Source organism: Watersipora subatra, chromosome 8 (genome assembly GCF_963576615.1).
Source record: "Watersipora subatra chromosome 8, tzWatSuba1.1, whole genome shotgun sequence".
Taxonomy (NCBI): Eukaryota; Metazoa; Bryozoa; class Gymnolaemata; order Cheilostomatida; family Watersiporidae; genus Watersipora; species Watersipora subatra.
The window spans coordinates 10,472,191-10,544,279 of record NC_088715.1 but is presented as its reverse complement, the minus strand read 5'-3'; the positions used below and the strand labels follow the sequence as shown (position 1 = coordinate 10,544,279).

General features: G+C 34.2%; 1 protein-coding gene across 1 annotated transcript; it reads left to right on the top strand.

Moving 5' to 3' along the window:
* Positions 1-41,064: 41,064 nt before the first annotated feature.
* On the top strand, positions 41,065-60,430 carry LOC137402283 (uncharacterized). Its single transcript, XM_068088777.1, has 8 exons — positions 41,065-41,228; positions 47,084-47,240; positions 47,950-48,133; positions 48,631-48,821; positions 50,468-50,638; positions 52,969-53,077; positions 57,279-58,013; positions 60,288-60,430. The coding sequence occupies exons 1-8, from the start codon at positions 41,065-41,067 to the stop codon at positions 60,428-60,430; spliced, it is 1,854 nt and encodes a 617-aa protein (XP_067944878.1).
* Positions 60,431-72,089: the final 11,659 nt, after the last annotated feature.

Below are 72,089 nucleotides of genomic sequence, written 5' to 3'. Positions count from 1 at the left end.
AGCGGATTTTTGTTGCTGCAATTTTTACTGGATGTCATATTACTTCCGACCGACAATCAATAAGTTATCAAAAAATAATGAAAGTTTAATAGTTATATAGTTAGTGCCTAAGTATCCAGATGTGGAGAGTCTGGAACTATCTGAAATGCAGCAGGAACATGAGATACACAACATGGTACGCATAGACAGACGGAGGCAAATATCTACGGATAAATGGTGTTTGGACATACCAAGGAAGACTTACAAAAGCAGAGTGGTGGCCGATTCTAACCTGCGTATACAGCATAGTGAGAGCTACATGTCTTAGGATCAAAGATAAAAAGAAATATCCAGACGAAATACAGACAGAGTTTGAGTTTGCTGCAGTAGAGTAAACTTTGCCAATATATGAGCTGAAACTATGTGAGTGGCTGTGATGTATGTTTTAATAGAAACCTTCGCTGAGATAAAATTCTTTGGGTTTGTGAAACTTTTATTGCAAATTATAATGTTAGAGACAATGCAAAACATATTTTAAACATTAAAATACAAAATATCAGTCGCATAATCTCGAGTGAAAACTGATTGGCAAAAAAAATTAAATAGGCCTACATCTTTGCCTCGCTGCCACCTGTGCCAAAACTTGCCTGATTGGTGGGTTTATGAAGAGTAATCAGAGCTTTATTCGCAAGTTATTTTGCATATTTTTACTCAATTCCAGCAGATCAAATATTTAGAGCTACTCAAAAATTGATATGCTTTCTACTACTCAATGAACAAGTGAGTCCACACCACAAACCCCCAACCATGTGCACGAAAACCTTTATTAACCCTTTGCTAGACAAGTTTACTTTTTGAGTTGAATCAGTGGGTAAATTAATTTAAAAGAAATTGATAGCAATAGCCAATGTAAATGCAAGCAGGAGACAGAGAGCCTTGCAGCTATGCACATAATTTTTTGGCAAGTGTGGACATATCTTTTTCTTCTGAGCGTTTTAACCGCTATTAAGTTTTGTCAATTTCAATCTTGAAACGTTTCAGCAGTCAGTTCACTTCAAACATTAAAACATTTGCCAATTATAAATTAATACCTACACCTTTTGGTAGAATCAACTAAAATTTATTGCAAGTACATCTCAAAGGCTTCCATAAAGTTAGCTGGGAGTTGTCTTACCAGTATTATACGAATAACAGATTGTTGATTATTCAAAAGCAATATACATACCAATATAGTACTGTTTTAAATCAGCCCTGAAAAAATGTGTACGTGAGGACCCACTTTGCCAAAAAAAATCTATAAACTAGGCCTAATATGCCCTATAATGATTACTATTCCTGCAGAAAGGGGATTTATGATGTAATGGCCTATTCATCTTAGACACTACACACCAGATCGCCCAAAGGATGTCAGATTCTATCTAAATGGCATCACCATAATTCACTACGACTCACCATAATATACATGTATAATATTTGTTGGTATAGTCATTAAAATTCAACACATCAGAATATTACATAAACATAAGCAGAAGAGAAGTGAAAAGGAAACAGCTATCCAATGCTGCAAAGAAACTGTATAGAGTAAAGGAGAGTGTCTACGTCTATATCTCTGAGCTACAACAAACGGTTGAGTATGTTACATAGACAGGAATTGCATTGCTTGAGGTTTCATTTTAATCTTTCTATCTTCTGCCTTCTACTTTATGTTAATTTTAAATTTGGTGTTTTATGCCAACTTTATTTTGTTGCACACTAGCAGTGTCATAGAGGTCCTCATAAACCATCAAACTCATGAAAACAGTCCTTTTAGTTGTGTCTCCACAGGAATTCATTTATTCACAGAATTTTCCAAAGAGCTGTGTTCTAGGGGTAAACAGAGTCTCTGCAAAATAAGTTTCAATAAATTTTTAAAGCTAAAAGAATTCTTTTTCAAACATGACACTTAGAAAAATCATAAGAATTGAGCAATATATACCAAAATTATTAAGACATTCAAATATAAAAAACAGAGATGAAGCAACATTTATAAGTTCTCTACTCAGTGATATGATTAAACATTTTAAATATCTTGGGCTTCTTCAAAGAGTGAGTAATGTGCTTAACCAGAAGCCAATAATAGCTTCTTTTCTAAAATGGACTGTATAAGTGGCGCCTCCATAGATATAGTAAACCCTAGATATGCGAATAATCAAAACAAGTGAGGCCTATAATTAGCATGACGCAACGTCATGGTAATGTGCAAAGCGAATCAGCTGATCTATTAACTCCTATTGACTTAGCACTAAAAACTGCTCAATTTTTTCATAGTTTGTGCATCTGAGACTGCATATTTTATTGAAAATATGTAAAACTTATATGCAACAATACTTCAACTTACGAGTGCCCTAACGTACGAGAAACTTGAGGTACAAGCCAGCTTTTAAGCAAGTTTTAGCACTAAAATACGAGCCGTGTTTGAGATACGAGCACATGAGACAGTTGCCAAGTATGTCGGAGGTGTTTTATGAGAACAGCATCACTCTGTATTTTTCAACTGCTCAGATTATACTTTTGTACCATGTTTTTTGTGCACAATTTTTAGTGCAGAATTATGGGAATTAAAAGTACCGTACATAGACCGCAAGTTTGCCAGTAAAAGGATAGATAATGCAAAGAAAAAGCGAATGATAAAAATTGATATTAAATGGAAAATTATTGCAAAATATGCAAAAGATGTATGCGTGATTGAGCTTGCTCAACAATATGACAGAAATACATCCACAATTATCAAACACAAGGATTATATTCAAGGCATTTAGTCTGCAAAAGGACTAACCATAGTTTCTAAACGATGCAGCGATCTTCACGACCACTGATGGAGAGACTGCTCAGGTTTTGGATAAAAGACAAACAATTGGCCGGTGACTGCGTAACTGAAACGATGCTACGTAAAATGGCCGGTGCTATCTATCAAGACTATCAAAAATAGACATTCGGACAAGTTGGCTAGCGGTCGTGCATTAACCCTTGGTGACAACACCTGTGTTCGTCCTGATCGCAACACGTTGAAAGGGCGACGAAGGCAAACGTCCTTAGATAGGTTTCTCTTAAAACGGCCGGCTGGTCGTGAAAGCGAAACAAAAAAAAAATTAGCTAACCAGCGAGAAACTTAAAACTATGAACACCGAAGAAACTTTAATTGCGTTAAGTTAAATATTAAAGTTTGCTTTTAGGTTTGCTTCTAAGTTTGTCTTTTAAGACTTGGATAAAATTTAAATTTATCAAATTCAACTGTTGTAAGGAAGAATAACTTATCTCTCTGGCAAATGCTAGCGTTAACTGGTATTGTATGTATTTAATTTTACATTTTAATTAATCACATTTCCTTGCATTATTTTTATTTGTTGCTTTTTGAAAGCATGTGGTAAGTTAGGACAATAACCAACATGTTCTTTCTGTTACAATATATCGTTTTGAGTGTTTTATTTGCATTTTCAAAGTATGAAAACCTATCAATATATATTTAATTGTTCTATATATAAATAAATTGCACCAACATGCGAGTAAATTGACATACGAGCTCAGTCTCCGAACGCATTAAGCTCGTAAGTCGAAGTATGACTGTAATGACTTTGGATGAGAAAGGCAAGAATCTTACACACATGCTAATGAATAATACCAATGATTTAGAAGCATCTATATCATTGATAATACAAACAGTGACCAAATAGAAATTAAACTAATAACAAACTAATGAATCAAATGAGGTTTAGAAGCAGTTACGCTGGACCCCTGTATTAAACACCCATTAGACATGACTTAAAATAACTAGACGAGATAGTTTTTGTCTAAGGTTGGTTGAACTAGATTCCTGCTTTGAAGCGGCATAGTGTTTTCTGATTTTAGTATAGCAATTTACTATAGTTTTGAGTAGACTGTTGGCATGCACTGTACATTTAAAACCTTGATTGAGGTTATGTAATAAAACATATATGTTACTGTCTGTGATGTTACTTGTTTAAAAGCTCTCTGTGTGATACCACAGCTCTCCATGTGTGAACGTAGGCACTTTTCTGCAGCAATTAATATTCGACCTATCAATCTGGTCACCAATCCTCCTCTGTTTTTAACTGAGATTAGGGTTATGTCATCACTATTTCTACTTCCCACTACTTCGACATCGGTCAAGAACTTGATACACTCATCACATTAGAGTTAGAAAAAATCCTCATCACCGAACTCCTCATCTTCACCTTCCTCAGCTTTTGTCTCTTCTTTCTTTTTTTTTCTAGCCAGAGAATGTAGCAGGAGTTGGCCAGTTTTTTCAGCCCGGCTCACATCCACATCAATACAGTTAACATTGGGATTTGGTGTGATATTTGCTTTTATGAACAGTGCTCGAAGTGCAGATCTAAAGCACTGCGCATCCGGGTTATTGTTATAGCCACCCTTAGATCGTATTGTGGAAAACAGAATCTCAATGTGATCCTGGTTGATCTTAAAAGCTAGGAAGTAGTTGATGTAACGGTAGTTGCTGAAAAGATATTGAGCAATGTCATGTACAGATTTGGCGGCTGACTCAAAACCAATGATGAAATGATGATGATTTTCCTATTATTTTTCACTAGCAGCTTTCAGCTTGGTGTCTTTAATCGGCATAGATAGCTTATGATATTGTTGAGAACTTCTCATTTTGAGTTGAAGTTCTGTTTTGTTATGGGCAATTCAGGATATACCTGGGGTGTTGTGGTCTTTTCTGATGACATTTCACTAAGAATTTTGTCTTATTGTTATGTTTATGACTTAAAAACTAGCGTGCCAAGCCTGCTTCCACTACTAAACTTATTGCTCAAATGAAGGCTTTGATGCTGTGATGCACAATCACTACGACGTAACGTCGTGAAAACAACAGCCAATTATAGGCCTCACTTTTGCTCCATTGTATTGACAGCTATTCGCCAATCTAGGGTTTACTATATCTATGGGCGCCTCTGAAGTTGATTAAATCAGAGAGAAAGTGTGTCAAGGAGGTCAAAGAGGTGAAAGTTTACAACTCTGTTACTGCTATTTACTGCTATTTACTCATTGCTCTGCAAAGAGAGAAGGAAATTTAGCCAAGTACTGCAGTAACACTTTTTAGAACAGTTTATTGCTGTTGTCTTGAATAAATGTAGGCTTTTAATGTACATCGTATAGCACAGATTATTTGAACAATCTTTAGACTTTTTTGTCGAATATAGAGTATTACGAATGTTTTGAAAATTAATAAATACTCCATATATTATATGGAAGCCTGAGACCTCCCAATCTATTGTTGATATGACAATGACTATGACATTCAAGATTGTATACATAATTTTCAATTGGCACCCCGGCAGAGGCTATGCACTAGTAATATAAATAATATAGTACCACAACAAATGCGATTATGTGTTACAAATCTCATTTAAATAAGTTTCTTTTTTATTTATATTTGAAATAGTTATTTTGATATAATTATATGTTTTATAATTATATTATAATTAATATAAGTTTTCTCCCAAAACAAAGCTTTAGCGTTTTTCCTTGTGGAACGACAAAGTGCCTCAAATGTAAAAAACAGCTGCTTCTATTAATAATTTGTAACATTCAGTAAAAATGATATCAATTTATGAGACAGAGACAGATTACCGAGACATTTGGCAAGGAGATTGAAGCGCAGTAAGATTGCAGCACAGCAGGCAATCAGTTGGTATTTTCAGATCAACTTATTTTCAGATCGCAAGCGTTTTAGTTGCTGTCGGGCAAGGATGCACAAAGCTGATGTCATAACATGATTGTCTCCCCTTGCCACACATTGAGATTTTCTAATGACTCATTAAGAAGGTTCAAACAAGAATAATGATAAGTGATGTGAGAGTTTAACCAGCATCAGTATATCAGCATCAGATGAGTACCGAGTTTAATATCAAGTCCTACATGCTAGCACCCAACCCACTGACCTCTGTTGCCAGGAAGGTTAAACTTCTGAAGTTAACTCAGCAGTGCCAACTCTAGACTACAGAAAACTGAATTACGATTTAATTCCGGGATGAATCTGCCATCAGGCAGTTGAACTTTAAATATAAATAATGTTTGAGTTCTTGCAGGTGATGGGAGGTCACAGGGAGGTCACACGCTCAGCACACCGGAAAGGCTATGATGTCATCTTAAAGCTCACCAATCATATGTGAAGAAGACAGCTAAACTGTTTTTTGTATACAGAAAAATATTTTGAATAAGAATAGGTACACCAACTGTGAAAGAAAAAATGATACTGCGTGTGGGCATGCAACAAACAGCAACAATAATACAAGGTGTGGCTTATGAACACTAATTTAATGTTGTAAATTGTTTTTAATTACAAACAAGTCAAACAAAACAGATGATTTTGGATCTGATAGAGAAATTATGGTTCATTTGGCAAAATAAGGCGGCGGAACTCAAATCTGAAGAACTCTAAAAGGTCATCAAATCTGTCGGGACAACTTAAATGACATCAGCATTTTGCATGACTCTGATAGAAAGTATACAGTATGCAGAAAAATATACATTCTAACCTCAACACAAGAGTTTTCCAACATATGAAAAATTTGAGTTGAAAGAAAAATTACAAGCAGACTTTTGTTTTATAAACTAATAAACCCTTGCAATTGAAGACAGCCGGAGACTAAATGACCTGCAATTTGGAGAAAACTAATTAAGTCTTAGCCAATTTTTATTGACATGACAATTCTGAGGTTTATTCTTGATGCACCCCTTCCTTTAAAGGAATATTTTTATTAGAAATTAATCAGATTTTGATCTACTATTTACAAAATTGTTGACTTTAGTAAATTCCTTTGAATCAAATGGTCTTACAGCTGATTAGTTAATCAAAGGTCAGTTTAAAGGTCACTGTAATTTATGTCTTCATAAAATTGTTCATGAATTTATTAATCAGACAGTCTTTGAACATTCTGTGGAGAACCATTTGAAGTACTTTGTTGAATCTTAAAAGACCAACAATTAAACTTTATATCCATTATTTTTATATTACGTTTTAACTATTTATTGTTTTAGATAATGATATTCATTTTTCTCATAAATATAATCATAGAAGCTACTAAACAGTCATTTTATTGTTTGTATTCATGTGTTGAAATTGGCATGCATCGTTTATGAGACACATGAATGTGTGCTGCAACACCCATGATATGTGACATTTGGTTCCTCTGACTGGTTTCAAGTGTGTTGCGGAGGGCAGAAGATTACAGACCTTGTAAAACTTAGTCCATTGAGAGTTACCTATCGTAACTACCTACACTAACCTAGTAAGCTTTGTAGCTAATTGGATTTATGTTAATGCTTATTTTTATGCTATCCAAGAAAAATTTTAATAAGTTATCTAAAGATAATGAAAGTTTAATATTTCTGTTAGTGCCTAACTCTCTAGATGTAGAGAATCTGAAACTATCTAAAAGACAGCAGGAAAATGACATGTACGACATGGGATGTAAAGACAAACGGAGTCAAACATCTACGAATCAATTGTACTTTAGACATATCCAGAAGGCCTTACAAGAGCAGAGTGGCGCCTACTACTATCCTGCGTATACAACACAGTGAAAGCTACATATCTCAGGATCAAAGATAAGAAGAAATGTTCAGATACGACACATACAGGGTTTGAGTTTACTGCAATAGAGTAATTTTTCTTATTATATGAGCTGAAATTATTTGAGTGGCTGTGATGGATGTTTTAAAAGAAACTTTTGATGAAATGAAACTCTTTGGTTAAAGAAAATTATTTTTTAAATAATAATGTTAAAGATAATGTAAAACACAGTATTACACATTATCATACAAAATATCCATCACACAATCATGAATGGAAAATTATTTGAAACAAAATAATAAAAACATATTGCCCCGTTGCTAGCTGAGCCAAAAATTGCATAATAGATTAGTTTACGAGGTGTAATCAGAGCTATATTAGTGAGTAATTTTGTATATCTCGACTCAATTCTGACAGACCAATTATCAAAAACTGCTCGAAAAATTCTATGCTTCGCACTACTAAATGAAAATAGGTGAGTCCACCCCAACAAACTACCAACCAGGTGCAGGAAGCCTTCATTAACCTTTTGCCAGACAAGTTTCTTTTCAGAGTTGATTTGGTGGGTTAATTAATTTAAAAGAAATTGATTGCCATAGCCAATTTAAATACAAACAAAAGACAGGCAGTCTCGTGGTTATGCACATTGTTTAGGGGATGTCTGGACATATGTTTTCTTCTGAGCATTTATACTGTGATAAAGTTTTGTCAATATTAATCTTGAAACACCTTATCAATCAGACCATCTCAAACACCAAAATAGGTAGCAAATTATAGAATATTACCTATACTTTCTGATAGAATCAACTAAATTTTAGTGCAAGAACATCTTCAAGACTTTTGTAAATTTACCTTGAAATTGTCTTACCTTGGAGTATGATGTGACCGACTGATTGTTGATTATTTAAAAGCAACATTCTAATGAGGTATCTATATTCATTTGATTTATATTTCAAAATAAAATTACTCTGAAGCCTCATAATCAGTCACTACTGTTGCTCATTTAGGGACGTTACAATACTGGTACACAAGATAATAATCTACTTTGAAACTAATAAAAACTTGCAATGAGGCAAGTCTAAGACTAACTAATATGTGATTCAAAGCAAATTAGTTGAACTATAGTTGAACTGATTAGCTTAAACTTAGCCAGTGTTCTTTAACAAACGTAACAATTCTAAGGTTTTTGCACGTGGCACTCTCCCTCTTTTGAAGGGATACTATGAATGGAATTCAATCAGCCCTGCAGCTACTCTTTACAACATTGTTGATTTTAGTAAATTCCTTTGAACCAAGTGATTTTATATAGAAACTATAGATAAACAGCTAGAGAAGAAAAAATACAGAATTTTCCTAATTCTGCGTCTTTAACTGTTTTATTTGAATTGAGACAAGTCAAAAGAGTTTATGAAGTCATTTGTTTAATAATCCAATGAGGAGATAAACTAGCCGGTTGATTGACATGTTAAGCGAGTGATTTAGGCAGCTAGAAATAGCAGAAAATACACTGACTACCTTAAAAAAATATCAAGAATGTGCTGAACCTGCTATGCTAGTCACATAATAAAACTATTAATATTATGTGAAGTCTCAGGAATAGTAAAACTCGAGTCACATGAGTTGTTCCTAAATGTCTGTATGACTAAATGTCTGCCAACATTTAAATCCCCAAATGCTGTACGTAGGAGCAATAGAAACACCTTGATAAAAGCTCTAACTCTAACAATAGCAATTTACAGGCTTTGACTGTAATAACAGATGAGGCACTTAACTACTTAGTAACTCATTATGATGGGTAGATCTTATAAACCTGTCAAGTTACCATGAGATGAGGCACACAACCATTTTGTAGCTTATTGTAATATGTAACTCTGATGATATAATGAGTTATCATGATCATGCATCAATATCATGATGTCATAGTCTCCTTAAAGGAGCATCATACCGTACGATACGGTAATAATATATTTTCATAACATAAAATTGAAAAAGTTTAAAAATACCAAGCCATTGAAATTGTTGAGTTTATAGCTATAAAATTTGCAAATATATCGCACTACTTTCTATCCATAATATATATTTCACTTAACACTTTATACCATTTTGAATTACCAATCTGGTAAGATATTGTTGATGTCATGCAGCCTCATGACTCCTACATATTCATCACAAGGAGGACAAATCAAGACTAGCGTGTTATGATCATGTGATTGAAAGAGTAAATTGGTGACATTCATAATAACCATACAAAATGTAATTTCAATTAGATATACATGTAAATAATTTTTTAATTTAAATATTTTAGCGTAATATTTAAAAAACTGCAAAATTAACACTGAATTTATCACATTAAAATAGGTGATAGATTTTCATGGTAATTTTATTTATTTACAAAAGTCTTATTTTTACAGCAGTAAATATGTCTGAATGATGGTGGTGAGAAGTTGTCCCATCATTGTGCCAGTTAAAAATGTATCTGTAAAAGTCCAGCACTTTATTCGGTAGATTATCAACTCTTGTTGGTTTTGTGGTTACATTACATACCATTGTCATGTCTATGTCTAGATATGTCTATGACTGCACCCATGTCCATAAACATTTCCACTCCCTTGCCCGTGTCTATGCTCACAAGTATACTGCATGGATTATCAATATTTTTTTATCTTTCTGGTGAGATTACATACCATGTCTATGTCTATATATGTCTGTTTCTATGACTGCATCCATATCTATGTACATGACTCATGTATATGCCTACAAAGAAGCTCATGAGACCATCCATGTCTTTATTGAAGTTTATGCCTTAGTTCCTGTTCATGTTCATTTCCATGTTCAAGCTCATGGCTGTTACCAATGCCCATTCTCATGTCAGCGTTCATACCCATACCCTTGTCAACTCCTATGTCTATAATAACTTTTATGTATGATAATTTTACATCAAATATTATATGTTAGCATGCAATAACATTGAAGTAAAAAGGGAAGGTAATCACCATACAGAAATATTATTCAAAATCATCCTTATAATAGAATATGTTTATCAGCCTCATTGTTAATGTATAATTTGATGATCACAAAAGTATATAAACTTCATGTACAAATGTGTATTTAAGTTTGGAACACAAATCTCATGCTTTAAAAAGAAATATCATGATGTAAAACCAAACAATTGGCATGTTCTGATCACTTTAACAAAAGAAGACTGTGGCAGCAGAGCAAAAGGTAAAGTTTAACATCTGACAGCACTACATCTAAATAAGCAGTTTAAGATCACACAGTCAGTCATTTAGCTAAGAAAGTTGATAGAAGATAAAATATGATGACAATAATAATGATACTGTTAGTATAACTTCACTGTGGAGTAGTCAGTCTTGATGAAACCTGATCATGAATATTGTTATATGATGATTAATAAGAATGTGGTCCTTATTTCTCATTCAGTTTATAGAAGAGCACCTTGCGAGTCCACCACTGAGGTACAACCAAGGTGTTACCAGTAACACTCAAGCTATAGATACGGTTGACGAGACTATAGATAGGGTTGGAGAGACTACCAATACGAACATCTCTCATCTCTGATACTTTCTCACCTGCAATAAAAGTATATGGATATCTAAACTATTATTACTGTACAATCATCACATCCACCCTTATTATATACTTGTATGGTTAATTACTACACAGAGAGTACCTGACAAAACTTTTAATAAAAAGCTAATATAAATCTAATTAAACATAACATTGTAAGTCATAACAAACCATATTGCTCATATTTTGCTAAAATAAGATACGATAAGTTGCAGGTTCTACTTATAAGAAGATCAACAAAAGGTTAGTCATGGCCACCATTTGGTCAGCAAATATAAACCCTGATGATACAATTTAACATATCGATCAATTCAAGAAACTAGTACTTATGGAAGAAATTCGTCTTGAGAAAGCAACCTAATCTTGCAAGAAAGTAGTAACATCAGAAAACAACAAACAGCCGCCAAATATTGGGTGTCGCTGAGTCATTTACTGTAGCTACCATCCCTGACACACTTTTTACATGACCACTATATATGTTACTGTAACCTTCATTTGTATAATTGTTTTAATGCTTTCCAAGACTCTTTTGCATGTCAATATTGCCATAAGATGATGTGCATACTCCTATTAAAATTTACTGTAATTTCACTAACTTATTCGACAATTAAAATTTTATTGGTGACTACATCTGGTATAACTAATTATATATAAAACTAGAAGAAAATGATTCAAATGAAACTTTAACCAAGTGCATCTGATAAATAAATGAAAAATAAGGAAAAATAAGAATAAGACCAATGAAATGCTGATAAATAGAACAAGCCTTTATTGTCAGTTGTTAATTTTCATCACTACAGATATGTTAAAATTTATATGAAGGTGTAAGTCACGAATTGACTGTAACCTTTAGGCATAAACCTAAAGCTGGTACCTGAGCCAAAGCGGCTGTGCTAGATAAAGAATTTGATAGGACTTTCATTTGGACAATTGCCAAATTTACTAGAAGAAAGTTGTCACATTTTTGTGTTTGCTTGTTCAAACCTATATGTAATGCAACCTGCCACTAAAAGAACATGATGATGTACCAGTCAATACTAGACTCTGTATGTTAATATGGTAATATAAGTATTAAATACAATAATCATGACTTCAGTGTTGTATACTCATGATTACAAGGAAAACTGATCCTGACAGAACAACTTAATAACCACTGCGTATTGTATTATTAGTTTAGTGAGATTTTTAATGATATTAAATTATGAATAGGTAATCACGTATCAAATATCTTACATACTGTATTGCTTTTAAATTAGTTACAAACAATAAATTAAATCTCACATAATCAACTTTGGAAAACAAGCAAAGGAAATATCAATGATCTTTTACTCAATTTGCCTTTGATAACATATTGTAATTTAATTTTTAAAATCATACATAAAGTGATCAAGGGCTTAAAGATACTTAGACCAAATCTTGAAAACATTTTTTATAATAGTACAATTTCAAGCAAAAAACTTTTTTTACTAAATTATTAAATACTTCATAAGCTAACATGACACTCTCTATAATTGTTACTAACCAGCACCTCATACATACAACTTACCTGTAGCATGGCTGAGTGTGTAGATGATATTGCTGCTGTATGCAGCTACCAGTATGTAGTCTCCATAGCACACCAGACCTTGTGGAGGATCAGGATGGGTGAAAGTCCACATGACATTCCCAGCGGTGATATTAAATCTGAAGACTTTATTAGTCTCACAGTCAGCTATGATGACATCATCACTATGTCCAGCGCTTATCGTGACCTCACTATTACTCAAAAGGGGGCAGCTGACGTTACGCAGAGTCTTACCAGTGAGAGAATAAATAGTTAGTCTCTTGCTAGGAGGATCAGCAACCACTACATTACCTGCTGCTACAGTCAGCATGCTACAGTAATAGTCATGATAAGAGTGCTGCCAGGTTGTGATCCCTTGCCCTGACAGATCATAGACACTTACTGTGCGAGGATTACTACTAGACAATATGTATAGTCTGTTCTTATGGAGGCTGATGGACTCAACACAACCAGAAGTAGAGATGAATGAGTCATGTAGCTTGTAGTTGCTATCAATTCTACTGACTGTACCATTATACAATCCTACATATGTAACTCCATCATGCTGACATACTGATACAGGCCTTGTTGGTAGTTCTATGGATTTGAGTAGAGTTATAGACTTTGGAGGAGGGGATAAATGAAGTTGTGGTCGTGGAGGAACTACAGGGGGCTGGTTACTGTTAACTACTATGTCATCAGCTGAAACAATCTTCAACTCAATCTCACGCTTTTCATCTGAAATATTAATAATATAATAACATAATGACATACTTACAAGGAGTAACAAAATATTAGTATTTTGGCAGCACAGTGCAACATCATAGAAAAGAGTAAAGACAGATTACCTAATTATTCATTTGATTTAAATAATTAGGACTTAATTGCTCATTGGCTCAAATAATCTATGCAGGGTATTAAAAATTTTAACATTTTAAATTGTGTAATCTGATAATAATAAGAATAATGAAAATGCATATTCTTTTAATCGTTGACTAAAATTTGGCGGTGCTAAACGTTTTGGATTAGAAAAAATGCAAGTTATATAAACAGTGATACTGTGACAGTGTTTCTATGATGTTTTAGCCTGAGAGCAGATCATGCATGTAGAGACGGACTAACAATTACTAGCTCAGTGCACAAAGATTTTTAATAGTGTCTCTAATATATTTAGCCTGATACTGAAGCTTGCATGTAGAGACTGTACAATTTTTATTAGCTATGCGAGCAAAGACAATGTAACGGTATCTATTCATGTAATACCATAGACTGAGAATAGAGTGTGCATATCCCTGCATTTTCATTGTGTTTATCGTTTCTGTTAACCTACAGACAAATATGGGAGAAATTGTGAAGTTTTGTTAATTATTGAAAGATCGAGAGAGAAAATATTGCCTATTTTTATTATACAATATAATGTGTATTCCTATTTAGTTAATTAGTTTGCAGATAGGTCAATTGCTGCTTTTCTTCCAGTAGTCATTGTTGACTCATCCTTTGTCCTACCTTTAACACCTGCGCAATTTTCTCTGTACCCTAGGACACTTATGTATTCGCGGCATCTAATTTTCGCTTTTTCGCGGTGTAATCTTCTCGCGAAAATTTAATGAGCGAAACTAAACTATCATAACGAACGAGCGAAAACGCGAAGTTAAATAGCTTTGTTCGTTGATATCCACAATAAAATCGTAATATTAGAAATGCAGGCAACTTTCGTCTGTGGTTAGGATAAATGGGAAATTTCTGGTAAACCCATTATAGCTAATACACCAACTGAGCAGCATGGCAAAGCAATATCAGTTTAGTCACCGAATTTGTAACTGATGAGGATGAAAGTCTGGTAGGTGAAGTCGTAAAATTGAAGAATAATTATTGCAGTGATGAATTTTATTACTATCTAAAAACAATATCAACCCTCATCAGGTCCAACCACATTATCTCTTTCACTGCCAATCATGTACAAATTCGTTACCGGCCTAGTGCCAGCCATTTTACCGAAATTGCCGATATTGCTTCATGATATGTATACAGTATTTTTCAAGTTCTACTTTAATTATCTGTATAATCACGAAAATCTAAATTGTCTCTTATGTCATCAACAACTAATTACCTGTTTTATGACTCGCGCGGGTTAGTTAATGAACTCACAGAAAAATGTTCGTTTTTAGATTGGAAATTCTCAAACAAAAGTTTAAAATTGCTTCGTTGTTTTAGACTGATTTTATAGAGAAATCTTCGGACAACACAGTCAATTTCATAAAACACTTAAAGACCGTGGGTTATGTGGTCAACAAATAATAAAATCAGGTTACCAGACAATTGCTGAGAAAGTCAGAAAATGCGTTTATGTCAGTGGCCCCTAGAAAACGCATAAATTCGTTTATGGCAGCGTAAGTGTTATACAGTTTTGGTTGTGAAGTTGGTTGTTACCTATCTATTTTCTTCTTCCTGGGATTCGAGTGTAAAAGTCACGGCGGGAAGGACCTAGACGTCATTGATAGTCTAAGAAACAAAGGGCAGCAAGTGATCAAATTGAATTGTCGATCTCACCCACACATTTCAACCTGTGGTTTACAAATACGAACTATTCCCAAATTGTATTTTTTTCTTATTAGTGAACTGGACATGAGGAATGTAATGTTTTTTCCACTGCATTTATTTTCACACCACTATATTTTCGCACTCATCAGAGCCGCGAAATTAAGTTGCAGCGAAATTTTACTCTGTGTGCTACTCACGAAACTAAATACTATCGAAATATAAGTGTCCTAGGGTAGTTTCAATTGTCACATCGAGCTTGTATATAGCTCAAAGCTAGCCTGGGCATGGCTCTCGTGGGATTGGGAGAGAGAGCCTGGGACACATAGCGAAATAAAAGGTAAGATAACTTCTGCGAAATGAGCGACATATGTTACATATGACGCTCAGACTGATACTAATGAAAGCGTGTCGATAGATTCAGATCTCACGATGTATTAGATGTGGCGCGTTTGAAAGCCTATCGTCACTTTAAGCTGACTTGATCTAGTGAAAGGTCCCATGTTTTTGATAGGCTGGGTAGCTATGTAATACCCCGTTTGATAACAAAACGATAAGAACCAAAGGTTACTATTTTCTTGCGTTTTCACGTTTGCAGTTTCATTTCATATCATGATAAAAAATAGAGCGATTCAAAATTCATCTATCAAAGCTAGGCATAGTCACGCTGAGACCAAAACAGTCTCAAGCTTTACAACATATCATCACAGGTTTTGAGTAATTTATAGTTCTTCCTACTGGCTTCGGAAAGAGCATTTGCTTTCAGATGGCACCATTTTGCAGTGGTAGGTCCGAGTTGTTCATGATAACTGTCGCGAGTAATCACAATACTCGCGAGTAAAATAAAACTGAGATTACTTTTTACTAGATAAACTTTTCTGTATTAGCAGCGTGCGATTCATTTTTGTTGTTCTATTGCTATTCGTTTGTATTGTTAATATGAAAATCTTTTATTCAATTGATTTAATTTTTGAGTATAATTAAATAAAAACCTAATTTATCAAACAAATGAAATAATATAACTCCCGTGATTAATTTATTATGCAACCAACATTTCATACTTACCAACCAGCGTTTGTTTGCTGCCAATTCAGATTAAAAATAATACATAATACTCGCGAAGATCATAAAAAAAGACCGTCACATGATCCTTCTTCGAAAATAACGATTGTGATATTAGCGACTGCAAAAGTCGACTTTTAGAGTTGTCTTCCTCGCGTGTTGCCATGTGTCCAAGGCTCTCTCTCCCAATCCCTCACGAGAGCCATGCCCAGGCTTGCTCAAAGCCATGTAGTTTCACAGAGTCTCGTGACAAAAACTGGAAACAGAAACGCTTGTTTCCCAAAAAAACCGATCAGCGTACTGATCTATTTTGGAATATTTTACCTCACTCTCAATTTCTCATTTTTTTGCATTTACTATATTTTGATACAAAAAACCCTTTGTAGTTTCTTGTAGAAATTTTTGCCCTCGTTCAAATGGTGTATAATACGACAATCAACTTCAGAGCGACTGTCAATGGGAGTAATTTTTGTTGGTTGTTTTTTGACTAATTTTTGTTGAGGCCTCTCCATTATAGCTTATATTAAAATAGTGGGCGCATCCTGTTTGCTTGGAAACGAGTGAGCTCCCATATACACTTCCATTGGTTGCGGGACTCTGTGAAGTTATATGGCTCTGAATAGCTAAAATGTATTTGACCACAATATTCCTTCAAAGCAATTACCAAAGATCGCTTCTTCACTTGTACACGTAACAATTTTACTCTAGACTCATCTTTAACATAAATAATATGGTTGAAGTCTTACTATAGATTACAATTTTTATCATTTATTTTTATTCTTTCAGCATACCTGTTTGTTTTAATCGGAGTTGTCCTCCCACTTCCAGTCTAGTCAACTCCTCCACAATAAATTTGTCCATCTGTTCCCTCAGCTCCTTGAATCCTCTCACAATGTCATCCTACATGTCCAAAGTATTAAAAACTGTTATAAACTTGACATAGACCAACAGCATGTGTATAAGCTACTGTGAGAAAAAAAACAAATGTGGTTCATAGCAAAGAATACAACGTTCAGTTTTTTAGCTGATTAGCATAGCTTACAAATATTTTAAAAAGGTTAAACTGTTTGTTCATGGAACATTTCCACTTTGTGCTGATTTTATTAAACTTGACGGATTTTTCTTGATCTTTTAAAAACATAAATATATTCAGCGTTGTTATAATATAACTTTTTGTAGCCTACTAAACGGGAGTATTTGCTAAATATTTTTGTACAAGTACAAAATGTAATTAGTGTGAACGATAATAAAAAGTTATTTTTATTTAACACATACATCATATAAAATTGTAACTTTAAAATTTCATATCATAAAAAAACATGTTGAGGCATAGTTCAGATGAATTAAAAAAATACAAAAGTAGTTTATAGAAGTGTATATATAAAAGCTTACTGTTGCAGCAGAAGCTCGTTGTATTCAAAGTTTTTATGGACAATACTGGTACCTCTTGGAAGATGTGTAAAAATAATTTTGTAATGGACTTCATCAGCCCTTTACTCTCCACAGAATGTATCAGATAGCCCAACAAACCAAGTGTTTATTTAATATAATATATTTATTTATAAGTTGAAGCAGAAGCAAGCATACTGGATGCATTAAGACTACTCAAACTTTACAGCATTTCTATGTATCCCGTAAAACGTCTAATCGAACGCCACCTCTATTTGATGGCCACTGTGAGAGAATGGTTGAAAAATAGAGCACCATGGCATTGAATTAGAGGTGTTACAGTATGTCATTCTTCAATAGGCTCTACCCCTTTTGTTCGTAATAACTCCCAGTCCCTTCAGCTTATTGATAGCCGCGACTCCTGCCCTTATAAGAATATTTCGTCTGACTATGCCAGTGCTCACAGAGTTGGCCCCTCCAGCTCGGACAACAGTGTTATGACATAACAATAGGTTAAACCTTTGATGTACGATACTTTGTCAGACCGAATGAAAAGAAAATGTAGAAGCATTTCCTGATCCAGAGAATACAGTCGCCCAAACGATAAGCATTTTGCTTTGGCAGATTTACCCAAACCAGAAATAACAGGCATAACAGGAAATTTGAAATTAAAACAGAACATTTTAGAATTACAAATAAAGAACATTGTAATGTTAAAAAACAGCTTTTGAAAAAATTGTAAACACACAAAAAAGGAATAATAATTAATACACAAATGAATCCTTGCCATATGATTTTAAAAAGTATTACTGTTGGCGTCGTCAGGCAAACATTTCATTTAGAGGAGTATTTAAACTCATAGTAATGATTTAATGCCAATAATCCATAGTAAAAATCATCAAAGTTAAATATACACACTGGTTATATTAAAATAGCAACATAATAATGTGTTAATTGTAGTAACTATAGTTACCTGCAGTAACTTTAGTGTATTTAGCGTGTTTAGGGGTTTTGAGCAGCAATAAAATGTGACGTTACAATAAACCATGTGCAGTACTCGCTGTGAAGAGTTCTTACCTTTAAGACAGACATATAACATAAATGTTAAATTTGATTTAAATGATAATAGCTTACTAATCCCTTCAGCTAAATCTAAGTTCAAATATGTATTTTACTACACTTCAACTTTGTCTTCAGCTAAAATTTTATTACTTTTCTGTTTCCAAGTTAGTTTAGACCACAAGTAATAACATATAATGCTAAAACGAGAGAGACCAATCGAGCTATCTCTTTCAAACGTTGGCTGGAGGAATTTCGGCAAACAGCGTATCGGCATCTTCATTATTTCGATTTATTCAGCAATATGAACTCGAAAAACTCAAAATTTATATTGATATCGCGTGGCGCAAACAATGTTGGATAGGCAAAAACATTGTGTTGCATATGACAAAGCAAAAAGTTTGTATAAACTTGTCATTATGCCCCACCCACCGTAGGAATTTAGTATGAAGGTGATTTTTCGTTACAAAAAACCTTACCGTTATAACGGGACAGAAGAAGGAGGACAGACAAACATTGCGATTTATATATATAAATGAAGTTCACAGCCATGTTATAAGTAATAATACTTATATAGAGAATGGTATGATGTCATGACATTTCACTTACAACTTCAGTATTACATACATTTCTATAAGGAGTCCTCTACTACTCTGATGTTCTACTATATATATTCAATTATTTACTTACTGATGGAGAATGTTTGATTTTAGTCTCCAACATTTCTCTGTGGTTTCTGAGGCTTTTCCACTTGTCGAGAACAACATCCTCCAGAAAATCAGTCATCTGTACTTTAGACTTCTGTCTGTTCTCAAGCACCTTCTTCTCTATTTCATTGTACTGCCCCTTCAGTGAGTTTATCTACATTCATGGTTAAATCTGATACAAAAAATGAATATAAACGGGACACCAAAATGTTTTTCTATATATGTATATATAAAGTTGTAAACTCACTTTCTGTTAAAGCAGTTTGAAGGTATATTGAGTTAGTTTTAATCTGAATAAAATTAATTTGCTTTCTACTCACTATTATAATAGTAATGACACCCCTATTGAATGAATGATGTCATCACTGTAGTTACATGCAGAACCCGAAGTTTCATAATATCCTTTGTAATAATTTGATGCATTATTGTTACAGCCACCTTGAAAATACCAACCATATGCAAAGAGGTCTCCAGCAGTTTTCATATTATCTCTATGTTAGAGCTGTAGATGATTCTAAGTGACAAATTACCCAAACGATTTATATTATTACACATATGTATAATTCAGCAAATGTATAAGTGTTGATTTACACAACAAATTAAATTGACCCCAGTCACCCCAACATACTCAATAAAATATGTTAACATTGGTCATCATAGCTGGTCCCATTCAGCAACTACAACCGACACTCCCATAAAGTGTACTTCCCATAATGTAAATTCCACTATCCCTGACAAATTTATGTAAAGTTGTCGTTTCAAGCTACATACAACCTTTCACATGTCGTAAAGTAGCAAGACGGCACGAATTATCAAACACGGTATAAATTATTATAATGCTGTTGCAACTATAGCATCACAATTGAATGTATAATTGTGATGCTATAATTACAGTTAGACCAAAATTAGAGAGTAAACAGTGCATGCCGTTATTTGTATGGCTATATACAATATTTAACTTACTGTGTGAGATGGTGTGCCTAAAAAGTTCAGGGAATAGGTACAATCTTTCAGAAATGCTTAAAAATGATTGATCAGTGCAGGCGTCTGAGTATCAATATGTTACACTGAATGTCACAGGCATGAGTCTCATCAAAAACTATATTTTAACCAAACATTAAACGGAAAGTTAGGCAGACATTATAATTTAAGGTATAGTAAGGATACAGTTTTTACTTTATTTTATTTTAGACAGAACAAAACGTTTTTATTATTTCCATATTGCCTAATGCTTTCTATGAAAAACAAAAAAAACACTTTGAGATGCCATTGAAAGTATGCGTTCCTTATATCATTGTAGAAATACCATAGCCATGAACCATAAGCTAAGTAAAACCGAAATGAAAATGAGAAAATTTGTCGATACAAACCAATACTGCTACCGTTACATAATGGTCATTTGATGAAAAAGTTAAGTCTAGGTTTTTCCTTTTGAAAACAGCAAAGATGTGAGTTAAAGGGGATTCTTCAAAATTTTCAATCTTTAGTTCTAGTGCAAATCTACCAACATAGATTTCAAGGTCAGCATATGCCATTAAAGGAAATCTTTCAGTTATACCATGTGAGTCAACTTTACTTCAGCTAGCTGTTGTTCTCTTGAAATAGAGAATATGTCCTAAAAGACTTGTTGATTGAACCAGATTTTAATTACAAACAATTTTATATCTCTCCCTATTCTCTTGATGTATAAAATAGGAAACAAGTGAGTTGAAAATGCAAGTCAGAAGGTGCAGAAAGTAATTAAACACAAACCAAGATTGAGCTAATTCACCAACCTGCTCATTTCTCTTTTTCTGAATCATCTTCAGCATATGTTCAGTCTGACTTTCATATTCAGAGACCATCTTGGATATTTGTTTGAACAGCGCCTCAAACTGCTCATCTCTAGCTGAACTCTCAGCAGATATGGTGCCTGTAAGAAGGGCTGATGCCAGGTCCTCTAATGGAAGCAGAGAATGTGTAGAACCTAAATAGAGAAGATAACTTCACATATACCAATCATACATAACATATAGCCACTTTAGTAAATAGTAAAAACATTTATATGTTTGTTTATGCATTGTTTACATTATTTGCAAACAAAGAGACAATACACTTGCTACTGTTGTATATGCAGGCGTCTCTTGTGCACCTGACTATGTTACATGAACTTGGGCTAAGGGAGCCAGATAAGCTTTTGGAGGCAAAGCCTCTCACACAGGCTTGCAGGATTATGCAGCTTTCTCAGCTTATTGATAATGTTAAGGAATAGCTAAATAACCACGGAGAAGGGTGTATAAGAGAACATTCTTCTTCCTGCTAGAGGAAAGTGAAGTGGTGGTGAGTGAATACGCAACAGCTAAAACCACAGACAATTATTTGGTGTTCTGAGAAAATAGATATCATACTAGATCTAATATATTGTATATAACAAATATAATAACATGTAAAGACCTACACACACCTACAATAAGCCTACATACCAGTGTCACATATTGGCAAGTCAGGAACACACTTCAAGCAGCTGAGAACATAACAGACTCCACATCCAAGAATATATTGTTGGTCTTTATGCTTTGGGCAGCTGCTGACTTTAGCTTTTTGCTGTTGAGCCAGGTACTCAAGTACTGTTATCTTGCGGTGGTCATCAAGTGCATCATCATGGGACTAAAGTATCAAAGCCCAAAGAATCCTGTCAACTTTGGCTAATATCTGGCCATTTCTAATTCAGAATGTTCAAGAACAAGTTATCCGTACAATATATATGTGAAATAATAAAGTTAGTTTTGAACTGCCTCCTATCAGGTTGGTTTTACCAAGGTTCAGCGATTATGAGGCACAGCTAGTTATTAATTAACCAACACTCAATGATTAATTATTTAGACAGATTAAAGTATGTCGTCTAGCCGTATATCATACTGACTCAGTGAGTTATTTTTTTCAAAACAACAAAACAATACGGCTTGACAACATAATTTATCATTGTTTTAGAAATCATGAACCTTAAATAGCCATGTAACCCACAATAGACCAAAATCACAATAGTTGAAATTTTAAAGTATTAAAGATTACTGCACATTCACCTTTTAAACTTTCTAGGACACAGCATTAGTTTGGGAACAGAAAAAGTCCAGCTTACAATTGAGGCATGCGTAACATTTTTGCGGATCGGCAAGAAACTGTTTATTGTAATCCTATAGTACCTTCATATTGCACCTTTTGTGCAGTTGCATAGTACGATGAAGCTACTGGTTACCAATATCAGCTTGATGTAAAGGAATAATATATACTAACAACTTCACACATAACTACTTCTCAAATCATATTCAAATTATCTACTATATAAACGGCAATCGTTGTCTGTATATCTGTGTGATTGTCCGCCTTATAGAGTACCGTACTTTTTGGACTATTACCCGCTACTAGGTGTCTAGGGCGCGTTAACGGGAATCAACGGTTAATACACGTATCTATACATTACCTACCTATTCATCGGTTTTACACAAAACCACGTCACCTTCGGTTAGCGCGTGCCTCTTTACGGCGCCCAACTACACTGGCATGTTTGAAACAGTAAATTTGCTGCCGTTTTAAAGCACCGTCCTGAGTTCGGCTGCCTATACAGCTATAAAAATTTACTAATCATTAAATAAAATAAATTTATGAGTAGTAATTTATATGCAATTAATTTTTACTGCCAACGTGTCTTGATAAGGTCACGCGAACATTGGTTTCTTGCAGTCACTGAAAAACGCAGTTCTCTCCTACTAAATTTCTACATAAAAAGGTAAGTATTTCTTAACCCTTTCGCGGGCGAATTTTCAAAACTAAATCAGACTCCCATGGGTGAATTAATTTTCCAAAAAATCAATTTTTTTTAAAAGGTTCATACACTTTTCTGTGTGTTATTATGTGCATATATCTATGTTTAAAGGTGCATATGTATACATGTATATGTCCATAGGCATATATATATATATTATAAACAAATAAAAATGTATAACATAAAATATATGCTTTTCATAATAATTGTCTATTTACGAATGATATTTTTGAAAGCATTCTCCTTTACAAAGGCCCACATCACAGTCTTTGCACCATGTACTTATTCGTGTAACAAAGAGCTCCCACAAAAATGTACTTCCTGGATTGACAGGCTCAAAAAACATTTCAAAATACTCTACTGGTTGAGCATCTACTGGAGTAAATACTGGGCCTGTCACTGCTATAAACTGCTGAATTGTAGGAGATTTATCTCTGTTTATGTTGGTTATATTCTTCCAGGCACTGGCATCACTCCTACTCACATTTTCATCATTACTGCTACCAGCTTTTTCATCACTGTCACTTCCAGATGTAAAGTCATTACAATCACAATTCAAACCTGATTCACTGTCATCTCTTGCTACTAAATTTAAAAAGTCACTGTCAGCTCTGAATCTTTTAGTAATTTCGGTACTAGTGCTTGCTTTATTAGAATAATTTTGGGAGGTTCTTTTAGAAGTCGCCATGACGGTAAACTAAAGTCAAACTCTCAAAAAATTCAGTAAATAAAAGCTAAAACCGAAGCAAGAAAAATAAAAGTTGATAAATTATTTAGAACAATTTTCTAATTTTTTTCAAAAGTTTATTTATTCATCACTGCTAAAAACGATCGTTTTTTTCAACTTTGAAGTCAATTTTTTAAGGCTAACCGAAACTACTATATCGTAGCTTGTTATTGGTAAAAAAAGTAAACAAAAATCGGCATTTAGCTAACCAGAAACGGCAATAATAAAATACGTTACCGAAACGACAAAAACGTCGGACTGCCCATTAGCAGCCGTATCGCAAAGCGACAAAAACGTCGCACTGCCCGCGAACGGGTTAATCAATGTTGTATTGTATATGAATTGCCACACTTCCACTACATAACCCTTTCACTTGCGTCCGTGTACAAATTTAGCTATCGGCCTTCTGCCAGCCATTTTGCCGATATTGTTTAATATGTATACATTATTTTTTCAATTTTAATCTCGATCTAGAACGTTTATTTGGTTATATACTTCATTTTGCCAACAGGTTAGCATGCACTGTTATACAAAAAATTCGTTGTGTCTATACTTTGTGCATTTTAATTATCTGTATAATCACAAAAAATTGATATGGCTATAATTTCATCAACATAAGTAGTTATTTGTTTTTTAGCTCAATGCATTTAATGAACTCGCACAAAAAATCTTCGTTTTTAAGTTGGAAATTCTCAAACGAAGATTTAAAGTTAAATTTTAGGCTAATTTTATAGAGAAATCTTTGGACAACACTCACTACTATATAAGTCTTAAATATCGTTGGTTATGTTATCAACGAATAATAAAATTCAGTTGCTAGCAATTGCTGGGAAAGTCGCAAATATTGCGTCTACGGCGGTCGACCATAGAAAACGCATGAGTCTACTTCGGTGAAAGGGTTAAAATGTTGGATTTGCCACTGTTTGTGATAGTAAACATGTTCATTTCCTTCCGCAGCTGAGTTACTTTTACTTATTTTCCAGCTACGAGTACTACAGCTACAACAGAACTTGCACGGGTACTGCTACTGCGTTTTACCTACTAAATTTCTACATTGAAAAGGTTAGTAGGCCTACGTCTTATTCAATGTTGTATTGCCTATGAGTTACCACAGTTCCACTACATAACCTTTTCACTTGCGTCCATGTACAAATTTAGCTATCGGCCTACTGCCAGCCATTTTGCCGATATTGCTTCATGATATTTTTTCAATTTGAAACTTCATCTAGAACGTTTGTTTTGGTTATATAGTAGCTTTTGCCAACATGTTAACAAGCACTGCTATGCAAAAAATTCATTGTATCTATACTTTGTGCATTTTAATTATCTGTGTAATCACAAAAATCTGAAATGGCTATAGTGTCATCAACATAAGTAATTATTTGTTTTTTAACTCGGACGCATTTAATGAACTCGCACAAAAAATCTTCGTTTTTATGTTGGAAATTCTCTAACGAAGATTTAAAATTAAATTTTAGGCTAATTTTATAGAGAAATCTTTGGACAACACTGTCACTACTATAAAAGTCTTAAAGATTGTTGGTTATGTTATCAACGAATAATAAAATTCAGTTGCTAGCAATTGATGGGAAAGTGGCAAAAATGTGTTTACGGCGGTCGACCATGGAAAGCGCATGAATGAGTCTACTTCAGTGAAAGGGTTAAAACGTTGGATTTGCCACTGTTTGTGATAGTAAACATGTTCATTTCCATCCGCAGCTGAGTTACTTTTACTTTTTTTTCCAGCTACAAGTACTACAGATCTACAGCTACTACAGAACTTGCATGGACACCCCGAGTGTTGCGATAGGCGACAGTGAGAAGAAAGCGAGCAGTGTATATTACAAAAAAGCCCACCATCTCATTCAATTTTAGAAATGTTTGAAGCAGTGCAATGCCTTTCAAAAAGCATAACCGCCCAAACCCAAGAACAGATTGATTCCCATAGAGAAAGAGACCGAATTCGCAAAGCAGCAGCTAGACGAGCAGAAACTGCAGAGCAAACGCAGCTACGCCCACAACGAAGCGGAACTGCTACTGCATCTGCTAGAAGTGCAGAAACTGCACAGCAAACACAGCTACGCCTACAACGAAACAGAATAGCAGCTGCTAGAAGAGAAGAAACCGCTGAACAAACACAGGTACATCGAGAGCAGGCCAGAATAGATGCTGCAGCCGCTAGAATTGCAGGGACTACTGAACCGACCCAGCAGCGACTCAAACGGCTCAGAGCAGCCGCTACATCAGCCAGACGTGCAGAAACCTCCAAGCAGATGCAGCGTCGACAAGAACATGTTGCACTAGCTACAACAGCTGCTCGGTGAGCTGAATTTTCCGAGCAGATGAAACGGCGACAACAGCGAGATGCACTAACTACAACAGCTGCTACCAGGCGCCGTATATGGACAGAAAACTTTGCACTTGACTACAGTCCTGCAACATAGTACAGGGCCGGATTTTTCTATGGGACGATTGTCCAAAAATGCTCCAGATGTAATGCCTTACATTGAAAAGGCGAAAGGCCATATATGTAGTTTATATAGAATTTGTTATTGATATTTACATTATTATAGTATTTTATTGATAATAAATTTTATCAACACAACCACATTACTGCTGCACAGTTTGTATATACCATGTCAAAACACAAGCTATAGACAAAGAACTGGTGAGGCATGATTAGTGTTTCAAGCATGTAGAAGTCTCAATTGAATAAATGCTTGTGATAGCTAAGCAGTGCAAAAGGAAAATATTTTCTAGAATTTCTTAAAATATGTAAAACTTTTCAATACTGACAGTTTAAAGAACGTCAGTTTGCCTATCAATGTCAATTTCGTTATCAGTTCTGTGTACAAAACTAGAACAATTCCGATTTGAGCGGTTCGAGACTGATGCATTGTAGACTAGCTGTAAAACACATTGCATATTTCCATTGGTCTCTTTAACATTATTGACATGTAGGACTGCATATGTGTATGCAGTCAGATCAGCACAAAAATTTCAGTTGGTTGCATATTTGGAGTTGTTTTACAGTATGAAAGACAACTCTCAATAAAACTTGCATATTTGGAGTTGTTTTACAGTATGAAAGACAACTATCAATAAAACTATTGCTTTGCGTAAATCTGTTCTCGAACACGGGTAATGCAGCTAGTCACAGTATAAATGCTCAGAAGAAAACATATGTCCAGACATTCCCTAACCAATGTGCATAGCCACGAGACTGACTTTCTTTTGTTTGTATTTAAATTGGCTATGGCAATCAATTTCTTTTAAATCAATTTACCCACCAAATCAACTCTGAAAAGAAACTTGTCTAGCAAAAGGTTAATGAAGGCTTCCTGCACCTGGTTGGTAGTTTGTGGTGTGGACTCACTTGTTTTCATTCAGTAGTGGGAAGCATAGAGTTTTTCGAGCAGTTTTTGATAATTGGTCTGTCGGAACTGAGTCAAGATATACAAAATTACTCACCAATATAGCTTTGATTACACCTCATAAACTAATCTATTATGCTAGTTTTGGCTCAGCTAGCAACGAGGCAAATATGTTTTTATTATTTTGTTTGAAATTAATTTTCATTCATGATTGTGTGATGGATATTTTGTATGATAGTGTGTAATACTGTGTTTTACATTATCTTTACCATTATTATTTAAAAAATAATTTTCTTAAACCAAAGAGGTTCATTTCAGCAAAAGTTTCTTTTAAAAAATCCATCACAGCAACTCAAATAATTTCAGCTCATATAATGAGAAAAATTACTCTATTGCAGTAAACTCAAACCCTGTATGTGTCGTATCTGAACATTTCTTCTTATCTTTGATCCTAAGATATGTAGCTTTCACTGTGTTGTATATGCAGGATAGTAGTGGGCACCACTCTGCTCTAGTAAGTCCTTCTGGATATGTTCAAAGTACAATTGATTCGTAAATGTTTGACTCTGTTTGTCTTTACATCCCATGTCGTACATTTCATTTTCCTGCGGTCTTTTAGATGGTTTCAGATTCTCTACATCTAGAGAGTTTGGCACTAACGGAAATATTAAACTTTCATTATCTTTAGATAACTTATTGAATTTTGCTTGGAAGTTATAGGACATCTAGTTAAAAATAGCATTAACATAACTCCAATTAGCTACAAAGCTTACTAGGTTAGTGTAGGTAGTTACGATAGGTAACTCTCAATGGACTAAGTTTTACAAGGTCTGTAATCTTCTGCCCTCCGCAACACACTTGAAACCAGTCAGAGGAACCAAATGTCACACATCATGGGTGTTGCAGCACACATTCATGTGTCTCATAAACGATGCATGCCAATTTCAACACATGAATACAAACAATAAATAGACTGTTTAGCAGCTTCTATGATTATATTTATGAGAAAAATGAATGTCATTTTCTAAAACAATAAATAGTTAAAACGTAATATAAAAATAATTGATATAAATTTTAATTGTTGGTCTTTTAAAATTCAACAAAGTACTTCAAATGGTTCTCCACAGAATGATCAAAGACTGTCTGTTTAATAAATTCATGAACAACTTTATGAAGACATAAATTACAGTGACCTTTAAACTGACCTTTGATAAACTAATCAGCTGTAAGACCCTTTGATTTAAAGGAATTTACTAAAGTCAACAATTTTGTAAATAGTAGATGAAAATCTGATTAATTTTTAATCAAAATATTTCTTCAACGGACAAGGGGGGCCTCAATAATAAACCTCAGAATTGTCATGTCAATAAAAATTGGCTAAGACTTAATTAGTTTTCTCCAAATTGCCGGTCATTTAGTCTCAAGCTGTCTTCAATTGCAAAGGTTTATTAGTTTATAAGACAAAAGTCTGCTTGTCATTTTTCTTTCAACTCAATTTTTTTATATGTTGGGGAACTCTTGTGTTGAGGTTAGACTGTAGATTTTTCTGCATACTGTATATTTTCTATCATAGTCATGCAAAATGCCGATGTCATTTAAATTGTCTCAACAGATTTGATAACCTTTTAGAGTTCGTCAGATTTGAGTTTCACCGCCTTATTTTGCTAAATGAACCATTAATTCTCTATCAGGTTCAAAATCATCTATTTTGTTTGACTTGCTTGTAACTAAAAACACTTTACCAGATTAAATTAATGGTCATGAGCCACACCTTTTAATATTGTTGTTGTTTGTTGTATGCCGACACACAGTATCAGTTGTTCTTTCACAGTTGGTTGTAGCTATTCTTATTCAAAATATTTTCCTGTATACAAAAAACAGTTCAGCTGTCTTCTTCACATATGATTGGTTGTGCTTTAAGATGAAATTGTAGACTTTCCGGTCTGCTGAGCGTGTGCCCTCCCTGTGACCTCCCATCACCTGCAAGAACTCAAACATTATTTTTATTTAAAGTCCAACTGCCTGATGGCAGATTCATCACAGAATTAAATCGTAATTCAGTTTTCTGTAGTCTAGAGTTGGCACTGCTGAGCTAACCTCAGACATTTAACCTTCCTGGCAACAGAGGTCCATGGCTTGGGTGCTGGCATGGAGGACTTGATATCAAACCCGGTACTCAGCTGCTGCTGATATACTGATGCTCGTTAACCTCTCACATCATCTCATCATTCTTGTCTGAACCTTCTTAATGAGCCATTACAAGATCTTATTGTGTGACATGGGGGGACAATCATGTTATGGCATCAGCTTTGTACATCATTGCACGATGGCGACCGGAACGCTTGCGATCTGAAAATAAGTTGATCGGAAAATACCAGCTGTTTGCCTGCTGTGGTGCCATCTTACTGCACTTCCATCTCTTTGCCAAATGTCTCTGTATTCTGTCTCTGTCTCATGAGTTTATAATATTTTTACTGACTGTTGCAAATTACTTAAAGAAGCAGATGTTGCTTACATTTGATGCACTTTGTCATTCTCACAGGAAAAACCCTAAAGCTTTGCCCTAAGAGAAAACTTAAATTAATTAAAATAGAATTATAAAACATATAACTATATCATAATAATTATTTCAAATATAAATAAAAAATAAACTTATTCAAATGAAATTGTAATACATAATCATGTTCTGTGTGGTACTCTATTATTTCTATTACTAGTGCATAGCCTCTGCTGGGGTGCCAATGGAAAATTATGTATACAATCTTGAATGTCATAGTCATTGTCATATCAACAATAGATTGGGAGGTTTCAGGCTTCCATATAAAATATGGTGTATTTATTATTAATCAAAACATTCGTAATACTGTATATTTAACCAAAAAATTAACAAAATTGTTCAAATAGTCTGTGCTATACAATGTACATTAAAAGCCTACATTTATTCAAGATGACAGCGATAAACTGTTCTAAAAATATTACTGCAGTACTTGACTAAGTTGTCTTCTCTCTTTGCAGTGCAATTAGGAAATAGCAGTAAATAGCAGTAAGAAGGTGGTACACTTTCACCTCTTTGATCTCCTTGACCCACTTTCCCTCTGATTTAATCAACTTCAGAGGCGCCACTTATACAGTCCATTTTAGAAAAGCAGCTATTATTGGCTTCTGGTTGAGCACATTACTCATTCTTTGAAGAAGCCCATGATATTTAAAATGTTTAGTCATTTCACTGAGTGTAGAACTTATAAATGTTTCTTCATCTTTGTTTTTTATATTTCAATGTTTTAATAATTCTGGTATATATTGCTCCATTCTTATGATTTTTCTAAGTGTCATATTTATAAAAGAATTCGTTTAGCTTTAAAAACTTATTGAAACTTATTTTGCAGAGGCTCTTTTTACTGCTAAAAACAGCTCTTTGGAAAATTCGGTGATTAAATGGAATCCCGTGGAGACATAACTAAAATGACTGTTTCCATAAGTTTGATAGTTTATGAGGACCTCTATGACACTGCTAGTGTACAATAAAAAAAATTGGCATAAAACTCCAAATTTAAAATTAACATGAAGTAGAAGGCATAAGATAGAAAGATTAAAACGAAACCTCAAGCAATGCCATTCCTGTCTATGTGACATACTCGACCTTTTGTTGTAGCTCAGAGATATAGACGTGGACACTCTCCTCCACTCTGTACAGTTTATTTGCAGCATTGGATAGCTGTTTCTTTCTCACGTCTTTTCCAATGTTTATGTAATATTCTGATGTGTTGAATTTGAATGACTATACCAATAAATATTATACATGTATATTATGGTGAGTCGTAGTGAATTGTGGTGATGCCATTTAGATAGAATCTGACATCATTTGGACGATCTGGTGTTCAGTGTCTAAGATGAATAGGTAATTAAATCCCCTTTCTGCAGGAATAGTAATCATCAAAGGGCATATTAGGCCTAGTTTATAGATTTTTTTTGGCAAAGCGTGTCCTCACGTACACATTTTTTCAGGGCAGATTTCTAACAGTACTATATTGGTACGTATATTGCTTTTGAATAATCAACAATCTGTTATTCGTATAATACTGGTAAGACAACTCCCAGCTAACTTTATGGAAGCCTTCGAGATGTACTTGCAATAAATTTTAGTTGATTCTACCAAAAAGTGTAGGTATTATTTTATAATTGGCAAATGTTTTAATGTTTGAAGTGAACTGACTGCTGAAATGTTTCAAGATTAAAATTGACAAAACTTAATAGCGGTTAAAACGCTCAGAAGAAAAAGAGATGTCCAAACTTGCCAGAAAGTTATGTGCATAGCTGCAAGGCTGCCTGTCTCCTGCTTGCATTTATATTGGCTATTGCTATCAATTTCTTTTAAATTAATTTACCCACCAATTCAACTCAAAAAGTAAACTTGTCTAGCAAAGGGTTAATAAAGGTTTTCGTGCACATGGTTGGGGTTTGTTGTGTGGACTCACTTGTTTAATTGAGTAGTACAAAGCACATCAATTTTTGAGTAGCTCTAAATATTTGGTCTGCTGGAATTGAGTAAAAATATGCAAAATAACTTGCAAATAAAGCTCTGATTACTCTTCATGAACCCACCAATCAGGCAAGTTGTGGCACAGGTGGCAGCGAGGCAAAGATGTAGGCCTATTTAATTTTTTTTTGCAAATCAGTTTTCATTCAAGATTAAGCGGCTAATATTTTGCATTTTAACATTTAAAAACATGTTTTGCATTATCTCTAACATTATAACTTACAATAAAAGTTTCACAAACCCAAAGAGTTTTTTCTCAGCAAAGGTTTCCATTAAAACATACATCACAGCCACTCACATAGTTTCAGCTCATATATTGGCAAAGTTTACTCTACTGCAACAAACTCAAACTCTGTCTGTATTTCATCTGGATATTTCTTTTTATCTTTGATCCTAGGACATGTAGCTCTCACTATGCTGTATACACAGGTTGGTATCAGCCACCACTCTGCTTTTGCAAGTCTTCCTTGGTATGCCCAAACACCATTTATCCGTAGATGTTTGCCTCCGTCTGTCTCTGCATAATATGTCGCACATCTCATGTTCCTGCTGCATTTCAGATAGTTTCAGACTCTCCACATCTGGATACTTAGGCACTATATAAATATTAAACTTTCATTATTTTTTGGTAACTTATTGATTGTTGGTCAGAAGTAATATAACATCCAGTAAAACTTGCAGCAACAAAAATCCAATTAGCTACAAAACCTACAACGATAGTGTTGGTAGTTACGATAGGTAACTCTCAATGGCCTAAGTTTTATAAGGTCTGTAATCTTCTGCCCTTCGCAACACACTTGAAACCAGTCAGAGGAACCAAATGTCACATATCATGGATGTTGCAGCACACATTCATGTGTCTCATAAACAATGCATGCCAATTTCAACAGATGAATACAAACAATAAAATGACTGTTTAGTAGCTTCTATGATTATATTTATGAGAAAAATGAATGTCATTATCTAAAACAATAAATAGTTAAAACGTAATATAAAAATAATGGATATAAATTTTAATTGTTGGTCTTTTAAAATTCAACAAAGTACTTCAAGTGGTTCTCCACAGAATGATCAAAGACTGTCTGTTTATTAAATTCATGAACAAATGATTTGTTCTTAATAATTTATGTCTTCGTAAATGATTCATGAAGACATGAATTACAGTGACCTTTAAAGTGACCTTTGATAAACTAATCAGCTTTAAGGTCTTTAGCTGATTTGCTCATCTGCAAATGTACATTGGACTTTATATCAAATTGACTGTAAATCTGAACCTTGTCTTAATTTACTAAAGTAGCAATTTGATACAGCTTAAGGAGGCTATTAAAAAGGCCCCTTTAAAAATGTAGCTGCGTCAAAAAAGTCAACTTAATGAAATTAGGACCCATATAAGGCTAAAACATCAGCTACAAGTTGATGCCATTTTTGTCTTTGTAGACCAACATTGTCCAGAGATATATGCGTTTGAATGAGACCCTCTTTTAAAAAGCTCACGTTCCAGCGGGTGCCTATTTCGTGACGTCACAAGCAAGGTATCTGAAACGAAACCACGAGCAATAAAAATGAGGTTGATTCGTTAGCCAATCATGCGTGCTAAATTTTTATATAGGTCGTAATAAATGTTATCACTCGTAAAACGCGTTGTCTGTGATCTCGAAGATTCTCCTAATTAGAGAATTCATTCTCATTACTCGTTACTGATTCAACGCGTTTCAACAATTACTAAGTTATACATAGTTTTAAAATGGCTTCAAGTTCGAGCGACCGCTACTCAGAGTTATCTGAGCAACTTTTAGTAAAAGATTAGAGTAGACAGCCTATGGCCAAAGCTGACAGGCGTCAGCAGCGTTTTGCTGCAGAAGAAGACAGAATGGAGGTAAATTAACTTAGAGTCTTCTATACTTTAGTAAATGTAATATTTTTTATAGTCATAAATACATATACTAATTAATAAAATGATAATTCTTTGCTATCTCCAATCATCGTTTCATAGCTTATCTGCCGTTTTACCTAGCTATAATATTTTTTTCGAATTTTCTTTGGTAAATTAGGGTCACGATTACAAATTATTTTCACTCGTAGGAAGTGGGTAAAATCGATTGATCATTGCAAATCTTTAATTTCCAGAACCAAAGCTTCAAATCGTTGGCTTGGCGTACTTGTGCCTTTATTAAATGTTTATTCTTTTTAAAATTACACTCGCAATCTATTTAACTCCCAATTTGAAAGCTGTCAATAGATACGCTTTAGAATGACATATCTATGAATGACATATTTATTGCATCTACTTTGTTTACATTTACTTGTTTTACTGATTACAGAATTTTTATGTCGTCCCACCAGCCGAAGAAGCTTTGTCAGCGTGGAAACTGCCATAAAGGAGAAAGCGAGACTTGAATGCGGGCTGGACAAGCCATGATGTTTTGTTTGAGTTTGTTGCAGTAGATGAATTTGTCTTATTGTATCAGCTAATACTATGTGAGTGGCCACGACTTGATGAATATTTTTAATAAAAGCTTTATGCCGAAATGAAAATATTTTTGCTTGTAAAAATTATATAATAAAATAATATTGTTGAAGATAATGCAAAACATGATTTGCAGAATATTGTAGTGAATCGGATATGGTATATGGGTGTCCGCAGAACTGGAGAATGTGAGTTCAAATCCAGTTTGCAGCAGACTTCTCATCCTTAAAACTCTATCCCTGTCTATATTCTTTTCAAAAAGGTGGCTTGCTTATTTCACTTATTTAGTATTCGGTAAGAATACTACTAGTAAGAAACTAGTACGTAGGCAATAGGTAATAGGCGACATAATGTGGGCGGAGCTTATGGGAGGCTGTATATCGTTTGTATGGGTAGCTGCAGAACTGTGCTGATACAAAGACCGCGTTCTACATAAGTGACTTGACAGAATTACCATAGACCGGTAGAATTGGTAGTCGGTACCCAAATGTTTACACAACATTTGGAGAAAGTGAGTAGAACAAATTTTCAATTTTCGTTATTTGAGGCCTTTGAAACATTCATAATAATGCATCTGTAACAGAATTTAAAATTTTATTCTAGCCAACATGAGCAAATACAAAATAAGATATATGCCATTAGAGCCGCGTAAGACTAGACTTTTATCGCCAATAGCCGATGTGAATACGAGAGATAGAGACAGGTTGCCAAACACGTGACATCATTTCGGGGAAGTCTGGGCACGTTTTGGTGGCCTGAGCGTTTTTAAGGCGATCAGATTTTTTCGGTTTTAATCTTCAAATATCTTGGCAATGCGATCGCGTAACACAACAAATGACATATCAACTGATAGAGAAAAAAAGATGCTTTCTTTTAAGATCAACTTAAATTTGACGCAACAACATCTTTAAGGTAGCATCGTTGAAGCAACATGCTATTCCAAAAGTATGTCGAGTGTAACAACAACAACAACAGCAGCAACCAAAAACTGTTACAGATAAGTTGTTAATCATGTTGAAACATACATGTATTCAATAAAAGTAAAATGGAAGTATAACAACCCAGTGAACTATTATTATTAACAGCATCTTATCCTATTAGTTCTGTATTTGGTAGTTATATGAGAAGTTGGGATGATGAGCAAGTAGACCCTGACCCAAATGTGACTAGCAAGTAACAAGTCATGTGATCATAGAGAGAATGATGTTCACAGTAAATAATATAGAGGTGTTAGTAACATATGTATTTCTAATTGTACTGTAAAATATAGTTTAGTGAACAGAGGCTAACATGGATGTATCACATAGATGTACTTTTTATCAAGAAAGCACATTTGCATCCATTACTATTATTACTATTATTACTATTGTTACTATTGTTACTATTGTTACTATTGTTACTATTATTTCTATTATTACTAATATTACTATTGTTATTATTATTAATATTGTTACTAATGTTACTATTATGACTATTATTATCATTAATATTGTTACTACTATTACTATTGTCACTATTATTGCTATTATTACTATTATTACTATTGTTACTATTGTTAAATATTACTATTATTACTATTGTTACTATTACTACTATTGTTACTATTATCACTATCATTACTATTATTACTTTTATTAATATTATTACTATTGTTACTATTATTATTGTTATTACTATTGTCACTATTATTACTATTATTGCTATTGTTGCTATTGTTATTATTGTTACTATTATTACTATTATTACCTTTGTCGCTATTATTACTATTATTGCTGTTATTACTTTTATTACTATTGTTACTATTATTAATGTGGTTACTACTATTATTACTATTATTAATATTGTTACTATTATTACTATTGTTACTACTATTACTATTACTACTTTTATTACTATTATTAATGTTCCTACTATTATTATTGTGGTTACTATTGTTACTATTATTACTATTATTAAAATTGTTACTATTGTTACTATTTTTACTATTATTACGTTTATTACTAATATTACTATTGTTGCAATTATTTTTATTATTACTATTATTACTGTGGTTACTATTAATACTATTATTTCTGTTATTAATACTGTTACTATTATTACTATTGTTAATATTTTCACTATTATTACTTTTATTACTGTTATAACTAATGTTACTATTATTACTGTTATTACTGTGGTTACTATTAATACTATTATAACTATTATTATTGTTACTATTATTACTAATATTCCTATTGTTACTATTATTACTGTTATTACTATTATTTTTATTGTTACTATTATCACTATTATTACTATTATTATTATTCCTATTGTTACTATTATTACTATTGTTACTGTTATTACTATTATTATTATTGTTACTATTATTACTATTATTATTGTTACTATTCTTACTATTATTGTTATTGTTATTACTATTGTTACTATTACTACTGTTATTATTATTATTACTATTATTACTATTGTTACTATTATTACTATTATTATTATTATTGTTACTATTATTACTTTTACCACTATTATTACTATTATTACTTTTATTACAATTTTTGCTATTATTACTATTATTACTACTATTAATATTATTACTTTTGTTACTATTATTACTATTGTCAAAGAAGACAAAATAAAATAAATAGTACAAATCTAAAGCTTGGTCATATGAGAAAAATTAAGTAATTTAAAATCTAAACAAACAAAATACAATTATATATAAAAACTATTTTAAATATAACTAAAGAATAAGTTTTATAAAATGAAACTTGTACAAATGAATATAATCATGTTTTTGTGTTGCTCTCCATAATTACCATTACCCCTGGTTTGCCTCTTTTGGGACATTAGCTGCACATTTGGTATGCAATTTCTAATTTCGTGCTCATTATCATATCAAAATAATTATATACTGTCAGTATAATGTATATTTAAAAATATTCAAAACGTTTACATTTCATACACTCAGCAAAATTTTAAAAAATTCTCCAAATATTTTGTAGTACATGTATATAATGTATGTTCAGTCAAAATGATAGCGATCAAAAATGTCCTCAAAGCATATTGCTGTAATAGTAGTACTCGCCCAAATGACATTTCTCCCAGCAGAGAAAAGAGTAAAAAACAGTAAGTAGCAGTAAAAGGGTTGCAATATTTCACTCGTTTGGCCTCTTCGACCATACTTTCTCTTATATAATCACTTTCAGAGGCTCCTTTTATACAGTCCGTTTGAGAATAGCAGCTATTTATGGAGTTCTTGTCAGAATTTTGGAAGCTATGTGCAAATGCTGACTAGGAATAGGGCAACACCTTTGCTGTGGTAACCTATCACCTTAATTTTTGCAGAAGCCCACAATTTTGGTAAACATTAATTTGTCAAACTTCAAAGTTCTTCAAAATATCTGTTCAACTTCGAAGTCATATTGCAAAGTGTAAAGGTTACATAATTGTCTCTATCTCTTTTTTTATTCTAAGAAATAGAAAAATAATCTTGGTATATATACATGGTTATATACATGGTATATTATCTCCTATAGGAAAAACCTATTTTAGCTTTGAAAACTCATTCAAGCTTATTTTGCAGAGTCTGTTCACCACTACAAACCAGCTCTTCAGGAAATTCAATGATTAAAAGGAGTCTCATGGAGACATAATAAAATGACTGTTTTTCATGAGTTTGATAGTTCTGAAGGCCACTGACATTGCTCATACACAGTAAAATGTAATTAGTATAAATCACAAAAATTAAAATTAACATAAAGTAGAAAGCATGAAATACAAAAATTAACATCTAAGCTTAAAAAATACTATTCTTGTTTATCGGGCATACTCAACCTTTCGTTGTAACTCCAAGACATATGCATACAGGCTCTCCTCTACTCTGTATAGTCTGTTTGCAAGATTGGATAGCTGTTCCATTAGCACGTATGTTTGTACAATGTGTATGCAATATTTTGATATGTTGAATCTGAAAGAGGGTATAAACCAATGTATAAATTATGGTGAGGTACAGGAATTTGTGATTTTCCAGTCCAGTTAGCTGCTGACATCCTTTTGGGCTGTCCGGTGTGTTATGTCTAAAATAGGTAATTGAATCTCCTTTCTGCAGGCATTGTTGTCATCAAAGGGCTTAGTAGTTCATGTTTCTGTGGGCAATATAGGCTATCATGTAGATAATTTTGCACGGCTGATTTCTGGCAGTACCACATCTCGTGTCTTGTAGACAATCTGTATCCTGTTACAGCTGATAACTAGCGCAGCCGATAACTAACATTTATTGTCATAATTGGTAAGTTATTTGTGAGATGTAAGGATTAAAGGCATTACTTTATTTACGATGTAGTGAAGCTGTTATTATTATTATGCCTGGTCTGTAGGTGGTACAAATGGCCCAGCATAATAATTAGCCCTATCAAGCGTAGCTCCCTATCCTGATAAACAACATCGGAATTGCGCGGCTCGCCTACTTGTGCGTTTTCTAATGCGCTTCGCTTAAACAACACCTTAAATTGCAAGCGTATTAGACAAAGTGCGGCAGTGTATCCGTAATTCAAATATTTATGAAATACTACGCTAAGGCTGAAGTTCCGCTTGATTGCCTGGCAACGCAACAATCCCGTTCGTAACGAAGCTGGTAGTATCTTAGAGCTACTACACATTCGGTAAGCAGATATTTAAGCTTTTACCTTATTTTGACAAATTTAAAAGAAGTTATGCAGTTTGCATTGCAAACTTGGCATAATTTTATGCCTAACAACAATACTTTTAACCCTGATGTCTCATTAAAAAATAAGCTTATTTATTCACTTACTTACTGCGAGGAGAATAGACGACGCTTTCAACAATTTTAAGATATGTCTGCAGTTTTTCTACATGAAAGAAAAAAACGCAATTCAAAAGCCTGCGTATCTGGTTTTTTTTACAATAAGTTTTAATAACTAATTGAGCGATGTATACCGTAATGAAGTAAACACTTCATTCAATTATATCACTTACAATATCGCTAACAATGCGTCAACGGGCTGGATCACAATTAATATTTTGTTCCCATTCAACTGCGACGACAAATCATTACCGTGTGAATTCTTGTCATTACAAACATGTGTGTTTAAACAATTTATAACTGAACTTAGCACTTAGAAAGTTTAAAAAGAAGCAACATTATGTTTTACAAAATGGATTAACACAAAAAAGTTTCATGAAATGTCACACATGCTTCAATGAATGAGTTCTTATTTAATAGCTAGTAATTCTATTCTATCTTTATGTAGTTCTTGATTGTTTGATTACATGTATTCTTTTGTTTTGTTTAGTTAATAAACAAAGAATCCGAAAATGCAGCATTTATTAAGTTATTAATTTAGCAGCAATTAATAAAATATTTTATTGTGCTAATTTAATCTTCTAATCCTTCTTCATGCAGCCTGAGATTACAGGCAGTGATAAATTATGCTGGTGAGATGCACTATATAACTTGAGTTAGTACTGTTTGGACCCATAAAGAGAATGTGATATTAAAAGTTATTAATTGTCTCACAGCCTGAAATTACAGACAATAAACTGCTCTGTTAAGATAAAAGATTGCTTTGAAATTGAATAAAGTTTATTGCTGCTAAAATGCTCAGAAGAAAAATATGTGCGCAGACTTGCCCAAAATGATGTATGTAGGGAGGCATATGACTCAAATCTATGAAAAAACTATTTCTGTTTCTGTATATTACTAAATTATATCATAAAATATCATAAACTAATAATGATTTCCATTTAATGTTTATATATTTATCCGCTGGTTGCTGTCTGACAAGAAGAACTTATTTAAGGACTAAACAATTATTATACCACCTAGATTAAATGAACAAAAACATTCTATGCCCCTGATAGAGGGCTCATTCGAATAGCCATTCACCATACCTACCGCTGCAATTGAATACGCTTAAATTGGTGAGAGGAATGGCAAGGCATGCCTGACATGAATGTCACAGTGTCAATTACATAACATGATAAAAATGATTCCATAATAGGCCTACTGATGTGGTGGGAAGTTTACATTGCTTGTGATTGATAAAAGTGGACAAACATGTGGACAATATTTTAGGGGTACGTGTCTCTCCAGTATTGGTTCAACCAAATTTACAAATAATTTAAATAACTCATTTCTAAGAGAGAGATACATGCCTTTCCAGATTATGATGTTATGATTTATAATAACTTGATAACTTCCATGCTGCGGTATAGAGTTCATCGCTACACTGGCAGGGTATTTGCAGCCAGACGTAATACATTTGTGTAATAAATAATGTAATTTACTAATTGTTTCCGAATGCTGCTTTCTAAGCTATGAAATGCCACTCAAATTTCGAAAGCGCATCAAACTTTGTAATTAGTTCAAAACAAAAGCTTTCACTAATTTTGGTTATAGCACCTGAAAGTTCCAGCCATATTACTGTACTTCTATATATGTAGTAAGATGAATCTTCGACACATGCATTTTATTTCTAGATTATAATGGCTCAGGCTGTAGCAGATGTTGAGCAGCTCTCGTAATGAGCTCGATTTTGAGTTTTTCAGTATTGTTTAGCATTTGTAGCAGGTACTTGCAGGTGATAATTTCTCTCGACTGCAGACCTTCACACACCTTTGATCATTTAACTTTAAAAACTAAATTTCAACAAATATTGGTTTTGTTAAAGTTGAACATCACAATGGCTGAAGCTCTAGCAGATGTTGAGTGTGAGTTTTGCTGCCGTAAAAGTGACACCATTGTCAGCCCCAAAGTGCTACCATGCAGTCATATTCACTGTATGACCTGTTTGACCACCTACTATGAGAGCAAGCACCTGCTGCTGTGTGGAAACAGTGGATGCGGGTGAGTCTTACTAAATGACGGTTAAACTTAGATTATATAATAGTGCACATAGCCAGGGCTGTGATGCATTAAAACTGCATTGTACCAATGCAGCGCAGTATACAGTAACTTTGCAATCAATTACAACTTTCTAATGCCCAGCTGAAACTTATTGCTACTGGAACTGCATTCTTACTTCAATTTCTTCCTGAGATCCACTGGAGATTTATTCTCATGACGCTCATGAAAGTGAACCTAGCAATTCATGTGCTCTGCATATGCACACTCTTCAAAATCTGAAACTGCACATGTACTGCAGCTTTGCTTTAGTAGGGGTTTGATACTATGGATCAGCTTACACTGCTGACTTTCCAAGTGTTTATACTGCACTGTACAAAATTGTCCTCTGCTGGGTTTAGTAAGTCAAAGAAATTGCTCTATAACTCCCATACCATTTCATGTATTTCATGCAGCATGTATGGTCTGTGTAAGCAGGTGTTATGTTTCTGCACAGAAGCAATTAAATAGAGTATTAAATTAGAGAAATGGTTTATTGCACACTCCAGAGACAACTGATTTGATAACAGAAAACCCAAGTATTTATATGTTTGGTCATAGAAAAGCTTTGTAAAAAGCTACAAGCATTATTAATAGCTATAATGAGACAGTACTATATAATATTAGCTTGTATAAAGCTTTAGCTAAAAAGCATAATGTTTGTTGGCAAAGTACCAATAATACTAGGCACTTGCATGACACCTCCTCACTAAGCTAAAGGTTCTTTCTGGTTCTCTTAGACCTTCGGGGTTTGTCTCTGCTATACTCATCTCCATCAGGTAGACGAGGGTTGCGTGGTCTTCTTCTAGACGGAGGTTGCTCTGTTACAGTTGTAGGGGCTGGTAGTTGCAGTTTTGTCTCCTCTGTTATATCAGGTTTATCTCCAGGGTCTTGATCTTCTTCTGTTGAGTATCTTGGTCTGAGTTGTTCAACATGTCTTCTCCAAGTAGGTCCCTTTGGTACCACTTTGACATTGAGACTACGAGTTCCATATATCTTAGTAACAATGGCTGGAACCCATCTAGGTTGTCTGTTGCGTCTAGGTCCATGATACAAGGCATAGCATGGTGCTCCAAGATTGTAGCTGTGTATCTTGCTAACTGTCTTTTCTGCCGATCGGTTGACTTCTCTGGATTGATGAAACTGTGCTATGTGTGCGGGTGATGGCAATAGGGTGTCAATCTTACATCTCATCTGTCTTCCATTCAGCAGCTGACTGGGAGAGTATCCTGTAGGAAGTGGTGTCCTTCTATAGTGCATCAGGAACTGTTGTAGTGCAGATTTAGGTGAGAGTGACGATTTCTTCATGGCTTGTTTGAAGGATTGTACTAGTCTTTCAGCTGCGCCATTTGTAGCTGGATGGTAGGGTGCTCCAGTGAGGTGAACAATGCTTCTCTCTTGACACCACTGCTGAAACTCTCCTGAGGTGAAGCTGGTAGCATTGTCAGTGACTATGGTGTGAGGGTATCCAAAGTGTGCGAATATCTCCTCTAAGATGTCTGTGGTAGCTCTGGTAGAAGTAGATGACGTCCTGTGTATGCATGGATACTTTGAGTAGGCATCTATCATCACTAGCCATTGGCTGCCCATGAAGTTCACTGCATGATCTAAGTGAAGACGACTCCATGGCTTCTCAGGTAGCATCCAGGGATGTATCGGATACTTCTGTGGAAGCTTCTGGTGTTCAGCACAGGCAGTGCACTGTCGGCTTGTCTCCTCTATATCAGAGTCAATGCGAGGCCAATAGACAGCCGTTCGAGCTAGCTTCTTCATTCTTTCCCTTCCAAAGTGTCCAAGGTGAAGGATCTTTAATACTTCCTGTTGTAACTTGACAGGAATGACTACTCTGTTGCCATATAGAAGACAACCTTCAGTGATAGAAAGTGAATCTGAGATCTTGTGGAAGAGTGACAGCTGAGTCTCCTTCATCTCTTTGTTACCAGGCCATCCTTCTGCTGTGTAGCGCATTACTGTGGCTAGTGTTGGGTCTTTCTTTGTCTCCTTTGCTAGAACATTGTAGTCTGTAGAGTTGAGCTGTTGTCCAATAGTGTGAATAGTGCATACTGTATCAACATCATCCTCATCTTCTCTTGCATCAAACTCTTTATCAGGTCCAACTGGCAGTCTTGAGAGGACATCTGCATTTTGATGATGCTGGGTAGATCTGTATTCTATGGTGTAGTCATACTGATTTAGTACCAGTGCCCATCTTGCTAGTCTGTTGGCTGCTAGAGCTGGAACTCCTTTGGTAGGTCCTAGAAGTGTGAGAAGAGGTCTGTGGTCAGTTACCAAGATAAACCGTCGACCATACAGGTACTGGTGATACTTCTTTAGAGCAAATATGATTGAGAGAGCTTCTTTTTGTATTTGTCCATATTTCCTCTGTGTGCTGGTCAGTGTTTTTGAAACATTGGCTATTGGTCTCTCACTTCCATCAGGATAACGATGAAATAGTACAGCTCCCAGTCCAGTTTCTGAAGCATCACATGAGATTCCAATGTCAAGATCTGGGTTGAAGTGTGCTAAGACACTATCCGTTGATAGCATATCTTTCAGTTTGTTGAAGCTCTTTTCTTGTTCAGTGCCCCACTTCCAGGTCTCTCCTTTGCGTGTCAGTTTGTGCAATGGTCCTGTGAGTTGTGACAGATTGGGTATGAACTTGCTGTAGAATTGTGTAGCTCCTAAGAAAGATCTTAGCTGAGTTAAGTCTGTTGGGACTGGCATCTGTTGTACTGCATCTGCCTTCTTTCCTTTAGTGATTCCCTTTGAAGTGAGTTTGTGTCCCAGATACTCTACTGTAGGTTGAGCAAAACAGCACTTGTCTTTTCTACATCTGAGCCCTCTTTCTTCTAATCTTTGAAGAAGTCGACGTAAGTTTTGTAGATGGCTCTCTGCATTGGCTCCACTCACTAGTATATCATCTAGGTATACTGCTACTCCTGGGAGGTCTTGTGTCAGTTGCTCCATGATTTCTTGAAAATACCCTGGTGCTGAGCTTATGCCAAAGGGCAACCTCTTCTGTAGTAGTACTCCTCGGTGTGTTGATAGTGCTAGTCGTCGTTGACTTTCTGGTGCTAACAATATTTGATTGTAGGCATCTGCTAAATCAATCTTTGTGTAGCAATAGCCTCCACCTAGTTTTCTGATTAGATCTTCTGGTAGTGGGATAGGTTTCCTATGTGTTTCTAGCTGATTATTGATAGTCTTGGAGTAGTCTCCACATACTCTGATCTTCCCTGCAGCTTGACCTGTTGTAGATTTGCGTACAGGTACAACTGGTGTTCCATACTGGTTGAATTGAGTTGGTTCCCATATGCCTTTAGCTACACCTGCTTCGTATGCTTGGTTGAGCTCTTCTGTCAAGGCAATAGGAACTGGTCTGGGTCGGCAGAAGACTGGCTTTGTTGAAGGTTTGAAGTTTATCTTTAGTTCAAAGTTCTTGAGACATCCTAGCTCGTCTTCGAATATTTCTGGAAATTCTTTGCACATCTCCTTACACTTGATTTGTAACCTCCCATCTGGCTGGTTCTCTGTGATTGTTGATACAAGGTTCTGTTGTAGCTTGTCATCAATAGAGATGCCTAGTTGCTGTATAGCAGTTCTTCCTAGTAGGTTGAGATCTTGTACAGCACTAATCACAAATGGCAGTCTGACTTCTTTCTGTGCATCCAATTGGGCAGTTAGCTCACATCTGCCAAGCGTCTCTATGAGATGTCCTGAGGCTGATTTGTAGTTAACTGTAGTAGGTTTTAGGTTTGGCTTTCCTAGCTTCTCCCATATTGATTTACAGATGAAGTTGTCGCATGCTCCAGTGTCCAGTTCAAGTGTGAAGTTGTCTCCCTCCAGTTTGATGTTTTCAGCAAGTTTCACCATCTTGGTTGATGTGCATTCTATCATCTTTACTGGTTTTTCTGCTGCAGATGATTTCTTTTTCTTGCATGCTCTTTCTATGTGACCTTGTTTAGAACAAAAGTTGCAGGTGGCTGCTTTGAATCTGCAGTCATCCGCTGTATGGTTAGTTCGGTCACATCTGTAGCATAGCTTTCCTTCCTTCTGCTTGTCAGGTGTAGAGTTGTTTTTCTGGATTGGTTTGTATCTTGATTTCTGTTGAGCAACCTTGCTGACTTTAGACGACTTTCCATAAACTGTCTCTTTGGCAACTTTAGCTGCTTCTTCTGTTTCCTGTGCTACCTGTATAGCTTTGTTGAAGTTGAGTTCATTGTCCTTGACCTTGAAGAGAGATTTTAGAACTGCTTCATTGTTTACAGAGCAGATAAATCTTGTTCTGAGAGCCTCATCTAATGGATCTGTGATGTCTATGAAGGCACATGTAGTTGCATCTTGACGAATTCTGGCAGCTAACTCTTGAATAGTTTCTCCAGGTTTCCTCTGCATGTCACTCCAATACTTGTAACGCTCTCTAACAATGAAGCGCTTAGGGTCATACTGGTCTTTGAGAAATTCCAGTATTTCATCCATGTCGAGGTCGTTGATCTGCTTGGGTGTTGAAAGCTGAGCTGCCATATTACTAAGCTGCTTGTAGAGTGTAGGCTGTTGGTTGGTGAGAAAAGTGCCAGCAATCTTGTCTTGATGAATAGAATTTGCTGCAATGAATGTGTTGAATCTGTCTATGTAATCTGTTAGTAGCTCTGCTGTTGGGTCAAAACCTGAGAAGGTTGGAACAGCGGTTGCAGCTGTTTCTTGTTTCCGTTGTAGGTTTTGTAGTAGTAGCTCCATCAGTTTCTTATTCTCCTCCATTCTTTCATCTTGCTGACGTCTGTATTCCTCTTGTTGCTGCTTGAACTCCTCATGCTGCTGTTGTCTATGCTCTTCTTGCTGTTGTCTATGCTCTTCTTGCTGCTTTCTCTGCTCCTCTTGCTGCTGTCTCTGGTCCTCCTGCTGCTTCTGCATTAGCTTGATCTGCTCCTCTTGCTGCTGTCTCTGGTCCTCCTGCTGCTTCTGCATTAGCTTGATCAGGTCTGCTACTTCTGCCATTGTAGTGGTGCAATTTTGAACAGTTACTCTTGTAATAAACTAGAACTCTTTGTATCGATTTTATCAATGATAAAATCTGAACAAAACTCTTTGTAACTGTTCAAAAGAGAAATCCTTGTTGCCAATTAGCTTCTGTTATGTTTCTGCACAGAAGCAATTAAATAGAGTATTAAATTAGAGAAATGGTTTATTGCACACTCCAGAGACAACTGATTTGATAACAGAAAACCCAAGTATTTATATGTTTGGTCATAGAAAAGCTTTGTAAAAAGCTACAAGCATTATTAATAGCTATAATGAGACAGTACTATATAATATTAGCTTGTATAAAGCTTTAGCTAAAAAGCATAATGTTTGTTGGCAAAGTACCAATAATACTAGGCACTTGCATGACAGCAGGCATATCATGTTTCAGCAGAATCTGAATAGTTAATAACATTTCAAAGAGACAAAAACTATGTATCAAAATTTCGTGCAAGTTTATCTTTAAGTTAGAAATATATTGTTCAGTTTAAAGACAACCTTAATATTCCTGTATGTTATAATCTTTATGTTTGTCTCAAATGGTATTTAAGAAAAACAGAGACCAGACTCTTAATCCAATGATGTAGTCATATCTACATATTAGCTATTCCAGCTTGAATTTTGATAATAAAACCTCCCCACTCTGACCTATACAGGTGCAGATTCATAGATTGATCTACCACCAGCATACAGGCTTAGAAAAAGACTCACCTATCATAGAATGACTCATATAATTCATCATCTAGCACTGTATGGCCCATATAGCAAATAGTTTATCATTTATGACTAATTATTTGCAGCCAGGTGTTTGAGATGCCACCAGACAGTCTACCATCTTATGACTTGGGTACAGAAAAGACACTCTGTGATGTTTGTCTAAAGAAGAGCTCACCAAGACAGAAAGCTATCAGCTATTGTACTTACTGCTGTAGGAAGTTCTGCCCTGCTCATTTGGAGGTACTAGTGTTTCCTTTTCAGATTCATACATGATAATTAAATCAGGGTATGAGCGGTAGTTTTATGTGAAGCTGTTAGTAGATGTTATTATTTTACATCAAACTGATTTTAATAACCAATTGCTTTTTAGTATCCTACTATGCAAATGCACAAAGATACAATGTGAAGGTAATATGAACTGCAATAAAAAGTTTTTTGCTCATCATCAAAGAATTTACTCATATTTAATTTATAGGCTGGACTTTCTATTTTCACAAACAACAGCTGTTTCTAAAAAAACTTAAAAGGTGGATGTGCAGTAGTATTTTTTAATTCTATGTAACTTCAACTATGGTGAATACGGTCTATTGTGGGTTTTTTAGCCATTTAATGTCTTTGATTTTTTAAACAATGATAACTTATGTTTTAAAGCTGTAATTGTTATATTGTTGTGAAATAATAACTTAGAGAGTCAATATGATGTACAGCAAGAGAACATGCTTTAGTCTGTATCTAAATAACTACTCATTGAGTGTTGGAAATTTAACAACCATCTAAACCTCATAATCAATAAACTCTGGTAAAACCAACTTGATAGGAGTCTGTTCTAAACTACTATTATTATTGTTACATATATATTTTAATGATGACTTGATCCTCAACATTCCGACAATGAAAATATGAGATAGTATCCAAAAGTCACAGTATTGTTTTGACTTTTATACTTCAGTCTCATGATGATACACTTGATGACCATCATAAGATAACAATACTTGAGCACCTGGTTCAACAGCAAAAAGCTAAAGTTAGCCGCTGCCCAAAGCATAAAGACCAACAATATATTCTTGGATGTGGAGTCTGTTATGTGCTCAGCTGCTTGAAGTGTGTTCCTAACTTACCAACCTGTGACACTGGTATGTAGGCTTATTGTAGGTGTGTTTAGGTCTCTAAATATTATTATATTTGTTAGATGCAATATATTAGTTCTAGTATGATATCTATTGGCTCAGAATACCAAATGATTGTCTTTGGTGGTTGCTGTTGTTTATTCACTCACCACAACTTTACTCTCTTCTAGCAGGAAGAAAAAATGCTTTCTTATACACCCTTCTCCATGTTTATTTATCTATTCCTTAGCTTTATCAAAAAGCTGAGAAAGCTACATAATCCTGCAAGCTTGTGTGAGAGGCTTTGCTTCCCAAAGCCTATATGGCTCCCTTAGCCCAAGTTCCTGTAACATAGTCAGGCGAACAAGAGACGCCTGCATATACAACAGTAGCAAGTGTATTCTCTCTTTGTCTGCAAATAATGTAAACAATGTATGAACAAACATATAAATATTTTTACTACTTACCAAAGATGTTATTTGTCATGTATGATCGGTATATGTAAAGTTATCTTCTTGATTTAGGTTCTACACATTCTCTGCTTCTATTAGAGGACCTGGCATCAGCCCTTCTTACAGGCACCATATCTGCTGAGAGTTCAGCTAGGGATGAGCAGTTTGAAGTGTTGTTCAAGCAAATATCTAAGATGGTCTCTGATTATGACAGTCAGACTGAAGACATGCTAACAATGATTCATAAAAAGAGAGATGGGCAGGTTAGTGAATTAGCTCAGTCCATGTTTGTGTTTAATTATTTTCTGCACATTTTGCTTTGCATTTTAAACTCATTTTTTGTTTTCTCTGTTATACATCAATAATAGAATAGTGAGAGATATGGAATTGTTTGTAATGAAAATCTGGTTCAATACAGAAATCTCACTCTGACATATTCTCTATTTCAAGAGAACAACAGCTAGCTGAAGTTAAGTTGACTCAAATTGTATATCTAAAAGATTTCATTTCATGGCGTGTGCTGACCTTGAAATATATGTTGGTAGATTTGCACTAGAATTTAAGATTGAAAGTTTTGAACAATCTCCCTTAATTCACTTTTTTGCTGTTTTCAAAAGGAAAAACCTAGACTTGAGTTTTTCATCAAATATCTGTACAGTGACTGTATCAGTATTGGTTTGTATCGAACATTTTCTCATTTTTATTTCAGTCTTACTTAGCTTATGGTTCTTGGCTATGGTAATTCTACATTGATATAGGGAACGCATACGCTCAAGGGCATCTCAAAATGATTTTTTCTGTTTTTCAAAAGCACGGTTTATTAGGCAATATTAAAATAATAAAAACGTTTTGTTCCGTCTAAAATAAAACTAAAGTAATAACTGTATCCTTAATATACCTAAAATTATAATGTCTGCCTAACTTTTCGTTTAATGTTTGGTTAAAATATAGTTTTTTATGAGACTAAAACTCACCCCCGCGACATTCAGTATGATATATCGATAATCTGACGCCTGCACTGATCAATCATCTTTAAGTATTTCCAAAAAGTTGTACCTATTCCTTGATGTTCGTTGACACACAATCTCACGCAGTAAATTAAATATTGCACGTATCCATAGATATATTGGCATGCACTGTTTTCTCTTTATTTTTAGGCTAACTGTAGTTATAGCATCACAATTACACATTCAATTGTGATGCTATAATTGCAACAGCGTTATAGTAATTCATACCGTGTTTAATAATTCATGCCAACTTGTTACTTTACGCCATGTGAAAGGTTGTATGTAGCTCGAAACAAAAGCTTTACATAAATTTGTCAGGGATAGCGGAATTTACATTATGGGAAGTACACCCTATGGGCTTGTCAGTTGTAGTTGCTGAATGGGGCCAGCTGTGATGACCAATGTCAATATACTTTATTGAGTATGTTGGGGTGACTGGGGTCAATTTAATTGGTTAAGTAAATCAACACCTATACATTTGCTGTATTATACATAGGTGTATTAATATAAATTGTTTGGGCAATTTGTCGCTTAGAATCATCTACAGTTGTAACATAGAGATAATATGGAGAATGGTAGAGAACCCTATGCATATGGTTGGTATTATCAAAGTGGATGTAACAATAATGCATTAAAATATTAAACAGGATATTATGAGATTTAGGGTTGTGCATGTAACTAGAGTGATGACATCATTAATTCAATAGTGGTGTCATTATTACTATTATTATAATAATGAGCAGAAAGCAGATAATTTTTATTCAGATTAAAACTAACTCTGTATACCTTTGAACTGCTTGAACAAAAAGTGAGTTTGCAACTTTATATATACATGAATAGAAAAACATTTTGGTGTACCGTTTATATTCATTTTTTTGTATCAGATTTGACCATGACTGTAGATAAACTCACTGAAGGAGCAGTATGACGAAATAGAAAAGAAGGTGCTTGAGAACAGACAGAAGTCTAAAGTACAGATGACTGATTTTCTGGAGGATGTTGTTCTCGACAAGTGGAAAAGTCTCAGAAACTACAGAGAAATGTTGGAGACTAAAATCCAACATTCTCCACCAGTAAGTAAATAGTTGGATATATATAGTAGAACATAAGAGTAGTAGTGGCCGCCTTATAGAGATGTATCTAATACTGAAGTTGTAAATGAAAGGTCATGCCATCATACCATTCTTTATATAAGTATTGTTACATATAACATGGCTGGTAACTTCATTTATATATATATCAATTTCACAGCTATGTTATATTCACAGCTATGTTCTAAGTATTATTACTTATAATATAGCTGTGAACTTCATTTATATATATAAATCAAAGTGTTTATCTGTCCTGGTTCTTCTGTCCAGTTATAACGGTAAGGTTTTTTGTAACGAAAAATCACCTTCATACCATATTCGTACGGTGTGTGGTGCATAATGACAATGTTATACAAACCTTTTGCTTTGTAATACGCAACACGATGTTTTTGCTTTCACTATCCAACACTTTTTGCGCCATGCGATAACAATAGAAATTTTGAGTATTTCGAGTTCGTATTGCTGAATAAATCGAAATAATGAAGATGCCGATACGCTGTTTGCCAAAATTCCTTCAGCCAACGTTTGAAAGAGATAGCTCGCTTGGTCTCTCTCATTTCAGCATTATTTGTTATTACTTATAGTATAAACTAACCTGGAAACAGAAAAGTAATAAAATTTTAGATGAAGACAAAGTTGAAGTCTAGTAAAATAGATATTAGAACTTAGATTTAACTAAGGGATTAGTAAGCTAATATCATTTAAATTCAATTTAACATTTATGTTATATGTCTGTCTTAAAGGTAAGAACTCCTTACAGCAAATACTACACATGGTTTATTGTAACGTAACATTTTATAGCAGCTCACAACCCCTAAACACACTAAATACACTAAGGTTAGTGTAGGTAACTATAGTTACTACAATTAACACATTATTTTGTTGATATTTTCAATATAACCAGTGTGTATATTAAACTTTGATGATTTCTACCAGGGATTATTGGCATTAGATAATTACTATGAGTTTAAATAAATACTCGTCTAAATGAAATGTTTGCCTGACGAGGCCAATAGTAATACTTTTTAAAATCATATGGCAAGGATTCATTTGTGTATTAATTATTATTCCTTTTTGTGTATTTACAATTTTTCGAAAGCTGTTTTTTAACATTACAATGTTCTTTATTTGTAATTCTAAAATGTTCTGTTTTAATTTCAAATTTCCTGTTATGCCTGTTATTTCTGGTTTGGGTAAATCTGCCAAAGCTAAATGCTTATCGTTTGGGCGACTGTATTCTCTGGATCAGGAAATGCCTCTACATTTTCTTTTCATTCGGTCAGACAAAGTATAGTACATCAAAAGTTTAACCTATTGTTATGTCATAAAACTGTTGTCTGAGCTGGAGGGGCCAACTCTGTGAGCACCAGCATAGTCAGACAAAATCTTCTTATTAGGGCAAGAGTGGCGGCTTTCAAAAAGCTGAGGGCACTGGGAGCTATCATGAACAAAAGGGGTGGAGCCTATTGAAGAATGACATACTGTAACACCTCTAATTCAATGCCATGGCACTCTATTTTTCAACCCTTCTCTCAGAGTGGCCGTCAAATAGAGGTGGCGTTTGATTAGACGTTTTACGGGATATATAGAAATTATTTAAAGTTTGAGTAGTCTTAATGCATCCAGTATGCTTGTTTCTGCTTCAACTTATAAATAAATATATTATATTAAATAAACACTTGGTTTGTTGGGCTATCTGATACATTCTGTGGAGAGTAAAGGGCTGATGAAGTCCATTACAAAATTATTTTTACGCATCTTCCAAGAGGTACCAGTATCATTCATCAAAACTTTGAATACAACGAGCTTCAGCTGCAACAGAAACCTCTTTTATACACACACTTCTATGAACTCCTTTTGTATGTTTTTAATTCATCTGAACTATGCCTCAAAATGTTTTTTTATGATATGAAATTTTAAAGTTACAATTTTATATGATGTATGTGTTAAATAAAAATAACTTTTTATTATCGTTCACACTAATTACATTTTGTACTTGTACAAAGATATTTAGCAAATACTCCCGTTTAGTAGGCTACAAAAAGTTATATTATAACAACACTGAATATATTTATGTTTTTAAAAGATCAAGAAAAATCAGTCAAGTTTAATAAAATGAGCACAAAGTGGAAATGTTCCATGAACAAACAGCTTAACTTTTTTTAAATATTCGTAAGCTATGCTAATCAGCTAAAAACCTGAACATTGTATTCTTTGCTTTAAACCACATTTGTTTTTTCTCACAGTAGCTTATACACATGCTGTTGGTCTATGTCTAGGTTATAACAGTTTTTAATAAATCAAACATGTAGGATGACATTGTGAGAGGGTTCAAGGAGCTGAAGGAACAGATGGACAAATTTATTGTGGAAGAGTTGCCTAGACTGGAAGTGGGAGGACAACTCCAATTAAGGCAAACAGGTATGCTGAAAGAATAAAAATAAATGATAAAAATTGTAATCTATAGTAAGACTTCAACCATATTATTTATGTTAAAGATGAGTCTAAAGTAAAATTGTTACGTGTACAAGTGAAGAAGCGATCTTTGGTAATTGCTTTGAAGGAATATTGTGGTCAAATACATTTTAGCTACTCAGAGCCATATACTGTAGCTTCACAGAGTCCCGCGACCAATGGAAGTGTATATGGGAGCTCACTTGTTTCCAAGCAAACAGGATGCGCCCAATATTTTAATATAAGCTATAATGGAGGGGCCTCAACAAAAATTAGTCAAAAAACAACCAACAAAAATTACTCCCATTGACAGTCGCTCTGAAGTTGATTGTTGTATTATACACCATTTGAACGAGGGCAGAAATTGCTACAAGAAACTACAAAGGGTTTTATGTATCAAAAAATAGTAAATGCAAAAAATTGAGAAATTGAGAGTGAAGTAAAATATTCCAAAATAGATCAGTCCGTTGATCGATGTTGTTGGGAAACAAGCGTTTCTGTTTCCAGTTTTTGTCGCAAGACTCTGTGAAACTACATGGCTTTGAGCCAGCCGGGGCATGGCTCTCGTGAGGGATTGGGAGAGAGCCTTGGACACATGGCAGCACGCGAGGAAGACAACTCTAAAAGTCGACTTTTGCAGTCACTAATATCACAATCGTTATTTCCGAAGGAGTATCATGTGACAGTCTTTTTTATGATCTTCGCGAGTATTATGTATTATTTTTAATCTGAATTGGCAGCAAACAAACGCTGGTTGGTAAGTATGAAATGTTGGTTGCATAATAAATTAATCACAGGAGTTATATTATTTTGTTTGTTTAATTAATTAGGTTTTTATTTAATTATAATCAAAAGTTAAATCAATTGAATAAAAGATTTTCACATTAACAATACAAACGAATAGCAATAGAACAACAAAAATGAATCGCACGCTGCTAATAAAAAAAAGTATATGAAGTAAAAAGTAATATGTTTTATTTTACTTGCAAGTATTGTGATTACTCGCAACAGTTATTATGAACAACTCAGACCCACCTGATGCTAAACGGTGCCATCTGAAGGCAAATACTCTTTCCGAAGCCAGTAGGAAGAGCTATAAATTACTCAAAACCTGTGATGACATGTTGTAAAGCTTGAGACTGTTTTGGTATCAGCGTGACTATGCCTAGCTTTGATAGATGAATTTTGAATAGCTCCATTTTTTATCATGATATGAAATGAAGCTGCAAATGTCAAAACGCAAGACAATAGTAACCTATGGTTCTTATCGTTTTGTTATCAAACGGGGTATTACATAACTACCCAGCCTATCAAAAACATAGGACCTTTCACTAGATCAAGTCACATTACCGTGATGATAGGCTTTTAAACGTTCCACATCTAATACATCGTGAGATCTGAATCTATCGACACGCTTTCATTAGTATCAGTCTGAGCGTCATATGTAACATATGTCGCTCGTTTCGCAGAAGTTATCTTACCTTTTTTCGCTAGGTGTCCCAGGCTCTCTCTCCCAATCCCCACGAGAGCCATGCCCAGGCTAGCTTTGAGCTATACAAGCTCGATGTGACAAGTGAAATTATGCAGAAAATTGCACAGGTGTTAAAGGTAGGACAAAGGATGAGTCAACAATGACTACTAGAAGAAAAAGCTCAATTGACCTATCTGCAAACTAATTTACTAAATAGGAATACCCTACAGGATGAAAATATTCGTTGGTCATAAAAATTCGCGATTTCGCGAACAGTCAATCCGCGAATTATTAAATTCAGTGAATAATTAGTTCTATTTTTAATCACAAGAGAGAATAACTACTGCATCAAATTGAAAACTAGTCGCTAGCCTAGTTTTTAATGTAAATACTAAACGTAATTGAGTTCCAAAACATTTTTAAAATCATTGCCTGAGCTTTGAGCTAACACCATTGGCAATGCATCACATTTATTTACAAAATTATTCGAGGTTGTCACAAGATAGGCAGAATGGCGTCATCGCGAAAATAGCCCATAGGCAGAAGTACTAAACGTAGCCGAGTTCCAAAACTTCTTTAAAATCATCGCCAGGCTTCGAGCTTTATTGCCGTTGCGTCAAACTTTACAAAATTATTCAGTTTTTACAAGTTATTTGGCATGGCTTCAGCATAGCAAAAAAGCTCTCCTAGTCTTTCTACATTAGAATCAACTTCATCAATCTCTAATACCGAAGTCAAGGACGATCATGATTCTGATCTGGACATTATGGTATGTATTTGATTTGCAGTGCAGATACGTTTTTCCATTATCAACTGCATTAGTTAATTCTTTTGTTTAAAAACTGATCGCTTTCATCAAATACTTCAGCTATTGTTTTTGTACTTCCTCAACACTCGTTAATATTTTTTCTTTTTTGTGTTTACTGCAGATTGAGAATGAAACAACCTACTCCGATTACGAAAACTAGAGACAAGTAGTAATGTTCATCAAGACAGGAATATCGGCAGAGAGGCAACCAGTCAACCTAGACCCCTTCATCGACAACAACTCCTTGATATCGCTGTAGCAAACATGATTAAATTATATATTTTATTTCATGTATAGATATATTATAATTTATTACAAACTTTAGTGTACAAATAAAATATATCAAATACAAATAAAATTTTACAAAAGATGAATGGAGTAAATATAAACAGTTTAGTCTATATGGCGGTTGTTTAGCAATAAAATTAAACTGGTACTCTTGATATGTGAATACTAGCGTGTAATGGTGCTTTCTGACTAGTTATTTTACTAATAGCAGATCTGGCGCTGTCAATGTTTTGGGTAGGTGTCGAAGGCGATTCTCTCGCTACTACATGGCTGGTAAGGAAGTTATCATCAGAACTCTCCTCATGGCTTACTATTGCAAAGTTCTGCCGGTTGGCCAAAGATTTGTGCTCGTAAAGGCGTTTTTGTTCCTTTTTCAAAAACAGATATATTCTTCTCGTAAGTAGCTGCGGTCACTTCAACCTCAATTTCCAGACCTCCCTGAATGATTGGTGATCTTCTAAAAATGACATCTACCAACCGTGCAATCATTGTTCTTCGGTGTATGATGAAAGATCTCTCTCTCACACTAAAACAAAAAATGAAGCAGTAGAGATGGAAAAAAAAAACGGTAGTATTGCAGTTTACCGAAGAACCAGAGTAAAATTCAACTAATTTAGTAAATGTAAAAACTCATTACTTACCACAAGTTGTTGGCTTATCAAAGGCCTCTAAAGCGATGAATATTCGTGAAAACCTCTGGACGCAGCAAAAATTGTTTACCGTAGAATAGCATGATCGCCTCGCGGTTGTAAGCTAAATATAAACCGGAACACTCGGTGTGCGCATGCGTAGTAATAACTATTATTAGCCGCAATAGAGTTAACTTTTCCTAGAGAGCGGCAGTTTTCAGCCGCGAATAAATTCATCCGCGAATATGCATGAAAAGACAATTTTCGCGAAATATAACTCCGCGAATAAATTCATCCTGTAGGGTATGTGATAAAAATAGGCAATATTTTCTCTCGATCTTTCAATAATTAACAAAACTTCACAATTTATCCCATATTTGCCTGCATGTTAACAGAAATGATAAGCACAAGGGAAATGCAGGGATATGCACACTCTACACTCAGGCTATGATATTACATAAAGAGATGCCATTACATTATCTTTGCGCGCATAGCTAATAAAAATTGTACAGTCTCTACATACAAGCTTCAGTCTCAGGCTAAATATATTAGAGACACTGTTAAAAGTTTTTGTGTGCTGAGCTAGTAATGGTTATTCAGTCTCTAGATGCATGATCTGCTCTCAGGCTAAAACATCATAGAAACACTGTCACAGTATCTCTGTTTATATAACTTGCATTTTTGCTACTCCAAAACATTTAGCACCGCCAAATTTTAGTCAGCAATTAAAAGAATATGCATTTTCATTATTCTTATTATTATCATATTACACAATTTAATATGTTAAAATTTATAATACCCTGCATAGATTATTTGATCCAATGAGTAATCAAGTAATTATTTAAATTAAATGAGTAATTAAGTAATCTTTCTTTACTCTATTCTATGATGTTGTGCTGCGCTGCCAAAATACTAATATTATATTACACCTTGTAAGTATGTAATTATGTTATTATATTAATAATGTTTCAGGTGAAAAGCGTGAGATTGAGTTGAAGATTGTTTCAGCTGATGACATAGTAGTTAACAGTAACCTGCACTCTGTAGTTCCTCAACAACCACAACTTCCTTTATTCCCTCCTCCAAAGTCTATAACTCTACTCAAATCCATAGATCTAACATCACCTCCTGTATCAGTATGTCAGCATGAAGGAGTTACATATGTTGGATTGAATAATGGTACAGTCAGTAGAATTGATAGCAACTACAAGCTGCATGACTCGTTCATCTCTACGTCTGGTCGTGTTGAGTCCATCAGCCTCCATGAGAACAGACTATACATATTGTCTCGTAGTAAACCTCACACAGTATGTGTCTATGATCTGTCAGGACAAGTGATCACAACCTGGCAGCACCCTCCTCATGACAATTACTCTAGCATGCTGACTGTAGCAGCAGGGAATGTAGTTGTTGCTGATCCTCCTAACAAGAGACTAACTATTTATTCTCTCACTGGTGAGACTCTGCGTAACGTCAGCTGCCCTCTCTTGAGTAATCATCGGGTCACGATATGCGCTGGACATGGTGATGATGTCCTCATAGCTGACCATAAGACAAAGAAAGTCTTCAGATTTAACATCACCACTAGGAATGTCATGTGGACTTTCACCCATCCTGATTATCCACAAGGTATGGTGTGCTATGGAGACTACATACTGGTAGCTGCATGCGACAGCAGTATCATCTACACACTCAGCTATGCTACAGGTAAGTTGTATGTATGAGGTGCTGGTTAGTAATATTTATTGAGAGTTTCATGTTGGCTTCAATAATACAAAGTGATTATTAAGTTGTTCTGTCAGGATCAGTTCTTATCAAGTATTTCATAATTTAGTAAAGATAGTAATTTAGAGCTTTTTTCACGAAAATTTATTAAAAATTTAGAAAATTCTTAGCAATTCAGTTGCAAATAATTTTAAATACATCATCACTTCATTTATGATATTTAAAATTAAATTAAATTATGTTATAAACTTACACAACTTGAGTAAAATATCATGGAGATAGTTCCTTTGGTTCTTCTCTAATGTAAAAGACATGGAAAGTAGTTGATTGTTTATAACTAGTTCACAGGCACTCCCATATATTAGATATTTAATGTATAATTTCCTATCTGTAAATTAATCTTATACTACATATAGGTTTGTGCAAGTAACCAAAGAGATAACAAAAAAAATAGCAAGTAACAAAAAAAATGTGACAACTTTCTTCTAATAAATTTGGCAAACGTCCAAATGAAAGTCTTATCAAATGTTTTATCAAGCAAGCAGGCCAGTGCCCAGGTACTGGCTTTATGCTTGTTCCTTAAAGGTTGACATGCAACAAAGTTCACATTACAGTTATTTGATATGAAAAGATTCACTATGTCTTGCTCTGTTGTGTTGTAGGTGCAAAATATGTGGAAATGTGATTACAAGCTCTTAAAAGCTCAAAAACGAACAGTTAATCGCAGCCACACGAGACCGCCGTAGTTTGGATTCTCTTTCAAAAACGGCTCAAATATGACGTAGCTGTGGTAGATGGTTTCTGTTTACACTTTTATGTAACCTTATTCGTCGAAATATTTTCTCAAATATACTTCACGCATTCAATAGAGCCATGTCTATTGTTCTTACGCATCTGTTTTCGTCATTGTAATGCTGTCATTTTTAGCAGGGATATCTTAAAACTTACCATAAAAATTCCTTTTATTTATTTAGCCTTAGCTTGAAGGAGTACATATTAATGTCTGACAATCATGACGAGCCTGTTGGTCACTTGTAATAATCAAAATGTGTTGTAGAAATTATTTGCGAAGTATTGAGTCACATGATCAGATTATGACTTGCCGATTAGCCCTAACCGAAACAAAGCTGTAAAGTAGCGAGCATCTATATTAATTTTGATATGGGGTCTTCGGTAAAACCCGAAGTGTTTGTCATAAACTAGTGCTATGATAAGTTTAATATTGAGCTTTTTATTGGCTTTCAATTCACATGAGAAAATCATGTGACAAGACAATAAATAAATTCCATGACTACGTCAGAGAAATAAAGAGATTCCAATCTACGACGGCTTTTCGTTTTTGAGCTTTTAAGAGCTTTTAATCACATTTCCACATACTTTGCACCTACAACACAACAGAGTAAGACATGGTGAATATTTTGTTGCCAAATAACTGTAATGTGAATTTTGTTGCAAGTCAACCTTTTAAGGATACAATCAATCCTTGAATTGCACCTTAATATAAACTTTAACATATCTGTAGTGATAAAAATTGACAACTGACAATCAAAAATTGTTTGATTTAGCAGCATTTCATTGGTTTTGATGCTTGTTTACTTTTAGAAATTTTCGATTGTGGAATAAATTAGTTTAAAATACTGTAAATTCTTATGAAAACATGATCATCATCCTATGCCTATTCGTCATGAAAAAGGGTCATGTAAAGCAATAGAACAATTATACAAATGAATGTTACAGTAACATATATAGTTGTCATGTAAAAGGTGTGCCAGGGATGGTAGCTACAACAAATGACTCAGCCACACCCACCCACATTTTGGAGACTATGTTTTTGTTTTCGGCTTTACGACTGCTCATTAGCAAGATGAGGCTCTTTCGGATGAATTTCTTCCAGAAACACTATTTTCTCGAGTTGATCAATTGTTTTAAAACTAATCAACATAGTTACAGTTAAACTGTATCAAGGTAGTTATTGTTTTTTTCTTTCTAAATTGTGGCCTACAGATAAATTCACTTTTTCTCAAATAGAACTTGCTATTTATCTCGTTTTAGCAAAGTGGAAACAAATTTGTTCGCTATGACTTATAACATTATAACATTATAATTATCAATTAGAATTGCATTATCTTTTTAATAAAAGCACAGTCCTGTTCTCTGTGGAGTAATTATCCATGCAAGTATACAAGCATATAACAAGTGTAGACGTGATGATTGTACAGTAATAATAATCAAGATATTCATATACTTTTATTACAGGTGGGAAAGTAACAGAGATGAGAGATGATGCTATTGGTGGTCTCATCAGCTCTATCCATAGCTTGAGTGTCACTGGTAACACCTTGGTTGTACCTCGGTATTATACTCAGAAGCTGCTCTTCTTTAAACTGAGTGAGAAATAAGGACCACATTCTTATTAATCATCATATAACAATTTTCATGATCAGGTTTCATCAAGACTGACTACTCTACAGTAAAGTTATACTAACAGTATCATTAATATTGTCATCATATTTTATCTTCTATCAACTTTCTTAGCTAAATGGCTGAATGTATGATTTTTTTGAAACTGATTATTTAGATGCAATGTTAAGGTGGGCAGAACATACTACTTGTTTGGTTTTATGTCACGATATTTCTTTCTAAAGTATTATATTTCTGCTCTTACCTTAAATACACATTTCTACATAAAGTTAATATACTTTCGTGATCATCAAATTATATATAAACAATGAGGCTGATAAACATATTCTATTATAAGGATGATTTTAATAAGATTCCTGTATGGTGATTAATACCCCTTTTTATTTATGTTTTGTTGCATGTTACTAAATAATACTTGATGTGTAATTTTAATAGATGACAATTATTATGGACAGAAGTTGACATCGCTATTGGGCATGAGCATGGAAATGAACGCGAACAGGAAATTGAGGACTAACTTTGAAAAAAAGTTTTTTTTCCTATAATGTAACCACAGCATTTTAGTTAGACCGCCACAAAATAGCTTCTTCACTCAGAACTTAGGCTATCTCATAATTAAATATTAACATATTCAATCAGCATAAGCCTAAGTTTTGCTTTACTTAACTCAGCATGAATATTTTGAGAGAGCAGACAATTCCAAGTAATAAAAGCTGCCCTCTCACCCTGACAACCACGCCGGTTACAGAGAATTGCCTGACTAACACAAAAGAAAACAAAGAGAAGACAATATCTGTAAGAACTCTGAGTGTACACAACTTGCTTGATGTAAGCTAGAATATCAAGTTAATTTGACTAGCAAAAAGTCTTTGGTCAATTGTTGGTCAATTCAGTAACTGACTCTGTCATTTATTGGTGGTCTTTACATTTTCTTTGATAGTCAAATAGGAAAAAAATTAAATATTTTCCGGGTTAAAGTCAAACTAAAAATAGCTGTCGGAGAATTACAGATTGAATGTCCTTACATGGGAGATAGTTTGAACGGAGCATGTTTTTAGTATGCGCAAATGTGACTGAGGTGCCTTGTCTCTAGTTATAAACTATCTGGCAGTTATTTTTGTTACTTTTATATCTTTACATATAATATGAGGCATTATCTCATTCTAACATAATAAGTTCATACACATTTGTTCCCACATACGTACACCTACACAAACATGCGCATACAAATGCCCAATCACACGCACAATCACATGCATGAGTACGCACACACATGCACATGTGCACACACACTCATATGCACACATGAACACACTCAGGTTCACGAACACGATCACTCACATGTAGTACAAACTTTTACAATTAAATTCAAATGCATATACAAAGCTTTAAATAAACTGATGCTTTGTTTGGTATTTCCAAATTGGAATTTAAGTTCTCATCCAAAGGCTTAAATGAACAAAGCGAGCATGTTGTTTTATTTTTCCAATGGTAATGCAATTGGGAATCATATTTGTTGTCTATGTCTTATGCTTCAGACTAAGTTCCTTGAGCCTGTATATATTTCATTTGATAAACAACCCCAAAAGGTAAAACTTTATATGAAAGTGGCTAACATATATGTTATTATTTGGTCTCTTGAAGTTTAGCATAGTACTTACAATGGTTTTTCAAAGTACAATCAAAGACTGTTTGTTTATTGGATTAAAAACAAAATTTATGAAGATACTGTATAGTATGTAATGTATTTTATTGTGACCTTGGACCACCTGATCAGCTCTAAGCCAATTTAATTCAAAGGAACGCAAATACATATAAATAGAATAAAAAATTGTTTTAGGTTTTTTTTAGTTAAATTATAAACTATAAGTTGTGAATGCAGAAGAACAACTGGGATATGCAGAGATTGTCTTGTCCTGCAAGTTTGCATGATGTAATCTACTACTCCTTAATTCTCACATATTATTAATAGATTTAGTATTATGGCTAGCATAGAAGGTTTAACTCATTCTTGATATTTTGTCATTGTTGTCAGTGTATTACCTGTTATTTCTAGTACTCAAAAGCACCTGCCTGACATGTCAATCAACGACCCTACTCATTTCTTCATTGGCTTATTAAATAAATGACTTCATCATCTCCTTTGGTTTTTCCCAATTCAAATAACGCATTTAAGACAAATGATTAAAGTTGAAAATAAAACAGGTAAGACAGATGATTAAAAAACTCACCACGTTTTATTCTCTGCCAGCTGATTTTTCTAAATTTTCAATTTATATAAAACCACTTGGTTCAGAGGAATTTACTGGACTGATTTAAAAAAATCAACGAGTAGCTGCAATGCTGATTGAATTCCATTTATAGTATCTCTTCAAATGACAGGAAGTACTACATGCATAAACCTTAGAAACTTTACGTATGTCAAAGAACACTAGCTAAATTTTAATTAGTTAGCTCAACTCTAATTCTTGTAATTTGCTCTGAATCACATATTAGATAGTCTTAAACTCGCCTTATTGCAAGTTTTTAATGATTTGAAAGCAGATTATTGTCTTGTGTACTAGAAAAGTAAGATCACAGTCTGCTATGTTTATAAATGTTGTGTCTTAGGTGTTACGCAAAAAACATCAAAAAATGGTGGAAAAGAGCCGACAAATGGTCTACTTTTCTAAACATATTGTGACATGCTACGCATGAATAAAGACGACCATGCAGTCATCTGAGCCTTGATCTGAGAATACCCTTGTTAGCTGCTACCTTTGTAGCTTCATGGCAAATTCTAATTCTTACATATCTGAAGGTGATAGTTTTAACTAGCATCTCAGGGGCGAGCTTGACTTTCATGGTCTTATTTTTCCAGTTCATGGGGCGTTTTGTCAGCTTGTTAGCAAGTCTTAGCCTGATATCTTTTTGGAGTTTATGAAAGTTTTCAATGTAGATATACATCACCTTCTGGAGATGTATACCTACATTACCTTTAGTCTATATCACCTTCTGCGGATTTAAATCTCCGCAAAGTGCCCAGTGATTTCCTCGCTAACTTTAGCATGTGTACCAGGTCCAATGTAACATACACTTTGTGATTCATCATTGGGTGTGGAAAGTATGGCTTTTCTGGGATTTCAGCACCTAGTTTTTCAGAATGGTGAGGTTTTCTTGTGCGCCATCACAAGTTATGTTTATAATCCTGATAACATGTTCGGTGGTAAGGCGTAGGCACTGCTGTATCAGTTGAGACTGTAAATCACTGTCAATCTTGTTTACATAGAAGTAGCCAATTGGATTTTGTACACCGCCCCTCACTGAAACAAGAAGAAATACCAGTGACTCTCTAACTAACTTAGTTTTGTCCCCAGTGGTAACATGGCTCTGTACAGAGTCGGTTGATTTCTCCAGACTAAGCTGCTTTCAGATCCTAATACTATATATCACAAGACTGTATACGTTAATTGCACATGTCTTTTTACTGATGATTTCAATGATATTTGTTAAGAAACCAAGATAACATTCTACAGACTCGAGCCAGCGTCTTAAAGTTCGTGGATTATGAAGTTTGAACAACGCTCTGAGATAGGCATATGCTTTTGGAGAATAGTAGTACATGATGACAACAAACTCTTTAATTTTTGGACTGTAAACCATTTTGGTTTTGGTTTTTGGCTTCATTTTTTACTAGCTCTTGCAGACAACAATCTATTGAGTAAATTTTAGCGCTTTGGAGTTTATGTCATTTTCGCAGTAATGTAAGAAAATTCTATCCACTATCGAGTGAATCAACTTTTTATGTCGGCCTAAGTGTTTTTCTTCTGATGGAAAAGTGTGGAAACTGAATTTACTGTCTTTTGCTGGAGTATTAGAACACCCAAACGCACAGCAAAAGTTTCCATTTTTTTGCCCTGCAAAATAAGCAGTAAATAATCAGCATTCTTATGAGACCATAAAAAGAGAATCTTTTTGCTTGGGTTTAGCTACACTCCTGTGGTGATAGCACAGCCATCTCCATACTCATTTACTAGTCTATGTCCACCTGCCATGTTGATGAAAACCTTCATGAAATGGGCAACACTTTGTCTACTTCGCACTTGGCACCTCTTTGCCCGAAACACCTTTTCAAATATTAGTGACAGCAATGAACTTTAGGAAAATCTTTTGGAAAAAATATTATTTGTATGCATATCTCAAAAAAAATTCGCAAGTTTCCTTGCTCTGTATATCTAGATGCCTCTCACAACCACACTTGACAACAACTAGAGTAAATTTTACCTTCAATTCATTTCTAGTGATCTTAGTTGCTCCACTCTCCATGGCTTCATACTTAAAACTATGGCGCGGACAAGGCAAAGCGATAAAGCAATGACATTGCGTCGCGAAGAAGTAACTATATAAGTAGGACACATTGCAGAGCTGTGATGCAGTAGTTTGCCCAGTCTAGTATAGTTAATACGTCTATATTTTAACCGCAATTGTATTTTGTAAATTTTAGTCTTCAAATTTCTATGCGGTCAGGTCACCTTATAGATGTGGTTGTGTCCAAAAAGTTGATTTGATGAAATTAAGACCCATAAAAGACTAAAACATCAGCTACAATTCGATGCTATTTTTTTGTGTAGACCAGCATCGTCCAGAGATATATGCGTTTGAATGAGGCCCTCTTTTAAAAAGCTCACATTCCTGCGGGTGCTTTTTCCGTGACGTCATTAGTGATACATCTGAAAAGAAATCATGATCGATAAATATAAAGTCGCATCATTAGCCAATCATCAGTGCAAAAATTTTATATAGGTCGAAATAAATGTTATCACTCGTAAAACGGGTTTTCTGTGATCTCAAATTTAGGGATTTTACTCTATTGCTAGATCGCATGGACATCAATATTTTTAAATTAATTAAGATCGTTACTTTAATGAATTACTCGATAGACACCTTTTATTGGCGAACAACATAATGGTAAAAACTGCTGTGAAGTTAATGCAATGGTGACTCCGAGTTTTCTGGACATAAGGTGGTTAAAGTGCTACAAAGGAAGATCGGAGAATGGAGGTAAATTTATCTTTTACTGAATCTCCTATTATTAGATATACTGTTGAGTTTACATTCAGGTTCTATTTCCCTGTTTAATGCTAAAATGTAATTTCCTGTGCGTGTGAGATACATATGTACAGTAAGTTCTTGACGGCTTCTTTTTAATCCATAGCACCTAGCAATGCAATGGCTTAGATTGATGAATATACTAAAGATAATATTTTTAGTGCTCATTAATAAGTATACTAATTAATAAAATTATAACTTATTGCTATCCCTAATCATTGTTTTATAATTTTTTATTGGTTCACCTGGCCACATTCACTTCAAATTTTCTGTGGCAGTTTTATCTAGTAAATTAAATTTATGATTTGACTTTAGACGTTCAATTATCACTTGTAAAAAGTATTGAAAATCGATTGATCAATGCATATCTAAAACTTCCAAAGCCAAAGCTTAGAATCGTTGGCTTGGTGTACTTGTGCCTTTGTTAAACATATATTCATTTTTAAAATTACACTCGCAATCTATCCAACTCCCAATTTTAAAGCTTTCAGTAGATACGCATAAGAATGAAATATCTATAAATGACATATATTTGTTGCATTTGTTTTGCTGATTACAGGATGTTTATGTGGTCCCACCCGCCGAATCAGCTTTGTCAGTGTGGAAACTGCCATAAATAAGAAATAGAGACTTAAATGTGTGCTGCATAAACCATGATGTTTTGTTTGAGTTTGCTGCAGTAGATGAATTTGTCTTATTGTATCGGCTAAAACTATGTGAGTGGCCACGACTTGATGAATATTTTTATTAAAAAAGCTTTATGCCGAAATGGAATTTTTTTTGCTTGTAAAAATTATATAAAGAAATATTATTGTTGAAGATAATGCAAAACATGATTTGCAGAATATTGTAATGAAATGGATATGGTATATGGATGTCCGCAGAGCTGGAGAATGTGAGTTCAAATCCAGTTTGCAGCACACTCCTCATCCTTAAAACTCTATCCCTATGTATATTTTTTTCAAAGACGCAGCTTGCTTATTTTGCGGTAGTAAGAGACTAGTTGTTGGTGTGGGCAATGATATACAGCCCCATCCCCAGGATAGGCGATGAGCATAATGTGGGCGGGGCTTTTGGGAGGCTGTATAACATTACTGTGGGTAGCGACGGAACTGCGCCGATACAAAGACCTTATTCCACATAATTTGCTCGACAGAATTACCGTAGACCGGTAGAATTGGTAGTCGGTACTCAAGTGTTTACACAGCATTCGGAGAAAGTGAGTAAGACAAGTTTTCAATTTTCGTTATTTGAGGCCTTTGAAACATTCATAGTAATGTATTTGTAGCTGGATTTATAATTTTATTCTAGCCACCATGAACAAATACAAAATAAAATCTATGCCAATAGAGCCGAATAGGACTAAACTTTTATCGCAAATAGCCAATGTGAATACGAGAGAGAGAGACAAGTTGTATAACGTGTGACATCATTTTGGGCAAGTCTGGGCAAGATTTTTTGGCCTGAGCGTTTTTACCGCAATCAGGTTTTTTTTTATTTTAATCTTCAAATATCTTGGCAATGAGATTGCGTAACACGACAAACAAAATGTCAACGGGAAAAGAAAAAAAATGTTTTCTTTTAAGATCAACTCAAATTCGACGCAACCACATCTTTAAACATTGACAGCAACAAAATAATTGAAAGATTGAAAAATACTGATATTTTATAAAATCTGTATAAGTTTTATATAATCAGAAAATAAATTTGTTTAAATGAAGTCAACTAAAAAGTTTTTGTAGGTTATATTGTTATCTGTTCTTTTTTTAATGCACTGTTAACCAATAGAAATGGAAGAGATGCGTCTGCCAACAATATACACCGATAGAAGCGGTCGCAAATAATCGCTTATTGAAAAGGGTACATAAAGATTATCTCCATAAGCAGTCACCTTGACACTTATGGTGAATCTTTTGATGCTGTGAGATATTTAATTTAGTTACTAGTTAGCGAAAATGTTGGTTTACTTCTAATAACTTTATTTTTTAACATTTATACTTCCAATTAAAATATTTTGTAACAATAAAATAATGCTTTATTTGCTTTCAAATCAAATTTTAGCCAAAATGCTGAGAAAACTATTGTACAAAAAAATTCGAGACAAGTTTTTCATTGCTTATGCAAAGAGAATATGTTTTTATAGAACATAAATCTGTGCTTGAAAAGTAGTCTCTAAGTCAATGAAGGTTAGCCAATAGCAGAATGCGATACAATTAACTTATAGTAGTCACCATAGGTAGGGGTGTTTCTGTCAACAGAAAATGTTACTAACTTATTATATTGAAAGAGCTAGCCATAAATACCATCATTATATAAACTCAAAAGTAACTGACCATTCAAATGTTGTATTTAAAAATTATCTAGGTAAACAAAATCAATTATTAAAATTGTTTTTGTTGCATCACCATTGGGAGTTGTTGCCTGTGCTTCTCCGAAGTCTTTTTACTCTCTCAATTGCTGCCAGCTTTTGTTTTTTTTCAAACTTTGTACACTGAAAACACATTAACTCTCAAAAATACAAATATTTTATATCTTAACATAATAAAAAATAAATAATACATACGTAAACTGGTTTTAGCTAAAACCTCATTATTTATGTTGTATAGAGAAATGAAGTATGTATTCACACATAAATTTCCTTTGAAAACTCAAAAAAACATAATTAGCATTTGCCATTAAGAACCAAAATTCGTGATTTTTTATATTCAAATATTACAATTATTATCTAAAAATTATATTTGAGAAAAAGCTTTTTTATCAAAAGTAAATAGAGACATAATTACATTACCCAAATAATACAAATTAAAAAGGCACACAGGATATGACCTAATCATATATTTTATAAACATTCTTCACACAGAGAGTTTATCAAAAACAACAATTATATTTTTCTTACAACAAGCTTGCAATAAAAATAAACAAACCTGCCAAACAATATACAACATATTTAATAAAAGCCTACACTTTGTCGTACTAAATAACTTTTGCGGCAATAAAAAAAGGTTTCACTGTTAAAATTCATTGCATTTTCTAATGAGCGGGTCAAAATTTTTTAATTAAGATTACAAATAATTGCATAAAAATTTTTGCCTGCCATGCCATTTTAAAAATCCTGACCTTTGCCCTGTACAGTGCATTGGGTAAAGGTTTTGCCTGTGGCTCTTCGCAAAAGTTGAACGCTGCTAAACTCTTGCGTTGACTGCCACCAACCAGCCGCGGTACTTGGTGCGTAGATTAACATTTCATTGCTGATTGGCCTTCAGTGCCTTCATCGAGGTTTGCAGCATTTATGGAAGCCAGGCTTTACCAGCCTGTAATGAGGCATCCACACGGCTCTGTTTACGAAAGCTGCTTTTAAGTAGCAGTGTAACAAATCACACTAGTTCTTTCACCCGACGTTAAAACTAAAATTTTACATCTATTTCAATGGCTTCCAAATAACCTGCTTCATTCATTATAATGACAAATTTACTAAGACGATATTGCAAAAAATCCATACGACTCTTTGCTGGCTTTGCTCTTTGTAATGAATTATTGGGATGCAGATAAAGAATTATATGATAGTAATTATAATTTTGCAGATTTCTCTGAGTCTCAAAATGACGATGAAAGGGTGGTCGGCAGATATGATGCTATTGCAGGTTTTTAGAAGGTTTTAAAATCATACGTTTTTTTATAGTTTTACCCCAAAGAACTGGGTAACAATATTGTTTGTATTTAGTGACAGTTACAGTGTTTTGTTAGCATGTGTACATGGTTATTATTTGTAGTTTTTAGCTTTCCTGACAATCTCTTACAGTACATGATATTACTGAAATAATATTTCAGTAATATCATGTACTGTTATTATTATTACTAATATTATTATTATATCATAATATGAACATAAAATTCAATAAGCATTTTAATAATTAATTTTCATTCTAAAGTAGAGTAACAAACAGGTCACCTCAAACATAAAACACAGTTACAAATTATGAAAAATACTGATATTTCTGATGAGAGCTGCAAAAAAACTTTTGGTACAGGCCCATATTTAATTTAATAGAACCCGTTTATGTATGAACCATATTTTGTGGAAAAGATGTTGCATTCTGAGGCATTCAAGCTCCTGATGTTCAGCTTCACCCTGACACTATAAAACCTGCACGAATCAACCACCATATGTAGTCTAGAAATAATAGTGCAGGTTGTTAGTAATATCTTACAAGGCACTAGACTGTCAGTATATTTGTATACTATTATATACTATGAGTAACCTATACTATACTATTATATACTATGGTAACTAAAAAGTTTTTGCATGACAAACTTATTTAACATATTCAATATTTACCATTTAACCTTTGACACTTGTCTCTGATGTTACATAAAATGCAATAAATAACTTTGATGTACCATTTTATAATAAAGTATTATTATATACCAGACTACAGTGTGGTATAATACATTATAATGCACTATGGTGTAATCTCACTAGCTGTACTACCCGGTGTTTTCCGGGTTTCAAAAATCAGCTTTTAAACAATGAGAGGTAATAAGAGTTGCCTGACACTTGCTATTATCCTATCACATTGTCAATGGATAATTTGGGTAAGCTTGCTTATAAGAGCTACTCTTATGACATTGAGCCATCATTTTGCGTCATGACCTAAAGCAGTAGCCAATTTGGGCTATTTGCCTAGTGTACTTTTTATCTATCCTGAACATCTTCTGTAAGCAGTTAATAAACTAGAGTTGTATTCTCCTACAAAGCCTCAGATACAGAAAAGACAAGTACAAAAATTGTATGATATTACTAAAAAAGTTATTTCATTACCTGCTTTCCAAATACTGTATACACTACCAAATTATTACAATTATGACAAAACTATTGATACTCAACTAATAAAATAAGCCAGAAAGCTTTGCTTTTACGTTAGTTCTACTTGGGAATTATCTACTCTCTGGGAGCAATGCATAAGTATAAGTAAATTGTTGATATAAGATAAACCTAATAAAGTTATTTATGATAGGGGTTCAAACTAATTCTACGTTTTTCTTCTTTACACAAAAGTAGAACCAATTAAGGGGCTAAAAGTACTTTCTGCTCTACTGCCTCACTATGAGTAAAGGTCATACGATGGTCAATATGGTGCTTGACTAGTTGCCGCCATGAGCTATGAACAACCCATCTGTATGTTCAGAAATGCTAAATCATTGCACTTGTAACAAAGTTACCTTGACCAAAGTAATTAAATTTGCCAGAAAGTTGTGTTTTTATGTGACTTCCACTTTGGAACTATCTACTCTCTGAAAGTATGGCATAAGAATCAGCAAGCCATTGAGATAAGCCAAACTTAATCAAGTTATTTGTAACAAAGTTCAAGCAAGTTCTACCTTTTCTACTTCACATAAAAGTAGATCCAATTAAGCTGATCAAAAGGCTTAGTACTCTACTACCTGACTATGAGTGAGATCATATGAAGGTCAAAATGTTGTTTGACTGGCAGCTTCCATGAGCTGTGAAATGTGCTACTTTAACTTCAGAGTGACAGCAACAGCCATCATAAAGTACATAATGTCCTCAGCAGTTGGAGTAGACCTGCATCCATTGTAGCTTATGGCGCTGATTTCCTGGCAAAGTTGAGGCCCCTTTTTTATTGTAATACTATGCTGCTAGTTGGTAGGTTATATCACACATGAGTTACATGAATTTTAGTTATGTGAAAGCGTCTAGATAGGAGCAAAACATTTCTTTCAACAATTGTTTAAAACTGTTTTCACCTCAAGTTTAAAAACAACTACATTGAACAATTCCAGATTTACATGAATAAAATATGCCATCGGAAGAACGTTGGTGTGCAAAACTAGAAACTGACCATGCAGTTGTGTTGCAATTCTACCAAGTTAAAAATATTTTGGCCGGGTTTTTATTTAACTTGCTCTGAAAATCTGTGAACAAGTGTTTTTGTAAATTATAAGCCATTAATTCGAAATTATAAGATATTACCAGGACGTCCGGGTCATACATGTATGTTCCAAATGCAATGTCAATTACTGATCCAGATATCATGTTACTTGTAAGCGTACTGCTCCACCTTATCTCAACACCTGCTAACAATAATACATTCAAGCAAAAAATGACTGTTTTGCAGCTTTTTATGTGATTCAACTGGCTTCAAATCTAAAGTAAGCTCACAGAGAGAAAATAGAAACAACTGCATCATTATGACTTCTAGATATTACATCATACTTCAACTACTACCAATAGCCTGGGATCCTATGATTTTTACATACATGTATCTGCTCCATAATTATTTTTTACTACTTGTTTTGTGTAAGTGTAATTTATTTAATCGGCAGTGATGTTATATAAAACTGAATAAAAACTTTTAAATCCCTACTTTAAAAAGAACACCTGATGGTTGACAGCTCACTTACATTCAAGTAAGTATAAAAATAAGTGTTTTTTGGATTCTTAATTTTGTTCAAACCAAAAAGGTGAATAATGGTTTAAAATGATAAGTAGGTAAAATGTGATATATAAGTAGCTTCCATAAATTTTAC

Bases quoted from the DNA above. Each gene is read 5' to 3' on its own strand.
- LOC137402283 (XM_068088777.1), top strand. From the start codon at position 41,065: ATGGCTGAAGCTCTAGCAGATGTTGAGTGTGAGTTTTGCTGCCGTAAA. The intron at 48,822-50,467 runs GTTAGTGAATTA...CCATGACTGTAG, and splicing joins ATAAAAAGAGAGATGGGCAG to ATAAACTCACTGAAGGAGCA. The intron at 53,078-57,278 runs GTATGCTGAAAG...ATAATGTTTCAG, and splicing joins ACTCCAATTAAGGCAAACAG to GTGAAAAGCGTGAGATTGAG.